The sequence below is a fragment of the Barbus barbus genome (assembly GCF_936440315.1).
Source record: "Barbus barbus genome assembly, chromosome: 30".
Classification (NCBI taxonomy): Eukaryota; Metazoa; Chordata; class Actinopteri; order Cypriniformes; family Cyprinidae; genus Barbus; species Barbus barbus.
Window position 1 is genome coordinate 28,754,087 of NC_136758.1, and position 72,089 is coordinate 28,826,175.

The 72,089-nt window shown below is 35.2% G+C and overlaps 3 protein-coding genes across 3 annotated transcripts in view; 1 reads left to right on the top strand and 2 right to left on the bottom strand.

The window, feature by feature from the left end:
• Positions 1–18,243: 18,243 nt before the first annotated feature.
• Positions 18,244–23,212, bottom strand: LOC306849959 (adhesion G-protein coupled receptor G2-like). Its single transcript, XM_079385351.1, has 6 exons — positions 23,045–23,212; positions 21,163–21,284; positions 20,665–20,930; positions 20,252–20,342; positions 19,885–20,168; positions 18,244–19,759 (listed from the first exon to the last, which is right to left on the bottom strand). The coding sequence occupies exons 1-6, from the start codon at positions 23,045–23,047 to the stop codon at positions 19,623–19,625; spliced, it is 903 nt and encodes a 300-aa protein (XP_079241477.1). The 5' UTR covers positions 23,048–23,212; the 3' UTR covers positions 18,244–19,622.
• Positions 23,213–31,417: 8,205 nt separating this feature from the next.
• LOC306850886 (uncharacterized protein) lies at positions 31,418–36,094 on the bottom strand. Its single transcript, XM_079386830.1, has 5 exons — positions 35,861–36,094; positions 34,717–35,171; positions 34,151–34,322; positions 33,103–34,044; positions 31,418–31,598 (listed from the first exon to the last, which is right to left on the bottom strand). Exons 2-5 carry the CDS (start codon positions 34,915–34,917, stop codon positions 31,534–31,536), a joined length of 1,380 nt encoding a protein of 459 aa, XP_079242956.1. The 5' UTR covers positions 34,918–35,171; positions 35,861–36,094; the 3' UTR covers positions 31,418–31,533.
• A 32,837-nt stretch (positions 36,095–68,931) lies between these two features.
• Positions 68,932–72,089, top strand: part of LOC306849994 (bcl-2-modifying factor-like) — a 26,325-nt gene continuing 23,167 nt past the window's right edge. The window contains exon 1 of the mRNA XM_079385399.1: positions 68,932–69,060. The gene's annotated coding sequence lies outside the window, so the exon portion shown is untranslated. The remainder of the gene's footprint in view (positions 69,061–72,089) is intronic.

The window sequence follows — 72,089 nt, forward strand, 5'->3', positions numbered from 1 at the left end:
TCTCAGGCGTGCACTCAATCGCTCTAGCAAGTTTCCATGTTTTCCCTATTTAAAGATGGTTACATGAGTAGTTACACGTATGGTGACACAAAATAAACAGTGGCGATCAGTGTTGGGGGTAACGCATTACAAGTAACGCGAGTTACGTAATAATATTACTTTTTTCAAGTAACTAGTAAAGTAACGCATTACTTTTTCATTTACAAGAAAATATCTGAGTTACTTTTTCCCCATTTATTGACTGACAGTGCGCTGTGTGAACATGCTGTTACTGTAGTTCTAGACTAAATGTGAATGCATTAATTCATCCCACTCGCAAAAAGTTGTATAGTATATATCAAAATGAATTAAAACAGTGAAATGCAAACTCAGAATATGACGCAAACTGCAATAATTAAATATGTTAAACAACACAAATGTATCTAATCCCATTTTATTAACCAATGTGTTTGCTGCTGACCTTTGATGATCCAGTTTAACCATACTAATAAGCAAAAATGACTTAGATAAACTAACAATTGTGCTTCATTGTTTTTTTATTGCCGAAGAGTGTTAAACCTTCTTATCCTGAGTTTTACTTTACAGACGTGAATTTACTTTTCCTTCACAAGATACAGGGCTTTTACATTTGTATTAATGCAATTTATTGCATTAAAAACAATCAAGCCCTGCTCATATTTAAAAAGTAACGCAAAAGTAACGTAACGCATTACTTTCCATAAAAAGTAACTAAGTAACGCAATTAGTTACTTTTTTAGGAAGTAACGCAATATTGTAATGCATTAAATTTAAAAGTAACTTTCCCCAACACTGGTGGCGATTTTCTAAGCAAATAAATAAAAAGTGCAGTAATATCATCACTCCTACACGAGTAAGTATGGGGAGGGGGAGTTTTCAGGAGTGGTGATATTACTGCGCCGAGGTTGAAGTGCTGCAAAATACTCTTCCGCCATACATTATAGTCATCATTTTTATCCACTTAGAAAATCGCCACTGTTTATTTTGTGTCACCATACTTACTTGTGTAACTACTCATGTAACCGTCTTTAAATAGAGAAAACATGGAAGTGTTTGGTAGCTTCTAAATTCATCCCTGTTTGGATCCTAAGGAACGAATGGTGCTAAGTTAAACGCTAGCATAGTGGCGGCGTGCGCTAGAGCGATTGAGTGCACGCACTGAGACGGGAGAGGTATGCATCAACTTGTCTAATTTGAGTGAAGAACATATTGGAATATGGAAAAATGGTGGCGTTTTCCTTTAAGCCTCTCATTCAAAAACCACAACTTGACCCCAAAGAATTAAATAATTACAGACTAATTAATTTCCCTTTTCTGTCAAAGATATTAGAAAAAGTAGTATCATCACAACTATGTTCCTTAGAGAAAAATGATATATGTGAGGATTTCCAGTCGGGTTTTAGACCATATCATAGTACTGAGACTGCTCTTATTAGAGTTACAAATGACCTGCTTTTCTCATCTGATCATGGTTGTATCTCTCTATTAGTGCTACTGGATCTTAGCGCCACGTTTGACACTATCGACCACAGCATTCTTTTAAATAGACTAGAAAATTATGTTGGCATTGGCATGGTGCACTGGCATGGTTCAAATCGTACTAATCTGACCGCCATCATTTCGTGGCAGTAAATGAAGAGGTATCATACCAATCAAAAGTGCAATATGGAGTACCTCAAGGCTCAGTACTTGGCCCCTTTTCATGCTTTACATGTTACCCTTGGGAGATATCATTAGGAAACACGGTGTTAGCTTTCACTGTTATGCTGATGATACTCAGCTCTATATCTCTTCGCGATCTGATGAAACTTACCAATTTGCAAAACTAACGGAATGTATAGTTAATATCAAAAACTGGATGACTAGCAATTTCTTACTGCTGAATTCTGAAAAAAAAGGTGTTAATTATTGGACCAAAAACTTTTGCTGTAATAACTTAGATCACTGTCTAATACTTGATGGCTGCTCTGTAAATTCTTCGTCATCAGCTAGGAACCTAGGCGTACTTTTTGATAGCAAACTTTCCTTCGAAAAACATTTTTCTAGCATTTGTAAAACTGCATTTTTCCATCTTAAATATATATCTAAATTACGACCTATGCTCTCAATGTCAAATGCAGAAATATTAATTCATGCGTTCATGACCTTGAGGCTAGATTATTGTAATGCTTTATTGGGTGATTGCTCTGCACGTTTAATAAACAAACTCCAGCTGGTTCAAAATGCAGCAGCTAGAGTTCTTACTAGAACCAGGAAGTATGACCATATTAGCCCGGTTCTGTCAACACTGCACTGGCCCCCTATTAAACATTGTATACATTTTTAGATCTTGCTAATTACCTATAAGGCCCTGAATGGTTTGGCACCTCAGTATTTCAGCGAGCTCTTATCACATTATAGTACTTCACGTCTGCTGTGATCTCAAAACTCTAGCCATTTGATAATACCTAGAATATCAAAATCAACTGCGGGCGGCAGATCGTTTTCCTATTTAGCGCCCAAACTCTGGAACAATCTACCTAACACTGTTCGGGAAGTAGACACACTCTGCCAGTTTAAATCTAGATTAAAGACCCATCTATTTAACCTGGCTTACACATAATACACTATCGCATTTCTATAATTCAAATCTGTTAAAGGATTGTTAGGCTGCATTAATTAGGTCAACCAGAACGGAGAACACTTCCCAAAACACCCAATGTACTTGTTACATCGTTAGAAGAATGGCATCTACGCTAATATTAGTCTGTTTCTTTCTTATTCTGAGGTCACCATAGCCACCCAGATCCAGACTGTCTCCAGATCAGATGGTGGATCAGCACCTAGAGATGACCTCTACAGCCCTGAACATCAGTGGAGATCAGGACAACTAGATGAGCCCCAGAGACAGATCCCCAGTGAAGACCCTAGACGGCCATCTTGACATGACCGCAGGACCCAGATGAGTCCTTTGCACAACCTGACTCTGCTTTAGCCTAGATTTAAACTGCTGATTTTGTCTGACAAGAGGAGAATGACACTATTTTGACACACTATTTCCCCGTCTAAATACTTTACATCAACTTTAAAGCTGCTTTGACACAATTTGCATTGTTAAAAGCACTATACAAATAATAGAGACTTGACTTGACTACATCTTGTATTGTAATATTTTTACTAGAAAAACAAGAAATACTAAGTAACATAGGGACCCTATCATACAACAGGGTGCGTACAACCAGTGCCCTGCTATAAATTCTTATGCAAGTGGCTACAAGTTTCAACTTGCTTTGTCTTAAATATTTGGTGAAAACTTGTCTCTGCTTATTTTATAGCCATTTACTCTTATTCTACTATTTAAACAGAGTCTGAACTGTTCCTCATTGTGAAGTATTGCCAGTTTACCTGCCTTACAGAGTGTTATTCCTGTTATTCTGCCTGCCTGTTCTGTGTATGATTCTGCCTGTTTACCTGTTTACCGATTGCCTGGATTATCCCCTTTTCTTTGGTTGCCTGATCAGACTGATGTTTGTGTTTGGACCTATTGCCTGCCTGCTCACCTTTGCCTTTTCGATTACCCATGTGTATGTTGACGGATGGGACTGCTACTTTGGTTTTGCTTTGGTTTTGCCCTCTGCCTAACTCCCACAAAATGGATTCTAACTCCGCCTCAGCATCCTCATTACATGAAGACATAAACTGAAATGAAAAACAATATAACAGTGGATAAATCTTATCTTACCCGTCTGTGTGTTGAATGTAGTGCTGATGCTCATTTTGACATCCTGTGCCTGGCACAACTTAGGTTCTGTAAAAAGGAAGAGGTGGACTTATTATAATACTTACTAAAAATATATTTAATCTAAAATAGACAGTGCTTGTACCGTGACATGCTCTTTCTCAGAGGCTTGTTACAGAGCTTCCATGACAATGAAAATTCAGACTGCATTTAAAGAGCTTGTTTTGTAGATAATTCTAGTTTAAAATGTGTTAGGATCTGATTTTGGTTTGCACTGAGAGCAGTGATCTATCATTGTGGACAGATTTGTTCTCATGTGGTGTTGTGTGTATCTGTAAGAGTTTGGGTACTAAAAAATATATATATATATAAAAAAAAAACACTCACAACCTTCAGCACTAACACTGTGTCTGTGTACTGTAATATGAAACTCACCTGCTGAATATGGGACTGGCAACAGACCGTTAGATCCATCTGGTAAAAAGGACAGTTTTATGCCTCCAACAGTCTCATGCATTCTGATTTCATAATTCCCCCCCTGTTTTGTTATGTTGAAACTGTATGATTTGCATTTTCCTGCAACCACAGAGAACATTTATATTTGTTGTAGAAATATTTTTAAAGAGCTTTGAACTCAAGAATGGTTTATTAATAAAATATAAGTGAGATTTACCAAAAGAAGAGATATTTAGTTTGACATTAATTATTGGTTCAGGAGCTTTCAGACATGTCAGTTTTATATCTGAAAGAAAAACAGAAATGAACTCAATATTGACTACATTTACATCAACATCAGTAATCTAATTCTTTACCTTATTTTGAATAAGACAATATTATGATGCTTTTAGAATATTCCTTTCATGTTCCCGTTTTACATGTAGAGTACATAGATCGATTAATGGCACATGTCATTATGTCCCTATGCGATGCCATTCAACGTCCTCTCTAGAATTTCACGTATCAACATACAGTCTGTCAATTACATTTTTAATTTTACGGAAGCTTCAAGTGCAGTTAATTATTTGTCATGTTATACGTGCAAACAGACGATGGAGTTGTTGAAGCTATGCTCTTTTGTTGGCCGTCAAACGTAGCACTGCCGTGTGTGTATCCTGTTGCAAAATGCGGTGAAAATCCCTACATGATGGTAATTGTGTGATTAAGATCTATACTGCACTTCAATAATATAACTAAAATAGGAATACTCCACATGTCTTAATTCGATTTGTGTTTACATCGAGTATGACTTAGCCGGATTAAGGTAATGAAAAATCTGTTAACATGGTAGGTTCTTAATCAGAGTATTGTCTTAATCGTGTTAAAAGCGGAGTATTGTTCTCCATGTACAACCCGAATGCCGGAAATGTTGGGATGTAGTTTAAATTTGAATAAAATGAAAATTAAAAGACTTTCAAATTACATGAGCCAATATTTTATTCACAATAGAACATAGATAACATAATGTTTAAACTGAGAAATTATACACTTTTATCCACTAAATGAGCTCATTTCAAATTTTATGCCTGCCATAGGTCTCAACAAAGTTGGCACGGGGGCAATAAAGGGCTGAAAAAGCAAGACATTTTTAAAAGATTCAGCTGGGAGAACATCTAGCAACTAATTAAGTTAATTGACATCAGGTCTGTAACATAACAGGGATGTCTTAAGCCCGATTCGGACGGTAATTGTTTCTCAGGGGGACGTAAGTGATTTTCACCATATACAGGGGGTAGTAGGTGATTTAATTGCCGTCCGAATCCAGGACGTCTGTGTTTTTCTCTCACCACCCCCGTGAAAATCCCCGGCCAAATTATCTACTGTTTTTGACAAACACCAAGGTCGTGTGGTAATTTAATTGCCGTCTGAATCCACATCCCTGAGTTTACGAGAAGAAATAGATTCAAAATTCAGCGTTTAAACCCTTTTTGAACACTCCCGAACACCGTACAGTAACTGTTGTAGCCTACTTCGGTGTAATTTGCATACATATTTATTTCTAAAATGCTGGAAAGTATTTAAAAGAACAATACTTCATAACTGCTCCACCACAGCGAGTGAGAGCAGAAAGAGAAGAAAAGCACGTAAACATTCGAAATGGGTCTTTATTATGGCAGCGGCAAGTATGCAATACAAATGTAAAATGTATATTATAAACGGATATATATCGCGTATAATTATATACAACTATAGCACGTATTTTCCAATTTTTAAACAGGAGATTTAAATAATCAAATAATAAATAGGATTATACATTATAAACTATGCTTGGAATAATAAGAATATATTTGACATAATAATAAGTATTTTTAAATACATTTTACACATATAAATATATAAATTGTATTTACAGTACACGATCACGTGACTGGCCACGTGATCAGTGCGTTCTCGGGTTTGCAGGATCACAGAACTCGCTCCTCCACTGTGAATAAATCGCCGTCCGAATCCATGAGTTTTATCACTGAGGTGATATGTAAATTCATTTTTACAGACGTCCATATGAGAAACAATTACCATCCGAATCGGGCTTTAGAGAGTCTCTCAGAGGTAAAGATTGGCAGAGGCTCTCCAATCTGTGAAAGAGTGCGTAAAAAGATTTTGGAATACTTTAAAAACACCGTTCCTCAACATCAAATTGCAAAGGCTTTGCAAATCACATCATCTACAGTGCATAACATCATCAAAAGTTTCAGAGAAACTGGAGAAATCTCTGTGCGTAAGGGACAAGGCCGAAGACTTTTGTTGGATGCCCGTGATCTTCAGGCCCTCAGACGACACTGCATCACTCATCAGCATGATTCTGTCATTGACATTACTAAATGGGCCATCAGCGTTCAGTTCAAAAACCAGCATCTCTGATGGTATGGGGGTGTATAAGTGCATACGTTAAGGGCAGCTTGCATGTTTTGGAAGGAACTATGAATGCGGAAAGGTATTTAAAGGTTTTAGAGCAACATATGCTCCACTTCAGACGAAGTGTATTTCAGCTGGACAATGCAAAACCACATACTGCAGCTATTACAACAGCATGGCTTCATAGTAGAAGAGTCTGGGTGCTGAATTGGCCTGTCTGCAGTCCAGATCTTTCACCTATAGAGAATATTTGCATCATTCGCATCATTAAATGAAAAATACGTCAAAGATGACCACAAACTCTTCAGCAGCTGGAAACCTATGTCAGACAAGAATAGGACCAAATTCCAACACCAAAACTCCAGAAACTCATAACCTCGATGCCCAGACGTCTTCAAACTGTTTTGAAAAGAAGAGGTGATGCTCCACCATGGTAAACTTGCCCCTGTCCCAACTATTTTGAGACCTGTAGCAGGCATCAAATTTGAAATGAGCTCATTTTGTACATAAAATTGTAAAATTCCTGAATTTAAACATTTGTTATTTATGTTCTATTGTGAATAAAATATTGGCTCATGTGATTTGAAAGTCTTTTTAGTTTTATTCAAATTTAAAAAATGTCCCAACATTTCCGGAATTCAGGTTGTGAATGTACTGATAGACTGCGATTATGCTTAAAGGGATAGTTCACCCAGAAAAAACAATTCTGTCATTAATTACTCCCTGTCATGTTGTTCCAAACCCGTAAGACCTTTGTTCATCTTCGGAACACAAATTAAGATATTTTTTATGAAATCCGAGAGCTTTCTGTCTCTGCATAGACAGCAACACAACTGAAATGTTCCCAGGTCTAGAGTGTAGTAAGGAGAATCGGTAAAATAGTCCGTGTGACATCAGGGCTTAAACCGTAATTTTATGAAGTTACAATAATTATTTTTGTGTGCAAAGAAAACAGCTTTACTCAACAATTCTTCATCCCGTCTGCTGTGATGCGCGCCATTGTGGAGACAGTATCATGACGCATGCACTGGCTTCTGCTTCATGTAAACGACATATGCGTGTGCTGATGCATGTGCATGTTTAACGTAAACAACAGCACCATGCGCATAGATTAGATTAGATTCAACTTTATTGTCATTGCACATGTAAGGTACAGGGCAACGAAATGCAGTTAGCATCTAACCAGAAGTGCAATAAGCAGAGGTACAGGATATACAGTGCCTACAATATGTTACATATGTACAGAATATACAGATAAGGCAGTAGTACTATGGACATAATTTACAAATTTTTAAATACTATCAGTATGATATACAGATGGGTGATATGAACATACTATACAGATGGATTGTACAGTAAATGTATGTACACTATGAGCAAAAACTATGAATATAATTACAAATGGATATGAATAAGCTATACATTAAGATATATAAATACTAGTGCAATGAACATTGAAAGTGCATAGAAATAAAAATTTCCAGTGCATAGTGATGCGTTGGGCGGTTTTCACCACCCTCTGCAGTGCCTTGCGGTCAGCAACTGTGCAGTTCCCATTGTTTACATGCATGCGTCATGATACTCTCTCCACAATGGCAGCACGCAGCACACAAATGGGACGAGGAGGAGAAGAATTGTTGAATACAAATTTTGCTTTGCACACAAAAGGTAGCTTCGTAAAATTACGTCACATGGACTATTTTGCCCTATGCCCTAAATGAAAATATGTGTCCCCTGAGGTGTCCCCTTGCATTAAGTGTGTGGTGCGGCAGGCTGGCCCTCTCTGTCAAACTCTATAGTTTGGATGTCCATGCTACTCCGGGCTCACATTTCCTTGAGTCAACATCCCAGAGACCTCTTCAATGTCTGAGACCTCTTCAGTGTTTGTGCGCACACACTACACAACCTTGGGGGGTCCAGACACTTCCAGTGCGGCGGCGTTGATATTCTCGTTCCCATTAGTGTTATTGAAACGCAGCATCGAGAGTAGCTTTTGATAGGGAACGTAGGTTTTTTCTCCATTCTGTCACCGATGGAGTTTTGGCTCCTTGCCGCTGTCGCCTCTGGCTTGCTTAGTTGGGGACACTTAATTTCCAGCGATATCGTCGACTTGATTGCACAGACACTATTTAAACTGAACTGAGCTGGACGATGACATCATTGAATTCAATAATGAAATGCCTTCAACTGAAAATTTAGTTTTTAATCTTGTCATTTTACATTATTGACACACTATTTTCCTATTTTGATATTGTGCAGTTGCTTTAACACAATTTGTATTGTTAAAAGCGCTATATAAATAAAGGTGACTTGACTTTGTAGAGGATGTGCTTGTTGGGGGAGCATCATCTTCATCCAGGGACTCAAAAGTACTGTCACCAGCTACCTCTTCTCGGACGTTATGTTATTTATTTAGTTTATTGTTAAAAAACAAGAAAACATATAATTTCCTGTGTTAAAATGAAAACCTGAAATATTTTATTGCATACTTTAATAAATAAAGAAGATATTTTATTTGGATATTTTTTTTAATAAATTAGTATTATAGTTCATATTTTCTGATTTTCATAGTATGTGTATGAATTCCAGTAATTTGACATATCAACCATTTGGTAGAGGCCGATATTTTTTTAAAAATTATGGGATGTGTTGAAAGAAAATACACTGAGTGTGGTAACTAATGACATAAAGAGATAAGAAATGCAAACAAACACTTTTTCAATTGCCTTTTTCTTGGTGGGGCATGAACCTGTGTTTTTTGAACCTCTTACTCTGATTTTGCGTGGCATGTAAACACATTAATCTGCTTTCTGTCAGTTTATAGAAGTGCGCATGTGTGATACATGACAGGAACGCATTATATTTAAGCACATCCAGACAGAGCGAGCGATTTGCTGTTAAGAAGGAAATATACACAGACTTTTCATGATCCAGATGGTCAGACAATGATAAGAATGTGTTCTAATATCATAGCAGCAGAAGTAGAAGTGGTTCAGTCAAAATACTGCATCTGTAACTGCTTGAGAGGATAATATATGACCAGTCAGTTTTGCATTTAACATCCCAACTGAAAACATATGGAATACTCATTGTCAGATACACAAATGATTATGCTTTGATGTCACTACCGGGAAATAACCTGATTTATTATTAGTCATGGAAACATGGTTTACTTGCGTTGTCAGGTTACTGTGCATGTAAACGGGAAAAACTGGTTATTTTACTAAAATGATATTTATGAATTATCAGCTTACTGGTAAGCATGTAAACGTGCTCAAATGAGTTTGTCAGTCGTCTCAAGTGTTTTCAGATAATAAATATGCAGTGTTCACACAGTCATGTTAGCAGTATATTTCACATTTACCTGGAACTGTTGAGCTACTGCTGTTCCAGAAACACTGATCTGTCGAATTGACTTGGATTATCAGTTTTTCTGAGAAGGCTGCACAAACACAACAATATTAGACTTACTAATATTACATAATTATGTATACCATGGTCTAACACTCTGTAGTAGCCTAGATGTCAAAATTTAGATGCCCACATTTACATTCACGTACACATGTAAAAAAAAAAAAATCGTGATTTTTTTAAATCATGATAATTTTGTTTACATTTTAATTTTTTAATGTTCACCAAACAACTAGTGTGTGTGTGTGTGTGTGTTTGTCTCTCTCTCTCTCTCTCTCTCTCTCCCTCTCTATATATGTATACTCTGATGGGTAGTTGACGTATCAATGTGTCCTATGGTGTGATGGAAAAATGTAAAAAAAAAAAAAAACCTCTAACATGGATGATAAACGTCTTTCATGCTATTTCTAACTCTAAGAATGAAGATATATTTTTCTCATGTTATTTGTATGTTAAGTTTTTTTTCCCTATATTTTTGCTATGTCACACCATAGGACACACTCCTTTTTATTTGTCAACTACCCATATACTCTCTATATATATAACCTTTATTTATTTCAGTTGATAAATGCATTTTTAAAGCAACATACTTAACTGGCATGAAGCACAACAGATGACCAGACAACAGATCAGCCACAGCAAATTCTGCTTTTGTCGAGACATAATTCCCAGAGACAGCAGCCTGATAGAGACCCATATAGTGTTTCAGAAATAAATCTTTAATCAGTTTCTTATTACATTCCTGAGCTAAAGTCCACAGTCCAGGAGTTGAGAGAGTTTGATGTGTTTGATTATGAGCCGCAGCTCAAAGCCTGACATACAGTCTATCTTAAAACATGCAAATCATGTGTATTTGGGCTTTAACTGAGAATCTCATTATCTGGTTACAAAATGCCAGTGAAGCATAACATTATTAGAGGCTATATTCAGTTTTAGTTTTAAAATTTTTCATAGAAATTACGATTTTTCTATACAATAAATGGCACTTGCTTTATTTTGCTTTGTTTTTTCATCTAATGAATGACGTTCACAATAAATGTTTTTAGAGCCACTGAAAGTCCATCATTATGAAGAATGATGTTTTATTAGCTTCATCACAATCACATGAGAAATACTGAGATAGAGCATCTGTAGGTATAAATTATTAAAAAATCATCAGCTGATTCTGACAGTTTTTTTGTTTGTTTGTTGTGTTTCCCGTAACCAAATATGTTTCACATCCGTGTGAGGAGCTTAGGAAGCTCCTTTATAAAATGACCATGCAAATTTCTGAATACAAAGGCATGTTGGCATTCATCCTGAAGATGTAAATTTATTTTCTAAATAAGATTCAGTATTGTTTGAGTTCCTCTGACACACACGATCACACATGGATGATTACACTGAACTCAGATCATATCAGAGATTTGAAAACACAATTCAGTCCTTCCACAATAATAGACAGTTACAGTAACAATCAACACATGTAATTCTCATTTGTTTTGAGTTATTTCACTCAAATTGACCCTTTTCAGGGCCATAATTGTATGTGCATTCATAATTTTAAACAGTTCTTTCTTGTTCATAAATGACTTTTGTCTTCGTGTTGTTTTTGAGCTATATTTTGGTGAGAATTCACAGTTTTCCCTTAAACAACACCTGTACAGATCAGTTTAAGAAATCTGTCTAAGAAAGTCTGAGAGAAAGAAAGCCTCTGTCTTAATTATGCTAGTTAATGTGAATGTGGTAGTAATACAGGAAGAGGAAAAACCCTGAAAAAAGAATAAGAGAAGCTTATTTCGACTAATTAAAATACATTTCAGATATAAATGTGTGCATGTCTTTTAAACTATGACTAAAAATAATAAAACTTTTGGTCAAATGATTTATATAAGTCTCATTAAAACCTCTTACAAACAATAAAATAATTGAATTTTAAAAAATCTTAAATTTCAGGATCATTGCTTCGTATCCTCCTATAGAAACGATAACTAGGACTATTGGAGCGGGACACGCTGAAAACACACAGAAAACACAATAGTTGTAGCTGTAGTTTCATTACAACAGTTTTTTTGTTGTTGTTTTTTTTCCAGATACAGATTTGTTTCCTTATGCCCAAAGTAAAGATATAGGGCCTGTTTACACCTGGTCACTTCATGCATTTTCTCTGATCAGATAACAATCTAATTTAATAAAATAAAAAACTGTTCCATTTACACTTGGCCACATAAATGTCTCTCCCCAAAATGGACATTGTATCTTAAATTCCCGCACTATATGCAAATTTAATAAAGTTTAAAATTTTATTTAAGATCAAAGGCCACAATAGGAGCCAGAGTGGCATCAGCACTGGAAAGATAATGAGGATGTTTGTGTGTTGAGTATGTGTGACTTACTTTCAGTTTCATTTGTGGCAGTTTGTGCGTCGGCTTGCTGAAGAGATACCCAGCTACTCTCTATTGAGAGATCGGATTTAAATTCTTCTCAAAAGCGTTTCGGAGGGCATTTACACCTGGTCTTTTCACGATCGGATAGCTATCTGATCAGAGAAAATGCATGAAGTGACCAGGTGTAAACAGCACCATAGTGTCAGTTTTATAAACTTTTCTAAACACAGCCTGTCTATATACTCAATTATTAAAACTGTGTGATGCACACCTATACTTAATGGACCTGAGCTACGATGAACTAACAATGACCAGTTGTATTGTTTTATTAATTATCATTAATAGAGAATACTAAATAATGTAACAACTATATTGTTTATTTTTAGTTAAAGTATTAACTGAAGTGACCTTATTGTCTAGCTGGTGTTAAACAGATTTATTTCCATAAGACAACACTCTAATAGGTGTTTTGTTGCTCTAACTCACCCCAGCCCAACACTGTGATCTTCCTCATGTAGTTTGTGATGGAGATGTTCTGTCTGAGGAGCCATAAGTACATATGAAGAGCTTGAATGAAGAACCAGGTGAATGAGGCCAGCATGGAGTAATGCAGGAGCAGTGCTATGAAGACACACGCAGCGTTGTCTTGTGTGTTAGCCACGCTCTCGTTCGACAAAAACGAGGCGTTCAGTAGAAACAAAGCCACAAACATGTTCATCAAGATCTTCGTGGCCTGATTTGATTGGGCTTTCCCATTAAAACATACAAACAACTGTTCTTGTAACCTGAACTTTTGAGCTTTAATCTTATTACTTTACAAGGAAATACTATTTAAGTCTTTATACCTCAAAATTTCAAGTTTAATTCAATGCATTGCTGTTTCTTTGTAAAATTGTTGCTTAGTGTAGTATTAGTGATTATTGATTACTAAACCTAAAACTATACGTTATATTTTATGATACTCTACCGTAGCAGGAAATGCATGAATAAAAACATTTGCCCAAAACTAGATTTATTAAGAATCTTTCCATACAACAAGAAAAAAATAAGAATAAAAATGTAATACTTTATTTCTCCAGTTTTTGAAGCGTAGAACTCCAGCAAATGCAGTTCCATTGTTTTCAAGACATGATTTATCAAAAGCCTCCTTTGAAATCTTTGTTAACCAGAAACAGATTGTAATCATGTCACTTTGACCCTCAACAACCTGTGAAAAGAAGAATTGCCATGATAACTGATAAATCATACAATGTTTTAATGCATAGCTCTTAGGTTTACCGTGGCATGATCTGAAGAGTAGCATATGTTGATGTCTTTGGTTTCTGTGTTCTTGGCTTGTACATAAAGAAAACCAACACCATCCTCCGTTACAATAATTGCATTGCTTTTATTGCTGTTTTTCATCGTTTCTATCTCAAGCTCCTGATTGTAACAGTTTTAAACTTGATATCTACTGCTAACTGCAGACTTATGATGCCTTTGAGGGATCAGTATATCCATGATTTGTCATATCTGACGTGAAATTGGTAGTTGGATTGTGAGTTGTCGTGTGTGGAATCAAAGTGGTAGTTGGATTGTGAGTAGTCATTTGGGACGTCAAACTGGTAGTTAGATTGTTAGTTGTCGTATGTGACGTCAAATTGGTAGTTGGATTGTGAGTTGTCGTATGTGACGTGAAACTGGTAGTTGGATTGTGAGTTGTCGTATGTGACGTGAAACTGGTAGCTGGATTGTGAGTTGTCGTATGTGACGTGAAATTAGTAGTTGGATTGTGAGTTGTCGTATGTGACGTCAAATTGGTAGTTGGATTGTGAGTTGTCGTATGTGACGTGAAATTGGTAGTTGGATTGTGAGTTGTCGTATGTGACGTGAAATTGGTAGTTGGATTGTGAGTTGTTGTATGTGACGTGAAATTAGTAGTTGGATTGTGAGTTGTCGTATGTGACGTGAAACTGGTAGTTGGATTGTTAGTTGTCGTATGTGACGTCAAACTGGTAGTTAGATTGTTAGTTGTCGTATGTGATGTGAAATTAGTAGTTGGATTGTGAGTTGTCGTATGTGACGTGAAACTGGTAGTTGGATTGTTAGTTGTCGTATGTGACGTCAAACTGGTAGTTAGATTGTTAGTTGTCGTATGTGATGTCAAATTGGTAGTTGGATTGTGAGTTGTCGTATGTGACGTGAAACTGGTAGTTGGATTGTTAGTTGTCGTATGTGACATCAAATTGGTAGTTGGATTGTGAGTTGTCGTATGTGACGTCAAATTGGTAGTTGGATTGTTAGTTGTCGTATGTGACATCAAATTGGTAGTTGGATTGTGAGTTGTCGTATGTGACGTCAAACTGGTAGTTGGATTGTTAGTTGTCGTATGTGACGTCAAACTGGTAGTTGGATTGTTAGTTGTCGTATGTGACGTCAAACTGGTAGTTAGATTGTTAGTTGTCGTATGTGATGTCAAATTGGTAGTTGGATTGTGAGTTGTCGTATGTGACGTGAAACTGGTAGTTGGATTGTTAGTTGTCGTATGTGACATCAAATTGGTAGTTGGATTGTGAGTTGTCGTATGTGACGTCAAATTGGTATTTGGATTGTGAGTTGTCGTATGTGACGTCCAATTGGTAGTTAGATTGTTAGTTGTCGTATGTGATGTCAAATTGGTAGTTGGATTGTGAGTTCTCATTTGTGACGTCAAACTGGTAGTTAGATTGTTAGTTGTCGTATGTGATGTCAAATTGGTAGTTGGATTGTTAGTTGTCGTATGTGACGTGAAACTGGTAGTTGGATTGTTAGTTGTCGTATGTGACGTGAAACTGGTAGTTGGATTGTTAGTTGTCGTATGTGACATCAAATTGGTAGTTGGATTGTGAGTTGTCGTATGTGACGTCAAATTGGTATTTGGATTGTGAGTTGTCGTATGTGACGTCCAATTGGTAGTTAGATTGTTAGTTGTCGTATGTGATGTCAAATTGGTAGTTGGATTGTGAGTTCTCATTTGTGACGTCAAACTGGTAGTTAGATTGTTAGTTGTCGTATGTGATGTCAAATTGGTAGTTGGATTGTTAGTTGTCGTATGTGATGTCAAATTGGTAGTTGGATTGTTAGTTGTCGTATGTGACGTGAAACTGGTAGTTGGATTGTTAGTTGTCGTATGTGACGTCAAATTGGTAGTTGGATTGTGAGTTGTCGTATGTGACGTCAAATTGGTATTTGGATTGTGAGTTGTCGTATGTGACGTCAAACTGGTAGTTAAGATTGTTAGTTGTCGTATGTGATGTCAAATTGGTAGTTGGATTGTGAGTTCTCATTTGTGACGTCAAACTGGTAGTTAGATTGTTAGTTGTCGTATGTGATGTCAAATTGGTAGTTGGATTGTTAGTTGTCGTATGTGATGTGAAACTGGTAGTTGGATTGTTAGTTGTGGTATGTGACGTCAAATTGGTAGTTGGATTGTTAGTTGTCGTATGTGACGTGAAACTGGTATTTGGATTGTGAGTTGTCGTGTGTGACGTCAAACTGGTAGTTGGATTGTTAGTTATCGTATGTGACGTCAAATTGGTAGTTGGATTGTGAGTTGTCGTATGTGACGTCAAATTGGTAGTTGGATTGTGAGTTGTCGTGTGTGACGTCAAACTGGTAGTTGGATTGTTAGTTGTCGTATGTGACGTGAAACTGGTAGTTGAATTGTTAGTTGTCGTATGTGATGTCAAATTGGTAGTTGGATTGTTAGTTGTCGTATGTGACGTCAAATTGGTAGTTGGATTGTTAGTTGTCGTATGTGACGTGAAACTGGTATTTGGATTGTGAGTTGTCGTGTGTGACGTCAAACTGGTAGTTGGATTGTGAGTTGTCGTATGTGACGTCAAATTGGTAGTTGGATTGTTAGTTGTCGTATGTGACGTGAAACTGGTATTTGGATTGTGAGTTGTCGTATGTGACGTCAAATTGGTAGTTGGATTGTTAGTTGTCGTATGTGACGTCAAATTAGTAGTTGGATTGTGAGTTGTCGTGTGTGACGTCAAATTGGTAGTTGGATTGTTAGTTGTTGTATGTGACGTCAAACTGGTAGTTGGATTGTTAGTTGTCGTGTGTGACGTCAAATTGGTAGTTGGATTGTTAGTTGTTGTATGTGACGTCAAACTGGTAGTTGGATTGTTAGTTGTCGTATGTGACGTGAAATTAGTAGTTGGATTGTGAGTTGTCGTATGTGATGTGAAACTGGTAGTTGGATTGTTAGTTGTGGTATGTGACGTCAAATTGGTAGTTGGATTGTTAGTTGTCGTATGTGACGTGAAACTGGTATTTGGATTGTGAGTTGTCGTGTGTGACGTCAAACTGGTAGTTGGATTGTTAGTTATCGTATGTGACGTCAAATTGGTAGTTGGATTGTGAGTTGTCGTATGTGACGTCAAATTGGTAGTTGGATTGTGAGTTGTCGTGTGTGACGTCAAACTGGTAGTTGGATTGTTAGTTGTCGTATGTGACGTCAAATTGGTAGTTGGATTGTGAGTTGTCGTATGTGACGTGAAATTAGTAGTTGGATTGTTAGTTGTCGTATGTGATGTCAAATTGGTAGTTGGATTGTGAGTTGTCGTGTGTGATGTCAAATTGGTAGTTGGATTGTTAGTTGTCGTATGTGATGTCAAATTGGTAGTTGGATTGTGAGTTGTCGTATGTGACGTCAAATTGGTAGTTGGATTGTGAGTTGTCGTGTGTGACGTCAAACTGGTAGTTGGATTGTGAGTTGTCGTGTGTGACGTCAAACTGGTAGTTGGATTGTTAGTTGTCGTATGTGACGTCAAATTGGTAGTTGGATTGTGAGTTGTCGTACGTGACGTCAAATTGGTAGTTGGATTGTGAGTTGTCGTATGTGACGTCAAATTGGTAGTTGGATTGTGAGTTGTCGTGTGTGACGTCAAACTGGTAGTTGGATTGTTAGTTGTCGTATGTGACGTGAAATTAGTAGTTGGATTGTTAGTTGTCGTATGTGACGTGAAACTGGTAGTTGAATTGTTAGTTGTCGTATGTGATGTCAAATTGGTAGTTGGATTGTTAGTTGTCGTGTGTGACGTCAAACTGGTAGTTGGATTGTGAGTTGTCGTATGTGACGTCAAATTGGTAGTTGGATTGTTAGTTGTCGTATGTGACGTGAAACTGGTATTTGGATTGTGAGTTGTCGTATGTGACGTCAAATTGGTAGTTGGATTGTTAGTTGTCGTATGTGACGTCAAATTAGTAGTTGGATTGTGAGTTGTCGTGTGTGACGTCAAATTGGTAGTTGGATTGTTAGTTGTTGTATGTGACGTCAAACTGGTAGTTGGATTGTTAGTTGTCGTGTGTGACATCAAATTGGTAGTTGGATTGTTAGTTGTTGTATGTGACGTCAAACTGGTAGTTGGATTGTTAGTTGTCGTATGTGACGTGAAATTAGTAGTTGGATTGTGAGTTGTCGTGTGTGACGTGAAACTGGTAGTTGGATTGTTAGTTGTTGTATGTGACGTCAAACTGGTAGTTGGATTGTTAGTTGTCGTATGTGACGTGAAATTAGTAGTTGGATTGTGAGTTGTCGTGTGTGACGTGAAACTGGTAGTTGGATTGTTAGTTGTCGTGTGTGACGTGAAACTGGTAGTTGAATTGTGAGTTGTCGTGTGTGATGTGAAATTAGTAGTTGGATTGCGAGTTGTCGTATGTGACGTGAAACTGGTAGTTGAATTGTGAGTTGTCGTGTGTGACGTGAAACTGGTAGTTGGATTGTTAGTTGGACAATTGTCAATTCTTCCACATGTACGGCACATACATACAGAGAATTGAAATTGCGTTACTCTCAGACCCTTAGTGCATACAGTTAACATTTAGGACACTGACAGTAGACGTTCAAATACGGATAAATACAGTTTAAACATATGTACATACAACTATACAGATATACAAATGAGGACATTGTAGAAAAATAAAGAAAGAGATAGATAAAGTGGCATAAGGCACATGGCAGATAGAGTGCAAACCAGTTAAATAAAACAAAACTGTGCAGATATATGTTTATATGTATAGAGTGTATATATATAGTGCAAGAGGAGCTTATCAGTCTGAGGACATTGTAGAAAAATAAAAAAATATGTTTACATGGGCTTTACCTGAGAATTGCGGTATCTGGTTACATTCAGGTCCAGTTTATCAAGTCATCTTTGTTCACAGAGAACAATATAAATGTAGAAAATAAATACATATACTTAATAAAAGTAGCAACAAAATGCCAATAAAAGCTGAACCTTTATTAGAGGCAATTAGACAATATTTAAATTAATTTGCAATATTTACATTCATATTCCTATACAGAAAAGTTTGAACAAGTTCGAACTATTTTCATAGAAACAATGAAGTACAACAGGGGTGTCAAACTCCAGTTCCTGGAGGGGTGCAACCCTGCAGAGTTTTGTTCCAACCCTGCTCCACACATACCATGTAGTTTTCAAATAAGCCTGAAGGACTTGATTAGTTGGATCAAGTGTGTTTAATTAGGGATGGAGCTAAACTCTTCAGGGCTGTGGCCCTCCAGGAACTGAGTTTGACACCCCTGAAGTACAATCTTTCACATATTTGAAGTACATTCACATATTCACAAGTTTGACTGAAGTGAATAAATAATTTTGGAGCCACTGAACTTCCATCATGATGAACAATGACATTTTATAGCTTCATGACAGTCATTCAGAGATGACAACATCTGTATTTGTAAACCACATTAAATAATGCAAAGAAAATTAGTTGATTCTGACAGTGTTTTGTATGTTGCTTCCATATACCAAATATACACCATATCCATATGTGTGGATTTTATTAAGCTGCTATATCTAATAATAACCATGAATCCAAAGGCATGTGGACATTACTTTCATCCTGAAGATGTAAATTTGTTTAGTAAAAGAGTTTCAGTGTTGTCTGAGTCACTCTGACACGCACATAATCGCATATAGAGGACAGAATGATGATTATAGCTCTCAATAAATTGAACATCAGTGATATCAGGTTATATCATATTCAATCCTTCAACAATAAAGCTCCAGTAACGATTGTCAGTCAATTGTTTTGAGTTTTTTTCACTAAAATGTAGTATTTTTAGGGTTATTATGTGCATGCATTTTTTTAAACAGTTCTTTCTTGTTCATAAGTGACTTTTGTCTTTGTACTGTTTTTGAGCTTGATTTTGGTGAGATACACAAGAAAGTCTGAGACAAAGAAGGCCTTCTGTCCTAATTATGCTAGTTATAAATATTTTCCACAGCAGTAATGCTGGATTGAGTGATGGTTGTGTTGGAGTCGGTGGTTTCTGGATCATCTGAGAAATTACCCGCGACGTCATTGTGAATGTGATAGTAATACAGGAAGAGAAAAAACCCTGAAAAAAAAGATCAGAGAAATTATTTAAATAATAAATAATTTAAAACATCCTTAGCTCTAATTATTTGTGGAAATCTGCTTTCTACTAAGCCAAATGTACTGATGCATGTGATTGTTTCTCACCCTGAAAGGAGTTCAACACAGAGAAGATGTAATATGAGGGAATGAGCATCGGTCCATAACTGAAGAACGCCACAGACCACGTCAGACCGAAGAGCAGGAACAAACTCAACACCATCATCAGCTGCTTTCTGAACGTCTTTCTCTTGCCATCAACTGCTTTTATGTTTCTGGCCTGAACGACCTTAGTGACGATCATGATGAAGATTCCTGTCGTGAAGATGAAAACTAAAGCATAGTAGCCGATATTCACTATATAGTGAATGTAAGGATTTGTAATCCAGCACCTGTAATTACAAAATATTAAATTTAAGAAGGCAATCGTTTAACATCAATAAATGTATGAATCTGTGACATCAAACCAACTTACATTCGTGCAATTTTTCCAGATGTAGTGTTTAGGGTCACTGCTTCATATCCTCCTGCAGAAGCAATAGCTACGACTATCGGAGCGGCACACACTGAAAACACACAGAAATACATTGATTTAATTGAAGGGAAAAATAAACAACATTATTTACAGCTGAAGTTTAACTACAAGTACAATCAAAATAAACTTGATTTAGGGTTGGAAAGATGCAAGCTTTGTTTCTGAATCCCTAAGTAAAGATATAGTGTCAAATTAATAAACTTTTATAAACACAGCCAGTCTATTCACAATGAAAGTGTCCCTACTACATCCAGCATAAACTCCTCTATATTTTTAAACGCTCAAGACAGACTTCACTACCTAAATCTCATGACAATTTTATTTTGTTAATAGGGTTTTGTTTTCTCACTCACCCCAGCCCAACACGGTGATCTTCCTCATGTAGTTTGTGATGGAGATGTTCTGTCTGAGGAGCCATAAGTACATATGAAGAGCTTGAATGAAGAACCAGGTGAATGAGGCCAGCATGGAGTAATGCAGGAGCAGTGCTATGAAGACACACGCAGCGTTGTCTTGTGTGTTAGCCACGCTCTCGTTTGACAAAAACGAGCCATTCAGTAGAAACAAAGCCACAAACATGTTCATCAAGATCTTCGTGGCCTGATTTGATTTGGCTTTCCTATTAAAACACAAAAACAACTGCTTTTGTAACATGCACTTTAATACTTTAGAGAACAAGGAAATACGATTTCAGTATTTATACTTCCAAATTTCAAGTTTAATTCAATGCATTGCTGTTTCTTTGTAAATGCACTTGCAATTTCTGAGTGAAAATTGTTTCTTAGTGTAGTATTAGTGATTATTGATTACTAAACAGCACTGACTATATGATATACTTTAAGATACTCTACCGTAGCAGGAAATGCATGAATAAAGCAATGGCCATAAAAAACATGGAGATGCCGCAGCCGATAGAAGAAATTAAGGTCAATGATTCCAGATGTTGTGCTGTGCCGTTTGCATCTGGCAGAGACTGAATTATTGGAGAAAAGACACAGAAATGCACAGATCAGCTGGATGATTTTTTGTTATATCATGTTATATGGTATGTTTCATGTTATATGTCGAAAGGAATGAGGACACACAAACTTGAAAAGACATAAAAAGCACAAGTGATCTCAACTGTTTCTCCTAGATAGCAATGAGATTAAATGCAGAGCAAATGGGGACTTTAGTGGAGATCTCAACAATGTCCTAAACTAAGAAGAGATCAGATGTGCTAAAACTTTAGCCACGTTTAAATCCAGACTCAAAACTCATCTGTTTAGCTGTGCATTTGTTGAATGAGCGCTGTACTACGTCCAAACTGATTGCACTGTATTTTATGTATAATCATATAATGTGTTTGTTTTAATTGTTGTGATTATTATTATTATTTTTAATTCCTTGTTTTTATTGCTTATTTGTAATGACTATTTCACCTCCTTTTATGTAAGGCACTTTGAATTACCACTGTGTATGAAATGTGCTAATGAAATAAACTTGTCTTGCCTTGCCTAAACTGTGCTGAAGCACAAAAGTCTGTTCTTAAAAAAACAGATTTCAAAAGTCTCGATATGAAATCAAATATTTCTCATCAAGTACTAATTTGAGCTGTTCCACATTCATTTTATGGCTCTAGTCAGCATAACTGAGAGCTGGTAGATGGTCATAACTACACCTTTTGGATGCATTGACTCACTTTACATTTATCAGTTGAATCCAGTAAGATTTCAGATTCTGAAAGCTCTGTCTATATGAACACTAAACCTTGCAATCAGATTCACATTTGCATTTATATGTGCATTACATGTATTTCAAACAAAACTTCAGCGCTTGCACAATGCATCAGCTGGCACGTTCAGAACCGGAGTATAAAAAGATGTTTAATTACCTACATGACACAGGCTACCTAAAAAATAGACATATGTCAGAAGAGCTTTTTTAGCAAATATTTGGCAAAAATTCAACCTCATCTAGGTTCATCCATTGCCTTCTTAAATTCATCCAGTTCGTAAAAAGTATGAAAAATAATAGATTTCAAAATGCATTGTGGCGCTGCACATTTGCACAAGATAATTTTGAATCCAGTTCAGAAGATCAATCTTTGAAAAAGAAAGTAATTTCTTTCCTATTGATTGGTTTATTTTAGGTCTACTCCACTTTCATTCCGAAATTTAATTCGGAGTGAGTTCAGTTTGATTGATTGAGGTGTTTGAAGGATTTTCTATCCTAATTGAGACGTCAATCCAGGCACTAATGGATTTTTTGGGTGCATGCTAACGTAGCTACTGTATTTATTAATTTTGTTATTACGTGCTTGATGCTTGATGCTTGATTTGTTTAGTTTTTTTGTTTGTTTTTTGAGGGCTCTTGAAAGTGTGAAACAGACTTATTGATATCATTGCTTTGCTATCACTAGTCAGACGCCGTATTGTGGGAGGAATATTCTTGTTCTAGAAACATTTTCGAACAAAATTTTTATCTTCACAGAAGAAGGAGGCTTTAATTTTTAGATGCATACATATATTCAAAGTTTTTTATTATTATTATCATTATAACCTTTATATATCCAGGAAAAATCTCTCAGAGAGATTTTTTTTTTTTAATTAAAAAAAAAAAAATACAGGAGTGTCCTGACCAAGGATTTTGGATTTTGACATCTTTTGAGTTCACAAGCATATAGGCCTGGGATCTTTAAATGAAACATGAATGATGATAGTGTAAGGTCTTCTTCTCTGAGAAGCTTCTCACCATCAGCACTGCAAAGAACGTCAGATGTGAGCAGGAGCACTTTATGGTGTTGTTGTCGATTTTTTTTGTCTCACAGCCGAACGTCGTCCATTTAAGCGTTCCTTCAAAGAAAAAAGAGAGATGAATGAAATTAATTATACATATTAATTTTAAAAAATATACTGGGTTTGTTAATAGGATCATAAATGAATGTACCTTTGCCATCCCAAGAAACGCAGGACACATTTCTAACCTGTTAAGAACACGTTTATTTTCATTTTGATTTCACAGTGTATTGTAATAAAGTTTTGCAACAGAACCTTCATTACCATATTTTTATTTTTAATGGTCATGTCAATATTGTTGGTAAGGTTGGAGATGTTGGCACCCATCGTTATTCCATAACTCTCATTGTTCAAAACAGTGCGAGTTTCAGTTTCATCCTAAATCAGAAACCATAATAGAGCAATCAAATATAAATGTTTATCAATGCATCAGATCAAGAAACATTTGTCCAAGTAGAATTTTTGAGGAAGAGTGGAAAAAAACACAGATGCAAACCTTATTTCCCATGTTTATGAATCGTAAAACTCCAACAAATGCACTTCCATTGTTTTCTTGACGTGATTTATCAAAGGCTTCACTGGGAATCTTTACAGACCAGGGATAACCTGCCAGGTTGCTCTCGACAGCCTGTGAAACGAAGAAATGGTGTTGATAAATGTTAATTCCTCTCCGGAGGGACTTGTTTTAATGCTTCTCAGGCCTTACATTTATCATGTTCTGGCTTGAAGAGTAGCATATGTTGATGTCTTTGGTTGGCTTGTCCTTGGGTTGTCTTTGGAGAACACCAATAACATCTCCCATGACAATCCCCGCATTGGTTGTATTGCTTTTTTCCATCTGCTCCACCAGCGACTCTACTTTTTCCAAGTTTTCTCTGTAAAATGCATTGAATCAGTTGGTATTCTGTAACTTAAGTTTTAGATTTTAAATCTGCTGGTAACCACATACTTACGCTGCCTTTTGGGGCTCAACTTTATCTGTGTTGTTCTGTGCATCTGGTAGATTGAAAGTAATCTCAGGCGGTGGGACAGTTGGCTCGGGAGTTGTCTCAACTGTCATGAAACTGGTAGTTGGAGTATTAGTGGTCGTATGTGATGGTGAACTGGTAGTTGGAGTATTAGTGGTCGTATGTGATGGTGAACTGGTAGTTGAAGTATTAGTGGTCGTATGTGATGGTGAACTGGTAGTTGGAGTATTAGTGGTCGTATGTGATGGTGAACTGGTAGTTGAAGTATTAGTGGTCGTATGTGATGGTGAACTGGTAGTTGGAGTATTAGTGGTCGTATGTGATGGTGAACTGGTAGTTGAAGTATTAGTGGTCGTATGTGATGGTGAACTGGTAGTTGAAGTATTAGTGGTCGTATGTGATGGTGAACTGGTAGTTGAAGTATTAGTGGTCGTATGTGATGGTGAACTGGTAGTTGAAGTATTAGTGGTCGTATGTGATGGTGAACTGGTAGTTGGAGTATTAGTGGTCGTATGTGATGGTGAACTGGTAGTTGAAGTATTAGTGGTCATATGTGATGGTGAACTGGTAGTTGGAGTATTAGTGGTCGTATGTGATGGTGAACTGGTAGTTTGATTGTTAGTTGTCATATGTGATGTTGAACTGGTAGTTGGCTCAGGAGTTGTCGATCTTCCATCGATGCAGGTCACACACATCCATTCACTCCCATTTAAATACAGAATGTATCTGCTTTTTTCGTTCCCTTAAACACAAATAAACATTGGATGGATTTTATTGCAGTTGCCTAACAATTGAAACAATATCAGTTGCATGTTCATCAGTTCACATATTTATTGGTCATATTATTGCTGATTTTGTCATGCTATTAACTTCAAGCACTAAACGAATTGAATTTCTCAAACTAGTGCATTCTGTTTAAAAGGCTCAAGAAACCCTAATATTAGGCCTACAACTATGCTGGAAATAAGTATGCTGTCAGATATTTTTGATTCTGAAATCAAACTTTATAATTCTTAAGACTCAGACTTACCACTGCATGGTGCATCATGTCCATATGTAGCATTTCTACATGTCTGTTCAGGATCAACAGGAGGGATTTTCAAACAACCTAAAGAGAACATGACACATAATTCAACTTAACTGTATAATTGCAGTTTATGATTTGATTAGGCTATGTAGACTTGGAACAGCATTACAGATAGTTAAAACTGGTTATGTGATAAAAGTTTTTCTGTAGGCTATATAGTTTACATATCTGCATCGCAATCTGCATTGTATAAAGTGCTATAAAAATTAAGATGACTTGACTTGACTAGATGGCTGCAGAAGAGCACTTATTGGCTTATTATAGACATTTCCACTCCCTAACAGTTTTAGACATTATCGAACCACTTGTAACTTTTAAAAATCTGTTTGTGCCATTTTGTCTTTTTTGTCACTTTTTGTACTTAAGTGTGAAGTAGATGTTTGTAGGTAAGGTCACAAAGTCTCATGAAAAACAAAAACTACTTCAAATTGCGAATGAGGTTACACTGACAGCGAGTGAAGAGCTCTTACTTTATAATAACTGAAGCTGTACATTATTTCAGTGCAAATTCATTGAATATGGAAACTCCCATCAGATCAATGTGTATCTGCTTTGTATGTTATAATGAGAGGATAGATATAGAGAGATACTGAATGGATTCTCACAACCGGGATTGGTCATTATTTTCAACAGCAAAGCATGCTTTTGACTACAATGCTCAAATCACTTTGTAAATAGGTACATGCAATGGAAAATGCAATGTATCTGGCTGCGATCACAACTGATAGGATTATAGAAGAGTGTGAAAACTTACATGCATCTGGGTTACTGGCATTGCAGGTGGTGGTGATGGGTGTGGTAGGGCAGTTTCTATAGTTGTTAGCAATGGTGGTTGTAGATTGGGTGGTGGTGGTAGGGCTATAAGTGTTGCTTTTACAAGTCCGAGTATGATTTGATGTGGATCCTGCAGAATGGAAGAGATGAAATTTGTACTACACAAACTAAATATAACTCTTCTAAAGTAGTCTAAAATCGCCTGCGTTATGATCTGCTCTTTCTCAGGAACTCATTAAAGAGCTTACAGGACAACAAACACAGACTTCATTCAAATAGTTTGATTTGTATACTTTCAGTCTTACCTACGTTCTATTTTTGCTTTTCATCGATTGATGGAATGTTTAGAATTCATAATCTACTTCATCGTCACTGATAGCAAAGATCACTCATGCAAACACAAATGTGTGGAAAGTACATCTGTACTTAAGTGGGTTTGCATGTGAGTTAAACTGCGTCTATCGTAGGACGACACGTACCTGCTGAATTCAGGACTTCTGATGGAAGACATTTCGATCCATTTGGGAGAAACCACATTATTATGTTTGTAATCCTCTCATTCATTCTTACTTCATATTTCCCCCTATTGTTTGTTATGTTGAAATGGTATGATTTGCATTGTTCTGGAAGCAAGAGAGAACATTTAACTTAACTTTACAAAGTAAGTAACCTGTAGTTGATAAAAAGAAAGAGATTGATTCAGTCAACAGATAAAATATTGTTATATAAGTTGACAGGACAAAAGACAAAAAGCTTGAGATAATAAATCATGAAAATATTTGGTCACACTTTATATTAGGTGGCCTTAACTACTAAGTACTTATATCCAAAAAATAAGTACAATTTACTTATTGTGGTCATATTGTATTATAAAACACTTTTGCTGCTATTGAGGTGGGATACGGGTAAGATTAGGGACAGGTTTGGTGGTATGGGTCGGTTTAAGGGTGAGTTAAGGTGTAAGGGATGGATTAACAGTGTAATTATACATTTAATTATAGAAATTAATTACAGATGTAATCACATATATGTATTTTAAAATATATATGTATATATATATATATATATATATATATATATATATATATATATATATATGCGTACAATGTAAAAACATGTATGTACACAATAAGTGCATTGTATCGAATTATTAATTTCAATGTAAGTACATAGTAGTTATGGCCACCTAATATAAAGTGGGACCAAATGTGTTTTTACACTGAGCAGCGTTGTTAACTAAAATTATTTTAAATACCTGCTAAAACAAAATAAAATATAATAAAACATTTGATAAAACAGAATATTTAATATGCCTTGTCAAGTAACCGGGGAAAAAAGTTTAAGATGAATTACTAAAATTACTAAAACTGAAATAAAAATAAATTAAAGCTAAATTAAAAATTAATTAATTAATTAATTAAAAACAACAACAATAAAAAAAACTAAATAATAAAGACAAATAAAAATGACAAAATTACTAAATCTTACGAAAGCTATACATATAAAAATGAAAGCTAATTCAAAATATTCATAAATGTAATAGTAAATGAATAATACTAAAAATACTGTACCCAGGGAAGAGGTGTTTTGTGGGACATTTACTATGCAGAAATTTCCTATCAGTATTTCATACTCTGGTGAACACGTCACGTTTATAGCTGGGGGAAAAAAACATCAGCTCAATGATTCTGTCATTCTTCATAAGCACTATCAGAAAATAAATATACAGTATTCGCATGTAGTATATTTCTTATCTACCTGAACAGGTTGATCTATTGAAGCGCTGGTAATGTGTATCTGTCAAAGTCTCACCAATTATCATTATTTTTGAGCAGGCTGCACAAACAAAGACAACATGATAAGTCTCTGTGCAACAATATTATAAATGCATTTTTTGAAGGAAACATACTTATCTTGCACATAACACAAGAGATGATCATCAGCCACAGCAAATTCTGCTTTTTCCAAAACATAATTCCCAGAGACAGCAGCCTGTTAGAGACACAAGTTAGTTTTGTTTCCTACAGGCATAAATCATAAGTCTGAAATAATTTTCTTATTACATTCTTGAGATAAAGTCCACAGTCCAAGAGTTTGATGCATGCACATACGAAACCGTTGCATTATGAGCCGCAGCTCAGAGAAGCTGGACACTGACATACGGTTCATTTGCAAACATGCAAATCTATTTGGGGTTTAACAGTGAACTTCAGTGCATGGTTACATTCAGATCCAGTTTATCAAATCACGTTTGCTCACAGATATATATTAAAATGTCAAAATGTCAAATAATTTAACCAAAAGAACAAAATGCAATGTGTACCTTTCTTTACAATAAATGACACTTACTTTATTTTATTGCTTAATAAATGACATTCACACGTTAATAATTTTGACTGCAGTGAATAGATGTTTATGAGAGCCACTGAAAGCCAATCATGATGAAGAATGACATTCAGAATAGCCTTCAGAGTGTATTGTGTTTTCATATTATGTTCCTTGAAATGCTATTTCAAACATCCATGCAAATATCTGAATCCACAGGAGTTTGCCCTTCAGTATCATCCTGAAGATGCAAATAGTTTTGTAAAAGAGGTTCATTGTCTGAGTATCTCTGGCACACATGTGATCACATCATTAAGCTCAACAAATCTAATAATTCAGTGATATCAGGTCATGTCAGAGAACTGAAAGCACAATAAAAGGTTCAGATCAACACAGATATTTGTCAGTTTTTCAGTCAAAATGGCTTTTTTGGGTCTCATCATTTTATTTGAATCACTCCTTCAGAAGTGATATTAAATATTTATTTCTTAAAATAAGAAATACAAATATGATTTTACAGTTTTTTCCTATATGGGGCTAATCTAGGAACAGATTAACAAATATTTTTCCCAAAACAAGGGCCTATTGATTTCCATGGTATGAACACATTAGGGTAACTAATTGTGACAGCTGTGTACTGCATGAGAAATAAATAATAAATAATATTAAATAATAAACGTTTTGAAATATATATATAGAATGAACACATTTTGTACTCGTTTCCCAAAATGTACCAATGTCAAACTTTAAAGACAAATCTAGACAAAAGTAGTACAGTATCCTCTCTCAGCTTGAAATCAAAGACATGAAAATAACTGTTCTTTACAAAATTGTATGCAAATAAAGGCGATCAGTTTTAGTGAAACATAATTTAAAGAATCATTCTTATTAATAAATGTATTATATTTTAGGCTACATGGAAAAACAGATATGTAAATGGCAAATATGTAACACCAACTATATTGTTATTATATTTATATTGTGGTATTTATTCATGTTTGGCATAACAGACAGACAGTTTATGTAAACTTACCTATACTAAAACTGCACTGCAGAAACCTTTTAAAATACTGTCTTTGGGAATGCCATTATAACAAACAGCATGTCCTCTCCACGCTACACTACCTGGCTTTTACGCAGTTCATGACCAATGCAAAAGGTGTTTAAAATTACAATTTCTTTTTTTTAATGCAAGTAAAGAATGTGACAATGTTTACATGTAGCAAATACAGAACCCCATGAATCTAACATATAAGGGGGAAATATATATATATATATATATATATATATATATATATATATATAAGTAAAGAACGTGACAATATTTACATGTGCCAAAATGTAGAAACACTTGCACCAACAAACATATACTGTACATACTGACAGCCAACATTACAAGTCCGTTCTGATTAACTCCTGTATTTGCATTCATATGTGTGTGTGTGTGTGTGTGTGTGTGTGTGTGTCTAGGGTTGGGGAAGGAAGCATACAACTGAAATAGTATCATAATAGATTGATAACAGATATAAGTAGTGTAAAAATAAATAAATAAACAAACAAAAAATAATAATAATAGAGACAACAAATGTTATTAGCAACAATAACAACCATAATAATATTAATCATAATGATAATAATAATAATAATAATGATTTCATCAAAACTGGGAAAGGGTGGAGAACAATGAAGAGGGCAAGTAAAAAATAATAATATTAATAATATTAGTATTGAATTATAAATTAATAAATGTTTTAATAGTTGGGGGGGGGGGGGCTCCGATCCCACCGTGGCTACAACATATCAGAACTTAACTCCCCAACGGGGGTGCCAGGGAAGGATGCTGCTGGGCAACAGGACCCAAAGCAGTGAGACGTATGGTGCAGCCTAGACCAGAGACCTGCCACCCACATGGCACACATATGTGTAATTATTTATCTATTTTATTGTTTTTTTCTCATTTTCCTTTCACCTCCTTATATCTATATACATACACAGGTTCATAACAAGTGGGCATGTATTTCAGCTGAGATGTGATGTCTTAAAAAAAAAGTGAGGCATGCAAGTCAGAACCGGCCAGGGCAAGTGGCAGTGGAAGCGATAGCTCAGGGAGACACAAGCCCCACCTTACATCCACCCACCCGTATTACAACTCCACCACATCAGATACAGACCTGGATGTCACAGACTACTGGGGACCGGAGGCCAAACAAAAAAAGATGATATATTTATAAATATATATATATATATACCATATACATAAGAGTGTAAGTAGGTTAACCTTTTCTTAGACCCTTTCTCAACAGTGTTTTCTTATCGATGTTGTTGAAGGTCAACAGATTTCTGACTGCTGGAGGGTAATGAGAGCTGACCAGAAGGGGTGTAATTCTACTGTATTATGAGATGAACTGGATAGATTTTCCATTGAGATATAATCAATTAGTAGATTTTTCCAGGATGCAATATTTTCTTGATTTCCGGTTCATGGGGATAGTTTTCTTGGCGATAGCTAGCGTTACCAGGTGTAACTGACTGTTTATATTGTCTAAATTGATTATGGATATATCGCCTAGTAAACAAACTGATGGAGAATTTGGGATGTGACATCCCATAGTGATTCAATGACCTTTTCCCCCAAATTTCTAAAGGGCGTGAACATATGTATCTGGGTCATTTTGGGTGCAATGTGAACATGTTTCTGAAGTGAATCCCATTTTATGAAGTTTTTAAAACAGTGGTTTTCAAACTTTTTACACCAAGTACCACCTCAGAAAATATTTGGCTCTCCAAGTACCACCATAATGACAAACATTAAAATACAGTAGCGTAGTAGGCCTAATTACTCAGCTGCAGCTCTGCACAGTTGCCGGCCACTTTAAACATTGTAAATACAGTTTGAACATTAACACTGCACTGTGCTTACATACAGGTAAATAAAAACACTTAAAATGCACTGTACCTAAAAGTGAAAAAAAAAAACTCTAATGTACTTAAATTGAATGTAAAAATAAAATTTACAGTACTTGATCAAAAAATTAACAGACATCATTTAGCCACCTTGCAAACTTTTAAAAAGTGCTTTAACATTAATTTATATTTAATTCAGTGATTCCTCTGCATATTAGAGGGAGCCCGCATACCTTGAGAATCAGTGTTTTAAAAAATACTAAGAGTGTATGAACTGTGCAAAAACTTTAATAAAGAACAGCTAGCAAAACAAAACAACAACAAACACACAGAACTGAAGTGCTTGATGAGTCCAGGTGTTTATGGTGAAACACCTGGAGAGAACCGTCATGGTGAAAGCTGGCTGTGGAAACTCACTGGCAGGCTCCCATGTGTCATCCCAGGTTTTTCCACTGTGAAGTATCAGAAGTGCACATATCATTAGAACACAGAACAAAAATCAAGATCATTGCTGGTTTAATTTAGAGAGTTCACTGACATTAATTTAAATTTGTTAAACTGGCATTAACCCTGGCTTCTTAACGGTTTAAAAACACTCTTGAATCAGCTGGAAAGGGGCTATGACTTAAGTTGCAGAATACTGAATAAGTTTTAAAATGTCAGCATGTTTTTATGTTGCTTCCAAGCAGATCTGGCGGTTCTACAGACTCAGGGATAAGGATAGTGACTGCATCTTGCTCCCACTGCCATTCATCATTGTTCTCCTCTTCTTCATGTTTAATACTGCTCTTCTTTTTCTCACTGCCCTAATCTTCCTCATGCATTCTATCACCAGTACTGTCACTGGTCTCGTCTTCATTGCAAGACACTACAGGAAACAATTATACGTCCAAAACCTCAAAAAAAAAAAAAAAGGATGCAAGTTTATTAATTTGAGTCTTGATGGATGCATTGTTACATCATCTAGTACAGTTTAGAACACAATCAGTGCTTTGAAAATCACATGTAGAACAGCATTCTCCATCTTAGAAATATTGCTAAATTAAGACAAGTTTAGTGCTTCAGATGCTGAAAAAGGATTTTATGCATGCATGATTCACTACTGTAACACATTACTGGGTAAATGTCCTCAGTCAATGTCCTGCTCAATAAATAAGCTTATACAGCACACATTTCCATTCAGGTAAGGACATGTTTCTTGTTTATATTTCTGTGATGCAAAGCTGGATTTTGATCAGCCATTACTCCAGTCTCAAGTGTCACATGATCCTTCAGAAATCATTCTAATGTGCTCATTTCATATTTGGTTATTGTCAGTGTTGGAAACAATTGTGCTGCTTAATATTTTTTTCTGGAAGCTATGATACTTTATACAGGATTGATTGATTGAACTATCACTTTGAAAAAAAACTTTTGAACAGTAGTGCATGTTGTTCCAAAACATTTCTATTATAAATAAATGCTGTTCTTTTATTCAAAGAATACTAAAATGATCTCAGTTTATAAAGAAATATTAAGCAGTTCAGCTTTTTCCAACACTGATAATAAATCAGTATATTAGAATGATTTCTGAAGGATCATGTGAGTAATGATGCTGAAAATTCACAGAAATAAATTATATTTTAAAGCATATTAAAACCATTATTTTAAATTGTACTATTTCTAAATATTATTGTTTTTGTCTATATTTTTGATCAATTAAATGCAGGCTTGATGAGCATTGGAGACTTATTTCAAAAACATAAAAAAATCGTTATAGTTCCCACACTTCTGACCAGTATGTGTTTACAGTAAATGTGCATAAAGAACATACATACCCACATATATACTGTATAAGTGTGTGTGCATTTATTAATCTGTAATAAATTAATTATCTGTTGCCTGAAGTCAACTTTGTCTGAGAGTAAATTTATTAATAGTGTGTATTAAGGAATACCACTGCAAAACAGAACTTACCCTTTCTTCGCTTCTTCACATTTGGCCCCTCCTGACTCAAGGACCGGGAGATGGAAGAGGCAGCAGGAGGAGGACAAGACTGTGGAAGAGAGAGATCTGTGGGGATAAGAGATGGAGGAGAGACAGAGGTGGCAGAAGGTGCTGGAGAACAGATTGAGGTTTTTGTCCTTTTCTTCCTCTGTCGCAAAGACTTAGAGCGTGGCAGTGGAGGTGGAGGAGGAGAAGAGTGTGGAGGAAGAACAGCTGTAAAAGTAGTAGAGGAGGGAGGAGAGAGAGAAGTTGGAGAGCGTGGGGAAGACAGAGGAACAATGTTGAGTTTAAATACAGTCTCAGGCTCCTTTTTGAGACTCTTTGGCTGCTCCACCGTGAGGCTCTCCTGTTTTATGGTGAGGCTCTCTGGCTGCTCCACGATGAGGCTCTCCGGCTGCTCCACGATGAGGCTCTCCGGCTGCTCCACGGTGAGGCTCTCCTGTTTTATGGTGAGGCTCTCTGGCTGCTCCACGATGAGGCTCTCCGGCTGCTCCACGGTGAGTCTCTCCTGTTTCACAATGAGGCTCTCTGGCTGCTCCACGGTGAGGCTCTCCTGTTTTACGGTGAGGCTCTCTGGCTGCTCCACGGTGAGGCTCTCCTGTTTTACGGTGAGGCTCTCTGGCTGCTCCACGGTGAGGCTCTCCTGTTTTATGGTGAGGCTCTCTGGCTGCTCCACGATGAGGCTCTCCGGCTGCTCCACGATGAGGCTCTCCGGCTGCTTCACGATGAGGCTCTCCTGTTTCACAATGAGGCTCTCCGGCTGCTCCATCGTGAGGCTCTCTGGCTGCTCCACGATGAGGCTCTCCTGTTTCACAATGAGGCTCTCCGGCTCCAATATGGAACCGTTGCTGGGGCTGTTGTGCGGCTCTGCTATGGGGATGGCATTGTCCAGCTGCTGTGCTGTGGAGGTTGCTTTAATGCAAGTTTACATTCACATCAAATCTGTACATATTAACAAAGAAAAAAAATACATGAATTTTAAATCATTATTATTTCTGAACAAAAATCTTGCTCTTACCCTTAGTCAAGATAAATTCATAAGCCCTTTGCATCTTCTCCAAAACATTTCTATTGACAGGAGTAGGGTGCAGATGGGTAATTATGTCTGCAACCCACTTATTTGAAGCCTTTTTATTTTGTTTGCCAATAAATAAAATGGGCTTGTAACCAATTGCTTCAAGTTTCCGCACCTGAAATGAACAAAAGCAGTTACTACACATTAGTTAAACCCACTGAATTATTAAATACATTAGTACTGTATAAAGCAATTTTATTTTAAAGTCATGAATGCAAGAAAATGAGCCTTGATCTGTTTCATAAAGATTAATATTTGAGAAAAACATTACTGCATCTTGTATTTTATACGATAAAAGCTCAATTTTAGATAAGGCCAGTCATTATTTGACAGAGAACACACCGTATTGTTTCTCTTTAAATATAAAGAGTCTTCCTTGTATGAAATAAGACTAAGTTTATAAAGGCCACATCAAACTGCTACTAGTCCATGATATTCACTATATGACAAACATGGGCTTTCAGTTACACGTCAAATAACACTTATGAAAAATGATCATTTTTACTTACTACAATACGGGCAGAATCAATTATACGGCCAGTATTTCTGCTGTTCACCACAGATTGCCCCCACTGGCTATCCAGTGACACCACTTTAGCATTTATTTTTTGTTTAGTGGACAGACTTCCAAAGCAGAGATAACAACTTTTCCTGCTTGCCTGATTGGGAGTCTGGCAAGAGGGGCAGGGCCGGAATTTGGGCCTCGTCATAACTTGACAAGAAATATACAGTAGACATATACACAAAAACAGACAAGTAAAGAGAGTTTTTGTAGGATCTATTGAGAGAAACAGAAAGATGGACAGATACGACAACTATAGATGTAAACAGAGAGAGAGAGAGAGAGCTACAGAGAGACAAGCACAGGTTAACAAGACGGATGTGTGTGTGTGTGTGTGTGTGTGTGTGTGTGGAGGGAGGTTATAATAATGGAGAATGTTGGGAGCTGGCAAATTTGAAGAACCTGAAAAAAGAAAAAAAAATATTCAGAATTGAACTCCTTACATTTTGACCCGTATTTTCTTCATCGGTGTTGGCAGACTGGTCAGTTTTGGACTGTTTTTGAGTTGTACTACGTGGGATAAAATGGGCTTGGACAGGTGGAATTTGGATATTTCTGCTGTACCCTTTTATTTCTTTAAGCAAATGACAGACATGGAAAACGTAGCCTTCTTTAGATAAGAACACTTCATTCGCTTTATTATAGCATATTGAAAATTTGTGATGAGCTACAATATTGTTGTAGTTATGAATTAATTAGTATTGTTTATTATTGGTAAGATTTGTGTTTAATGTATAATTCTGTGTGGATGTTGAACAATTACAGGAAAACACACCAATCTGGCAACACTGATCTTCATCTGAACATTTATAAATGTGTTGTGAGCTACTGTAATACAGGTAACTAAAAACACATCATAACTAAAAATCTCCTATGATATTGCATGATTATATGTGGAAAAACACTTGAATTGAATTAGCTAGCCTACTACACATTTGGTGCAGCGAGTTATAATGTCATTTAATGCATCACGAAACTGCTACCTTGCACTTCTAAAGGGTCTAAACACAACTTCTTAACCTGATTCAACAGTTTTTGTTCCGTAAATTTAAGGATTGTTCCCATCTGTGTTAATTAAGTGTTCTACTTACCAGGTGGAAAATCGCAGTGCACCCTGGGATCGCGCCTTACAATGACGTCAGCGTCACTGACTGATTTATCAATAAAGAAATAAAAAATCAATCAACAAATCAATATATAAATAAATAAATAATAGGTTGATTGCATGCATCGCGCTGATTAATCATAGATCCAAGGTGATCCTGATCAAGCGTCTATATGTGACGATTTGGGAGTGAGAACATGTAGCAACACGTGTAGGCACTGTGGGATCTGATCACGCTGTCATTGGCTGATTCCTTTAGACTCCGCCCACTCCTCCTCCAGCACCAATGAGAGCAGCCGATGCCTCTTTTTCTTCTTTCCTTTATTCAGTTCCATTAAACCAAAACACAAGGTAAATATAAGGCAACATTGCACATCTCAAAGCATGCAAAACAGAACAATAGCGCAAAAAAAAACTATGAAACTAATGTGCAAACATGTAAGGGTTTAAAATTAAAAAATGCTCGGTAACACTTACAATACGGTGTCATTTGTTAACATTAGTTAATGTATTAACGGACATGAACAAACACTGAACAATGCATCTATTACACTATTTAGTTAATAAAAATACAGTTCATTGTTTATTCATGTTAGTTCACAGTGTATTAACTAATGTTAACAAACACAACTTGTGATTTTAATAATCCAGTAGTAAATGCTGAAATTAGCATATATGATTCATAAATGCGGTAGATATTGTTCATTCTTAGTTCACTGAAGTCATTAACTAATGAACCTTATTGTAAAGTGTTACCAAATGATCTTGGGCGACTGACACGTTTTTAAGTATTTTTCCTGTAGAAATAACATGTTTTTAAACATCCTTTAAAAATGTACTTGAAGCAAAGCTGTATATAAGTAAAAAGTAAAGTCGTGACGTATTGTCAAGTATGGTGACCCATACTCGAAATTGGTGCTCTGCGTTTAACCCATCCAAGTGCACACACACAGCAGTGAGTAGTGAACAAATCCACACACACACACACACACACACACACCGTGAACACACACCCGGAGCAGTGGGCAGCCATGCTGCAGCGCCCGGGGAGCAATTGGGGGTTCGGTGCCTTGCTCAAGGGCACCTCAGTCGTGGTATTGAGGGTGGAGAGAGCGCTGGACATTCCCTCCCCCCACCTACAATCCCTGCCGGCCGGGGGCTCGAACTCGCAACCTTTCGATTACTAGTCCGACTCTCTAACCATTAGGCCACGACTTTAACCATTAGGCCACGACTTATATGGTATTAATGGTATTAAGGCTTGATTTCAGAGGTTTGATCTTGAATAAAAGTCTATTTTGTCTTGTGGCACTGACAATTGTCCCCCACACTTCGCCTCTTTAAACAAGTAAAAAGAAAATCTGTCTAATGTTTTGATATTATAACTTTCACATGACTCATTATTTAGTCACAGTGATGTCAGATCCTGAGACATCAGGCTCTTTGTTACTTAAATATTCACACCACAGTCAATCTAAACCCTGAAGATCAGAGATGAATCTATAGCTTCAAATGCAAACACACTTTAACATGAACAAGCCCTCCATGTCAAGAGCAAATATGAAGCAAAGGCTCCCTCTAATGTCACTGTAGAGTCATATAAAGCACTCTCTAGAGTGTTTGACCTTATTTTATGTTTTAAAGCATGAACACATGCTGTTAAATGTTTCTAATAACATTAGAAGGTCTGAACAGAAAAGCATCATGACAGATATAAATGCCAGGCTTTGGTTGTAAAGCCAGATTTCACATTAAAGAGCGGATCGATCAGGGTTTTATTGATCGAAGACACACTGATTGATCCAGCAGCGTCTGACCATGATGTCACTGCTCTCGTCAACGGGCGGCTGTCTTTTATTCACTAATTAACGTGTTTTCCTGCAATTATTGTCCCATAAAGCTAACATGGGTCATCATTTCATTATAAGCTTTGAAGAAAAATCAATATGCATTTTAGTTATTTATTTGTTTAATGCATGCATTTACTTAATGCTTTCATTTGTTTACTTAATGCATACATTTGTTTAAGTGCATTTATTTATTTAATTAATTAACTAATATGTTGCATGCATTCATTTATTTACTGCATGCATTCATTTATTGCATACATTTATCAATTTATTTGGTAACACTACTTAAAGCCTTATGTATAATGCAATATAAAGGCTATTAAAGGGTATAATGAATTACAATGTTTCATAATTTGCATTGCAATACATTGCATATTGTCGTAAATAATTATAACCAAATTTAAAATGCATAGTGTACCAATGAATTGATAAGTGTTATAATGTATTAACTGTGGTTACAAGTATTCTTGAGATTGTACAATGCATTATAAGGTGCTTTACAAAGCATAATCAATGCATTAAAACTACTTTGAATAATGCATTATACATAAATGCTATAAGTAAAGTGTTACCATTTATTTAATGCTTTTATTAATTTTTGATTTCAGCTTCTCTCTGTCTGTTGTCCTGTCTCTCTGGTATTCAAAGCAGGAGTCTGTCCGATCGTCCAGTGCAGGTTTGAGCATGCCCGCAGATCAGAGGAGCAGCTGTGTGTGTGAATGAGGGCAGAGCTGTCAATCAACATTCAACAGTTGTGTGGAGTGTGAGTATGAGACTCTGTTCATTAGTGTATGATAATGCACAGACAGCTGACTAAACAAAATAAACCAGCAGCACCAAACCAAAGCCCGAATCATCCTGGAGGGTTTATTTTGCAATAATGATACACATGAAACCTTTCTATGTGAATATGTGTTAAAATGTAATTTATTTCTGTGATGCGCAGCTGTATTTTCAGCATCATTACTCCAGTTTTGTCACATGATCCTTCTGAAATCATTCTAATATGCTGATTTGCTGCTCAACATTTCTGATTATTATCAATGTTGAACACAGTTGTGCTGCCCAAACTTCCAACTCAATACTCTGAATGCACGAGCTGTATTTTGTGGGAGTCGTGTAACTGGTCCAGCTCTTTTATTGAACTGTAGTCCCAGAACCGATGGCAATCACGTTTAGTTGCAGCCGTTCAATCACAGTGACACTGAATCATTCAGGGCTGAAAATAAATGTGTTCTGATTTACAGTATGAGCAGCTGTGTGCCGTATTTCTGTCGATGCTAAAGACATCAGTGTGAACTGTTAGTGGACGCAGACAACGAGATGCACGGATCGAATGATTTTCTGCTACAGTGCTGGAATCCTTGTTTTATAGCCCACCTTATCAACAGTAAGAATATACCAAATAAACATATCCGAGTGTCTTTTCACAGTTAAGGGAAATTACATTTTCTGTGAATTTAATTGTTGATTTTGCAGAGCTGTCATCTGTCTGTTGTTTTTTTTAAGGTTTTTGTTTTTTTTTTGTTTTTTTTCTTTACATTTCTATTTTTTGTAACTTTTATTTGTTTGTTTATTGCATTCATGTATTAATTTATTAATTTATTTTAATGAATTGTGTTTGTTTGTTTACTGCATTGATTTATTTATTTATTTTTCATGCATGCATTTATGTATTTAACGTGTATATTTATTTATTGCGCACACTATTTAATGCATGCATTTGTTTATTTATTAGTTTATTTTTAATGCATGCATTTATTTATGTATTTATTTATTTGTTTTTTAATGCATCAATTACCTTTCTTTCTTTCGTATGTAATTTAGTTGTTTGTTTGTTTGTTTATTTAGTCATTTATTTACTTAATGCATGCGTTCCTTTATTTTTTAATGCATGCATGCATTACTTTATTTAATGCATACTTTCCTTTTTAAATTTTTTTATTCATGCATTCCTTTATTCAACTAATGCATGCATCCTCTGGAAACTGGACCCATAACTTTGAGCTCCAGGAAAGCGGTTTAAGATATGTGCAGGTATATGTTTTTGTATGTTGATATGAATGTCCTTAGCATGTAATTCCAAATTGATTCGCATCAGTCAGAAATACTTCTCATCGCTGATTTAAATCTGACTGAATCTCACAGACGGAGTCGTTCTCTCGGCGTCCATGAGATCCAGAGAAAATGAGTAAACATAATTTATGACCCCAGGAGCTTTTAAATGGCCAAAACAAAGCAGCCGCTCATGTTTCTGCCATTAATATTTCATTGGTTTTCTTTTACAAGGTCACAGGGTGGCACTTTACACTGGACATCGGCCACAAACAAATAAACAGCCAGAGAAATGACCGTTAGCTCCGTGTTCATCTGCACACTGAGATGATGAAGGTTCGGGGAGTCACGGATGTCACAGAAAACATGGATGTCAAAGCTCATGTTTCAATGTAAAGAATCAAAACTGGTCATGTGACCAGTGGAAAAACCCGGAGAGATTCATGCTCACGTACACACTGATGCTATCCGGGAAGATCCTCGTCTCTCGCAGTGTTATTTGTGATCAAAGTGTGTTTGATTAGTGCTGGTTTGCTACAGCAGATCAAACACTAACTAGTGTGAATGTAAATCTGCTTCTGGTTCACAAACAAACCAGCCACAGTCAGGTATAACCTCATGCCACAAGAATATTAAAAAAATATATATATATATTTATATGAAAAAAAAAGAATATATATATATATATAATTATTTTTAATATAGAAGTTATATTATGCTACCCAACTATATAGACATGCATATCTTTATAAAACTATGTAGACATTTTTTTTTTTTTAAATACATAAACACAAACGGACAACATAATTACTAAAACTTAAAACTCACATGAATATATAAATGCATTTTGTTTATTTTATTTTTAATATAGTGAAAACATTTAAATATTACAAAACCAAACTTAAAAATGTACTATACAGACTATACATTATTTACAGACTATGAATAGGCTTGATTAAAGCTTTTGCTAAATGAGCTATTGTAATGTAAGGTAAATGTAATGTAACTAAACCAATGTGTTTTTGTCATTCTTCTAGGAGTGGAGACTGTTGGGCAAGACATGAGTACAGAAGGCCGGGGCTAGTTGTCACATTTGAACTCTGCTGAGGCTTTCTCAGGGTACGTTTGTTTAGCAAAGTATTTCTGTAAAGACACAAGCCTTAAACTTCACTACAACAACAACAAAAAGCTTTATATTTGCAGGATTATTGCCCACCATAAAAAAATAAATAAACCGTTTAACCCCTACAGGGGCACATTGTCAAAGTGTCATGTATGGGGTAAGTTGTCACAGGTCACAGCGCTGTTTATTGACACTGATTTGTAAAGTATTTCTATTAATTAAAGTAGCCAACATTTGTATTTGTAACATTGGCTATTTATTGACTTCATGTATTAATGACTTATAGTTTGGGGGCAACTATTTATTTATTTTTTATCAGATGTATAATTTTATTGTATTTATTTTATTTGTTTGTGAGGTTTAGTTATTCGTACGGAAGTTCTAAGCGGCCATGCATTATTATAATTTTTCTGTCTTGTTTTCTCGTGATCACGACTTAATTTTCTCTGTGTATTCGGCATGAGAAAATGCTATAGAAGCAGCATCATCGCAGCATCATGGATGATCGTATTCGCTTTTACTTTGATCAGGGACTCACTCAAACTGAAATAATAAAAATAAAAATATGGTATAAGTACCATCCCAAATATTGAAGGTGTTGTGTGTGTGACCGACTACATTGATCCATGATAGAATACTTGTCATGCATATTCATACTCGGACATTTTAGCTCTGTGTCTGTCAGTGATTGACGACTTACACATAAGTGTTCGACACTTGAGAAGGAGGCTGTCGGGTCTGCAACTTTATCGTCGAAGACAATATAGCGACCCTGATTTTCTCACTATAGCTACAATTACGTCGTGAGAAAACGGTTTTTAGGTTGAGATCAACAACTTTCGTTATGTCCAGATAACCACAAAACAAATTTCGTTATGTCGAGATCACGAGAAAATTAAGTCGTGATAACGACAAAACAACTTTCGTTATGTCGAGATCACGAGAAAATTAAGTCGTGATAACGACAAAACAACTTTCGTTATGTCGAGATCACGAGAAAATTAAGTCGTGATAACGACAAAACAACTTTCGTTATGTCGAGATCACGAGAAAATTAAGTCGTGATAACGACAAAACAACTTTCGTTATGTCGAGATCACGAGAAAATTAAGTCGTGATAACGACAAAACAACTTTCGTTATGTCGAGATCACGAGAAAATTAAGTCGTGATAACGACAAAACAACTTTCGTTATGTCGAGATCACGAGAAAATTAAGTCGTGATAACGACAAAACAACTTTCGTTATGTCGAGATCACAAGAAAATTAAGTCGTGATAACGACAAAACAACTTTCGTTATGTCGAGATCACGAGAAAATTAAGTCGTGATAACGACAAAACAACTCGTTATGTCGAGATCACGAGAAAATTAAGTCGTGATAACGACAAAACAACTCGTTATGTCGAGATCACGAGAAAATTAAGTCGTGATAACGACAAAACAACTTTCGTTATGTCGAGATCACGAGAAAATTAAGTCATGATAACGACAAAACAACTCGTTATGTCGAGATCACGAGAAAATTAAGTCGTGATAACGACAAAACAACTCGTTATGTCGAGATCACGAGAAAATTAAGTCGTGATAACGACAAAACAACTTTCGTTATGTCGAGATCACGAGAAAATTAAGTCGTGATAACGACAAAACAACTCGTTATGTCGAGATCACGAGAAAATTAAGTCGTGATAACGACAAAACAACTCGTTATGTCGAGATCACGAGAAAATTAAGTCGTGATAACGACAAAACAACTTTCGTTATGTCGAGATCACGAGAAAATTAAGTCGTGATAACGACAAAACAACTCGTTATGTCGAGATCACGAGAAAATTAAGTCGTGATCACGAGAAAACAAGACAGAAAAATTATAATAATGCATGGCCGCTTAGAACTTCCGTATATTCGTTTGCCTTCTTTGATGGATATTTTTGACAGATATTAATGCCGTAATGCTGTTTTCATAGATTTGGGGGTGAAATTGTAGTACTTTTACTATTTTTACTTTTTTTACTATTTTATTTCATATTGTAAGAATTTTATTAATTAATTTATTTTGTTTGTTTGTTTGTCAGCAATAATATGCTGCTTGTTTTTACTTAGCTATACTTTGGGGCAAATTGTATTCATTTTACTTTTTAATTTTATTTTGAGTTGTGTATTTTTTCTTTTCTTTTTTCTTTATTATCATTTTCTTATATGTTTTTGAGAAAGACATATATATGCAGTTTGTGCTTAGCTATACATTGGGGGCAATTTTATATTATTTCAGCATTTTTTTATTTTATAGTCTTTCATTTTCTTAAAAAAAAAACTAATAATAATGACACAATCACAAACAGACAAAATTACTAACACTTTAACATAAAATATGTAACTGTATGGGTTATTTATTAAATTTATTTTCAACGTAGTAAAAGTATATTTAAAATATTAGAATATTTAAATAAATATGTTTATATTTTTAATATAAAGGCTATAGTGATAATACAAAACCTGAAATCAATATAGACATAACACAAACACACAACAAAATTACAAAAACTTTAACTAAAATTTAAATTTGTATTGGTTTATTTTTTTTTTTTTAGAAAATTTGTGGAGTGGTTTTATTTATTTGTTTGTTCATACATACTGTGGATATACAGTGATATTCTGAAAGCTGTCCTCTCTAGTAACCAGGCTTGTAAACAGTCCAGATGCAGTTTGTCTTTAGAGGTAATGATGTGCACAGGTTTGTGTGCTGGTTAGTTTGGGGTCGAGACAGGACACAATATGCTTATTATTAGTTATTATTAGACGGGTCAGACTGATGAGTGTGTTCATCTTCTGTCCAGACGTGCCGTCATTGCTCACGGTGACATCATGTCCGGGGGATTCGCTCACGTCTGCAGACCTCCTGGACTGAGACTCACAATCACAAAAGACACCTGAACCGAGCCTGTCTGGTACCGCAGTAAGAGCCTGTGATACCGCGGTAAAGCAAGGACAGGTCCTTCATCACGGGGGGTCTGAGAGCGACACTTACATGTGAAAAACCCTGCGGTTTACAGCTTTAAAACACAATAGAGGAAAACAGGACAATAGTGCAGGAATGTGAGGCAGAAGATGAATGAGAGCCACACACGAGACTGAGGTGTTAAACATCTACAGTCATACAGGAGGACAGAATAAACCCTGTAATCAACCGCTCGTCTGCTGCTGGGTAAATCTGAGCCTTAATAACTACTGACACTGATACACGGTTATTAGAGGAAACTAAAGCTAAAATCATTAAATGCCAAGGCATTGTTTCTGGTTTGTTTAGTTTAATTTCAAGTACTAAAATGGCTCAAACGAACATAGAAAACTGTAACAAATAAAACTTTAAAATAAAATTAAGAAAATGTAAACAAAATAAATAAATATTATTTATTTAACACCATGTGTTTATATTTAAAATAAAGTATATGAGAGAGAGTGTCTCTGTGTGTGTGTGTGTGTGTGTGTGTGTGTGTGTGTGTGTGTGTGTTTGAGTCAAGGCTGAATGTTATTGATGTGTAAAGTGAGAACAGAGGCTTCACAGCGGGACGGGGGGGGGGGGGGGTGATGATGTAATCGCAGGTGTTCAGAGATCAGCATTAGCGTTAGAATGGAGCAGATGATCATCGCAGGTTAGAGGTGATGCTCATTCACTCGCTGCACTCATGCTGCTTGACTGCTGGAATGGAGATGTTTGTCTATAATGAGCTTATATATCATCTGACCAGATGAAGATGTACAAACACTTAGTTCAGAGTCTGTCCGTCTGCAGTTAGTGAAGCAAGGACAGAAACACTCCAAGGGTTAAAGAGAGAGAGCAATCAGACGTACCTTCTTCTCTTATTTTTCTTTGATATCTGTTTTGTTTTACAAGTGTTTATCTTGGCAGCAAGGAATTAATGAAATCAATAGAATAATATATTATAAATAAAATGTAAGATTTTACATGGAAATAATTGGAAAAAAAAATTGTTTTGGAAGAATTTTAATTTGGAAATTGATTGTAAATTGCACAATTAATTGCAAAGCAAAATATATATTTTCTTAGTATTATTTATGCTATTAAAGTATATATTATTTTACTTTTGTTTGAAATTTTAGTAATTTTGTTATGTGCTTTTGTTATTTTATTAGATTTTCTTCATTTAACTATTACACCATTACACACACACACACACACACACACACACACACAAGTAGAGTTAGAAGAACAAAAATTGATCCAAAGAAAGTTTTCATTTGAAGCACTTTGGAGTAAACAAGGCCAGTCTGCAGGTGGAGAGTATTGAGCGTTCGGGGAGATGAGGGGATATCATCTGTTTATGCTTGATTCTGTGAGGACGCTCTCTTTCTCTCAGCTCATATTTGCCGTTGCACATAAATCAATATTGCTGCTTTCATCCACCTCCTCAGGACTCTGCAAACACACACACACACACACAGAGAACTGGAGGAGTCCAGCAAGAAGAGATCAAGGCATTCATCTCTCACACGTCTCACATGATTTAGTTTCTCCAGTGATTTCTGTTCTCTGATGGAGTGTGTCAGAATGCCATTAGTGGCCACACATGTAATATTAATGTATGTCAGAAGTTTCCAGCTGAAGCACTCTTGCTGTTCATGTAGAACAAAGTCAGTGAGATATTCTTCTGTAAACTGCCCGAGGCTTCAGTAACTGATAAAATCCCAGAAAACAAAAGATGAAACCTCATTAAGATCAAACGAGCATCAGCTATTGATTGAGCTGATGGAGGCGAGCGGGTCAGCCGAGTCCTGAAGAGTCCCTCATCAGCGTGTGTGGAGGTGCTGGAGATGGTCTTCTTCTTCTTCTAGATCACAGAACACCAGCTGAGTTCAGATGAAAGACGCCAGCAGAGCAGCGACGCTCCATGAGCTGAACGTTCACTGAAGAAACTCTGAGTGAGTTTGACTGAAAAAACCACCGCACTCACGCTAGAGTCATGCGGCTGACGAAGTGTTGCTATGCAGTCGCTAAGGTGTTTTGAGTGGTTTCCAAGCTGTTGCTGTGTAGTCACTTAATGTAATGTAATCACTGTTTTGTGTTGTTATTTGGTCACACTGTAAAAAAAAAAAAAAGTTGAGCCAACTTAAAAATTTAAGGCAACCAGCTTCAGCAGATATTTGAGTTTCCTCAACTTATTTTTTTAGGAAATTTCTCAACTTTTTGTTGTATAAACTTAAAACAAGAAGTAGAAAAAACTCAAAAATCTGCTGAAGCTGGTTGCCTTAAACTTTTAAGTTGGCTCAACTTTTTTTACAGTGCATTACTATAGTGTTTTGAGTGGTTACTAGGATGTTGCTATGTGGTTGCTATGGTGTATTGTGTAGTTACTAGAGTGTTGCTATGTGGTCAATTTTGGTGTTTTGAGTGGTTATTTGATTAATGCTATTTTTAAGTGGTTACTGAAGTGTTGTTACGTGGTTGCTCTGGTGTTTTGACTGGTTACTAGGGTGTTGCTATGCAGTTGTTATAGTGTTTGTGTTAGGTTGTTTTTATCCTGTCTAATGTGAATCATCGATACCAACTATGAGCAATAGTTCTAGTGAAGATTCAAACACCATTAAATATTTTGAAAATGTGTGTCAGTTCCATTATTTGATTGAAATGGACTTCAAAGCATTATTCTAAACTTATTAACCTCGTGGCAGAGTTTGATATTTTAGACCTGGCAGCATGAATCCCTCAACTGTGATTATCTGTCCAGATTTGCTTTCTAATTTGAAGGATTTAATGTGTTTTAAGACTGGGCTGTTCTGTGTGTTGAATATGATGTGTCCTGAGGTGTCGATTAACGAGCGAATCATGTGGATGTGTGTTTGCACACTGATGCGCTTTGATGTTGGGTTTATTTGCCATCAGCATGTCTATCGATCGGCTGTTAGATAGTGCAGCTCACATCAAAGACTAGTTAACAGCGTCACCTTATCACCCGAGAATGAGGTGAAATGCTGGTCAGCGCTCACGCCACACACATAAACCACTGTGTTTCACTAATCGTATTGACTTTGTGTGTGTTGTAAAATTAACTGCTTATTGAGAAGACAGCAGGAAGACTCTTGCTGAAATATCTTGCTTCTCAGACGTTTCAAAAGAGAAATGGAATTCAAAAATTATAATTCAAAACTTTAAACACATTTAAAATTATGTTGCACAAAACTTAAATATTAATGCAAAAATATTCAACTTATATAACACCAATAACATGTTTTCTTTGTTGATATTCCTCTGTTTTTTTTGGGGGGGGGGGGGGCGGTTTTGTGGAGATATGATGACTTTTAAGCCCGATCTGTGACCAGGTTGTTTGCTATTCTTATAATTTTGCATTAATTTTTTAGTTTTGTGCTTTTTTTTTTACATGTGTTTCTAAATTTTTGTTTCAAGCTTATTAGTTTTGTGATCCTTGACCGCAATACTTTTGGTGGAAAATTGATCCCATAAAATCTCAACAATGACTCAAACTGCTGAAATGTCAGAGAACTCGATATGAATGAACTCAAACATTTATCATCAAATGATCTGCTCTCCATATTCAGTTTTTTGCTCTGTACTTTTATTGTAAGACATTTATTGACTCATTTGTGTCAAAACATGTTTTTCAAGTAACTTAAAATACATTTTAATCTAAATGAACTGGCATTCAAGTCAAAATATAATTTAATATCACTAAATAAACACAGCTACATTAGAATATACAGATAAAAGTCATTTTTAAAGAGTCAGATTAAATTAAACGTTTCCTCTTTTTATAGTTTTACCAGGACATTGTAGGAGAATAACTGATTTATTTCAATGAATAATCACTACAGGCAGTTTTCTTACTCAGTATTTTTGTCTTGTTTTCCAGTGTAAACATTTTTAAACTAATACACATTTGCTTGAGAAGCAAAATAATTTATTTTCTGAGAAGGTTTTCAAATTTAGTGAGTTTTCGCTTAAAACAAGAACAAATATCTGTTAATAGGGCAAGACAAATAATCTTAATTCAAAGTGGAAAAAAAAATAAAAATACTTGCCCCATTGGCAGATATTTGTTCTTGTTTTAACCAAAAACTCACTTAAAATTCAGACAAAAATAGTAAGTAAGAAAATAATTTCTGGTAAACAATCCATCTGTCCTCTTGGTTTATAACCTCTATTTCACACATTGAGACACTGAACCACAGTGTGATTTTCCAGATGAGCTGACGTTTGGTCACACACGCTTTACTGGAGCGCAGCAGGTGATGTCAGGCCTCATTAATGTGGTTAAATGTTCGACAATCACCTCATGCTCAACATCATCCTGCCTGACACACGGTATTTCCCCTCACACACACTCCTCTACTGTTTGTGGTTGAAGTCAAACACAATTCAGCAGAGCGTTTTCAGAAATAACCTCCAAAGAACATCTGTTCACTTCAGTCGCTCTGCAGATATATCAGATCAGGTGTCTGAAACACTTCAGAATATTAAACGCCTCTTTTCTTTAGTTTTCATGTCTTTTAATTCAAAAAAGAAACAAGCTTATTTTTCTTACCCCATTGGCTGATAAACTCACTATTTTGGTACATTTTTCCATAAAACATTGTTTTTTTTACTTATGTACTTATGTATCTCAAGTAAACGTATCATGATTTTTTTAGTTAGGTTTACTTTAGTTTATTTTTTGCACAATATAAAATATAAACGATAAAAAGCAAGAACATATACAGTCCAGTAAGGTTTGCTGGAAATGTGTTCACCCAGAAATGAAGATGTGTTCACCCTCAGGCCGTTCAAGATCAGGATGAGTGTGTTTCTTCATCAGGTTTGTAGAAATGTGTCTCTGCATCAGTGTCTCAGCAATGGATGCTCTGCAGTGAATGGGTGCCGTCAGAATGAGAGTCTGATAAAAACATCACAATAATCCACACCACTCCAGTCCTTCAGTTAACATCTGGAGAAGACAAAAGCTGACACAAATCCAGCATTAAGATGATTTTAACTAAAATATGAGTCCATAATCCATAATAACACTTCCTCCAGTGAAAAGGTGTTCTGGTCTGAATCAGGAGAGAAATCTGCACAGATCAAGCACAAAACAGTCCAAAACAGCTCTAAACTGTAAAGCTTTTGTCTTCTCCAGATGTTAACTGAAGGACTGGAGTGGTGTGGATTATTGTGATGTTTTTATCAGACTCTCATTCTGACGGCACCCATTCACTGCAGAGCATCCATTGCTGAGACACTGATGCAGAGACACATTTCTACAAACCTGATGAAGAAACAAACTCATCCTAATCTCGGATGGACCGAGGATGAGCACATTTTCATTTGTGGGTGATCTGTTCCTTTAAATGGTTTGTCTAAATGCAGCTCATCTGCGTTGTTGATGGTCTGTCTAGCCGCAGCTGATTGACAATACTTTTGTTTTCCATGTGTTAAAGAATCTGACATCATTTCTCTGCCCAGTCTACAGGTCACTGCAAACCAATAACCCTTCAATAATGTCTGTCTGACCAGCGGCAGACGCATGAACATGATCAACACGTCCTTGCTATGCAAACCTAAGGATCTTGAAGAGTCTCTCAGCTCCTGGTTTGAATAATTAATGCATATACATTAAGAGACCTTCACCGATTGATACGCGGCGTGAATCTCCTCCTGATATGGATAATATTTCACTGACTCCTGATTGATTTTCCTTCTCCGTCTTTATTATCGACAGTCGTTTTCAGATGAATAATTCAGCGTTATAGCGCCCAACACCTCCACCATATTCATTACAGTAACTCAAGCATGTTTTTTATCGTTGCAGCATGATAATATGACCATTATTTGAAACTGAGTGAACTGAATAAATGAACAGTCTAAGATCATCAGCACAGATAGACACACATTATATATCGCGCATACTGAGTCACTGCAATTGTGTGTGTGTGTGTGTCTGGCAGGGCGAGTGACTTTCTCTCTTTTGGCCTGTCGGCAGTCGTCTTGTGATGGTATTACTGTGGTGAAATGAGAAGCAGCTTTACTGAGGTCAGTCTCTGATTACCTGTTCCCTCCTCGGGTCAAATGACACTTAAATGTGTTGTTTACACTTCTACCTCATCTGACTTTGGTCTGAGCCCAAACATCTCATACGCACCCGTCCATCTGATCCAGACGTTTGCATAACCATTATGAAGTTGAAAGTATGATTATAACTTCATTTGTACGCTGTTTTAAAAACAAGCATTTTCTGAGAAGCTGCTTTGAAATGATATGTAGTGAGAAAGATGCTATACAAATAAATGTGGATAAATTTTTTAAAGCGGTATTAAAATATTATTGGAGTAAATTTTGCAAGAAAATTCCGACACTTCAATGTATTACTTGCAGGGTTATAATCGTTAAACTAAAACCATAACATTTTTCACTACTTGAAATAAAATAAAAATGAACTGAAATATATTTCAGGTAGTTGCCAAGACAACATTTCTAATTTTGTTTAGTTTAAGTTGATACTAGAATAAGTAAAACTGAAATTAAAAAAATATATAAAATTAACTAATTAATTAATAAAAACTATACGCATTAAAAAACTGATACAAAATACAACTAAAATTAAAATGAAAACAGAAATAAATAAAAATAATAATAATATTGAAATAATAAATAATAAATCAAATTCCATATAAAAACTAAGTATATATCAATAATACTATACTGAAAATTATTTTTTATTTTTATTGTGTTTTTAATAAAACAAAGATTATAGATGTACATTTTACAAAAAAAAATAAACATTCTTTCCTTTCAAAAATTAAAATTTGTAAAATATGTTTTACTATAAAATACTATTTCAGTCTTTCTACTTTAAAATTTCTCATTTTAAAACATTCAACGTATTACTTGCCATTTCTTAATCAAATTTACTAGCAATTACTAAGTGGAAATTGTTCCTACTTCAGATTTTTTTTCCAGTATTCATTTTCCATTATTCATTTATTATGTGTAATGCAATGTTACTTGTCATTTATTTGTACTTATGAAATTTATTACAAAATAAAGTATTTTTTTTCTCAGTGTAAAATGAAATTTCCTTATTATTTGTGCAATTTAATAGCAATTTCTGAGTAAAACCAACTAGCAGTTCTTACCTTTGACCAATCTACTGTAAGTTTTAATGCAACTGACTTTATGTTAAGCTTACTTCATGACCAGTCAGGAAAAAATTAAAGTAAATAAATAGTATGTTTTAAAAGAAAATACTATTCCAGTTTTTCTACTTCTAAATTTCATGTTCATTGTGTAACTTGCTGTTTCTTTGTGAAACTTACTTGCAATTTCTGAATGAATATTGTTTTTGCACCAAATTTGTGGTTTAAGACGTTCATGCAAATGGCCCAAATACTTACTTTCTGTTGTCCAACATCACCTATGGCTTGTAAGATATTAAAAATGGTTGAATTTGTGATTTAATGGCATGGAATTCTCAAGGGAGTGTTGTCATGTTTAACTTTAGCTCTCTGCAGAGGAAGTGAGCTCATGCCTCATTCACCAACACACAAATACATGAGCTCATGCTGAATATATGACATCTGCATATGATAATCAAATATGATCAACAACAAAACAGGAGTTTAGTGGGTGAATTTATTAAACAGAGCTGCTGGGAAACTATTTATGAGATCATTATGTGTAAATCAAGCTTTAAGGGGTCGGTTTATTTCCAGAATGACTTCTGTCATCGTTCACTAAACCTCACGTCATTCAAAACCTCTGTGACTCAATTAATTGAAAAAGAAACAGTTTTCACTCAGAAATGGCTGAATTTCTCAAAAAGTGGTAACACATTTAATTAAATGTGAAATTAGTAACTAGAAATAAATTAAATTTCTATAAATGCTTGTTTCAGTGTTACAGTCAACAATAAAAATAATTTATATTTTTTGCATATTCTAAAGTGTATATTCTAAATTATTATTAATTTTAAATGACTCCAATTGACTTTTATTTTTAAACTACATTTTGGTCTTGTCTTTTCACACATCATATGACTCATAAGCATATATTAACAACTAGAACTGAAGAAAATATAATAAAAACGTGTACATATAAATATGCACAGAAATAATAAAATGCACAGAACAAAATACTAAAACTTCAAATTAAAACAAAAATAAAATCTAATTCAGTATATTATCAAAAACTATAATAGTATTTCACTGATACTAAAATAATACACGTTGCTTGCCATGTTTTGTAATTATTTATAAATTGTGTAATATGACTTCAGAAGACTTGAAAATGTTGTTTTATTTAAAAAACTTAAATTGATTTTATTTTACCTAGATGCAAAAAGCAACATTTCTCATTATCATTTAATTGAAGCTGGAATATGAAAATAATTAAAACTGAAATAAAATAATAAAAATCTCTATAGACTTATAAACTAACCCTAACCCTTTTCTTAAAAGTTGAACTAAAATTTAAATAAAAACAAAACAATTAATTCAAAATATAATATATATACAAAAAATATAATGCTATAAATAAAGTACGAATATAATAACTAAAGCTGGAATAAAAATTAATAAAAAATTATCTAGATTTTAAACAACAACAAATAAAAAACACAAAATTGCTAAATTTTTTACAAAAATTAAACTGAAAACAAAAATGTAAAAAAGCCTAAATTCAAAATATGAACAAAAACTGTAATAGTTTATCAATGACACTGAAATAACACTGGCTTCTTTGCTGTTTCTTTGTAATTATTTGCAAATGGTGTGATATGATTTCAGACATGTTTTGTTTTGTTTTTTGGAGCTTGATGGCCTCTGAACACAATCTGATTTCATTAGGAAAAGTGCAGTGTGAACATTCTGCTAAACATCTTCCCTTTTGTTCTCCAGACTAAAGAAAGTCCTACAAGTCTGAAATGACATGAGGATGAGTAGATGATTTTTTTGTTGCATTTTTGGGAGTCCAGTCCCTTCAAGCATATGAGGAGGAGAGCTATCTATAGCATATTGCTGGGAAATTCCCAAGGCAAACTCAAGGAGAATACTTGGAGAGCCGGACTGATCTGCTATTCACCACACAATGACTCATCAGATGCCATTAGCATGTGAATACGCCGCTGACCGCAGCCTCTCTTCGTTTACACACACACCGATGCAGGTAAACACCCCTGGGACAGGTAAACCTGTTGACTCACAGCTAGAAAGGAGATATTAGAGAGCTTTTTTGTTTAATAGCTCCTGCATTTTTCAGCAGTCGGCTTTGAGTTACTGCTGGCTGAGAGCCGGCATCGTCTGGCCGAGGAAAGGTGGATAATTATTCTCACGGCTGTAAGTACAAATTGCCCAGAATGACTCCAGGAGAAGCCAAACGCAAACGATTGCACTTATCATAAGTGAGAAAAAATGTTTCATTGACATATATAGAGCCTGTGATGACGCTGTAAGATCTAAATGACAAATACTGGATGATTCTTTTTTTGTTAACAAACAAAAAACAACTGTGCAAATTCAAAACCCACCCCAACACACAGTAAAATTATTTTCACATGTATTCCAGACAAGATGACACAACATCAAACGCTGAATGACACAAACACTAGATCCATGCACACGAGAAGTTGAGAGCGCCATCGAGACAGTGTCCAACAAACACACAGTCCAGGTTCGTCCGTCCATTGTGTGAGGAGGACTCCAACGGTTGACCAGCAATTTTTGCTGCTGTGAGAGCAGCTAACAGTAAACATCTTTGTTGGACGGACACGGTGAAGTCCCAAAATGGCGTGGAGTCAAACATATCTCAGTACCCAACAAATATAACAGGTCCTGAGAGAGCTGAGACCAAAAAGATGAGAGAGGAGGACACTCCCAAAAAAAAAAAAAGATGTCTAAAGAGCATTGCGAACAGAGATTACCCTTAGGAGAAGATGACAGATTCATATTCAGAAAAAAAACAAATCTTTAGAGTGTGAATCCTTTGGTCCAGATCTATCTATGCGACATTACAGAATTTGTATCTGCATCCAATGCAATTTCTAAATCCGAAATGTTCAAGAGATTGACAAAACAGAGAAAAAAGTAGGGTCAGGAGTACAAGGGGCATAAACTGAGAGAAATACAATATTCCTATTCTCCACTGTTGTTTTTATATGTGTTATTCTACCATCTGTATCACAGCCTTTCTCTAAAATAGTCATATTTAAAGTCTTCCTCACCAATATTAGGACACCCTTGGATTTAATATCCGAAGATGAGTGAGACACCACTTCATAAAACTTATTATTACACCTGCGTATATCCTCCTCTAACACTATATCAATCTTTCTTCTTCGCAAACGGTCCAGAAAACCTGTAGGTTTGTGAGGGCCATTAATATTACAACTCAGAATATTAAGGACAGTCATAGGTATCGAACATAATTACTGCATAATAAGATAAAATACAAGTTTGAAAATAAAACCAGTTGAGTTTACCATTAAACCACCCCCACCCTTCCCATCACTATTCATAAATACATAAATACATTCCCATGAACTATGGCAGATCAAACCAAGAACAAACCTTGATCTGCCAGCACCCCTGAATATGATCCGTGGCGTCAACAAAACCTGCACATTATGATCTAAATATCAGTGGTGTCTCTATATCTCCAGTAATATGTCTCAGTAAGATGAGATGTAAATGATCCAAACATATAATGCAATGCTGATTGAGAGATGAAGAAATAAACGCTCCTCAGAAGATGTGAGATGAAGATCATTCCTCCGCTGAGGAACAGTGAAAGTAAAGCTTCTGGAAACAAACGCTCCTCAAAAGATCCTGATGATCAGATTTGAGACGCACTGATTTATCTAGAAAATGATTGATGGAGAATCAAGTAAAGCTGAGCTGCTTCAGTCCAGTAAGAGTTCATCTGGATATGACTGCAGTTATTCTGATGTTTACTTGATCAAAATCAGTCAAGATTTGACACGAGAAAAACACATTTGTGCAATTAGACTATAAGAGCTTTTATGGATAAAACACTAAACTATCAACCAGAGACAGAAGAGATGTGATTTTAATTCTGTTTGTTAACTGTTTGCAGTCTGCCACAGTTGACCAGTTCCCGAGAGTTGTATGGTCAACTTTTTCTAAAGAACTAAAAGAATTTGAAAGGATAAAGGTGAGTTTGATGGGTCTATAAAGTCTCCAGACAACAGCTGTAGTGTGGATTTGTCCTCTAATTGTTTTATTGTTCTCTGGAATGACGATGATTGCCATCTACAGCCGTTCTCCTCTGCTTTTACAACAGGACTCAACTGGCAAACTAACACAGAATCAATTTTTAGCATCAAACACAAATAATTGGTTAATATTTTATAGCTGAAAATGTCAATAAAATTCAAAAACATTTATTATCTATATTTATTAAATCATAATTAATCGCATTTATTGCAGTCTGGTTTGTTTTAGATTTGTTCACAAACTTTGATAATAATAATAAGTGATAATAATAAATGATAATAAGTTGTAAATAAAGATTATTTGATGAGGTTTTACAAGAAAATACTTTTTCAGTTTTTCTACTTCAAAATATTGTGTTCACTTCTATGCAGTTCTTTGTAATTATTGTGAAATTTAGAAAGTTCTGAGTGAAAATTGAGTAAATTGTTTTCAGTGTAGTTTTTAATGATGTCACAACGACTTGTTCAAACTGCATCCGTCTAATTTTAGTCGCTTCTATTAGTAACTGAGGTGTTTGCATTAAATTAGTTTGACGCACAGCCTTTGATGTCACTAACATGATATAGTGTTTGCTTTTCCCTTTTAAAAGACCATTTATTTTACAATATTTTACATTAGATTTAGATTTTAGTTTGTAGAAAGATCTAGATTTAGATTGTACTTTGCTACACTTTTTTTTATATGGCATACATATAATTTTCCCATATCTGTTCTGAGTAGTTTTATTTTGGGAAAGATTTACTTTTTCTTCACTACATTCTGAAGCGTAATATCATAATTTTACTGTATACTTTATTTGTTTGTGTAATAGGGACAATACATGTTAATGAAAATTGTTTATGCCACTGTTTCGTTAAAACACATTGTTCCTCATTAATTTGAAAATAACAAACAGCAATGACTGATTCATGAATAAGCTGATTATTTTCAGTCAAACATTGCACAATTAATGAAATGAATATTCGTCCATCTTTCCTGTTGCTGTAGCGGTTTCAAATGATATAAAACTAGTATGTTTGCATGACATTCCTCTTAAGATGTTTCCTCATGCGATGTTTGTACATTGTTTTTATACTATAATTTTTATATATTTTTTCTCTTGTTTGCACAGTAATTTAAATTCATATTTTATTATACTGACGTTTAAAGTTCTGATAGAGTATGTTTTAGTAAGAAAACATTTACTTATTTTCAAATTGATGCACATTAAATGTCTTTCTTATTGACTAATGCTGAATAAATAATAAATGTGGTTCAATCAGGATCAATCAGTACTTTACACTAAAGTACAATAAAAGTACTAAAATCGAGATACTGATACAGTTTTGTTAATATTTTGAATTAATTTTTTTTTTTTTTGCTTTCATGTTAATTTTAGTTTAAGGTTTTTTTTATTTTTTAGACTTTATGGACATTACTTTATTTTAGACATTTAGATGTAATAATATTTTTTGTTGTTGTTTTTGTTTTAGTAGTTCAGCTTAAACTAAACTTACTAAACTTAAACTTTTAGTTTTCATTTGCATTTGTGATAATCCTGATTTTTTTTCCTCAAGTAAAGCTGAAAATGACTTATACTTTTATTTCAGTAATGATTTATTTGATTACTTTTACTATCTGTAAATTTACTCAAGTTGGCCTACTTGATTTGTATGGCTCTTCTCCAGGTGTGTGTGTGTGTGTGTGTGTGTGTGTGTGTGTGTGTCTGTGTGTGTATGTTTTCAGTGTTTGAACTCTTGTGTGGTGTCAAAACTGGGCCCGTCTCCTCCATACAGTGTTGGCCAATAATGTGCCTGATTAAATATTGATGGTGGCAGATACATGTTTAGTAGCTGGACTGAAGCCTGTCACCAGATCCGATCCGATCCGCTCCAGCCAGAATAATGAGCAGCTGTTGAGAGACGCTCTCACAGGGGCCACATGAGCATTACAGAGCCCAACACACTTCAGACATTCACAGAGAATAAACCAGTAAATAAACTTCAGCAGAGTGACTAAACATGCATTATTATGAGCCACAACCAAAGACAGACCTCCACTCGGAAATTATTTAAGGAATAGTTCATCCAAAAATTTAAATATGCTGAGAATATCCTCATCCTCAGTTCATCCCAGATTAGGATGAGTGTGTTTCTTCATCAGGTTTGTAGAAATGTGTCTCTGCATCAGTGTCTCAGCAATGGATGCTCTGCAGTGAATGGGTGCCGTCAGAATGAGAGTCTGATAAAAACATCACAATAATCCACACCACTCCAGTCCATCAGTTAACATCTGGAGAAGACAAAAGCTGAGACAAATCCAGCATTAAGATGATTTTAACTAACATATAAATCCATAATCCATAATAACTCTTCCTCCAGTGAAAAAGTGGTCTGGTCTGAATCAGGAGAGAAATCTGCACAGATCAAGCAGCGTTTACAAGACAAAACAGCTCTAAACAAATATGTGGCTGGATTTTGATGTGAGAGACAACAGGAGATGCACTTTTTCACTGGAGGAAGCGTTTATAGACTCGTATTTGAGTTAAAAACATCTTAATGCTGGATGTGTTTGAGCTTTTGTCTTCTCCAGATGTTAACTGATGGACTGGAGTGGTGTGGATTATTGTGATGTTTTTATCAGACTCTCATTCTGACGGCACCCATTCACTGCAGAGCATCCATTGCTGAGACACTGATGCAGAGACACATTTCTACAAATCTGATGAAGAAACAAACTCATCTACATACATCTTGAGTAAATTCTCAGCACATTTTCATTTTTGGCTGCACTATTTCTTTAATTTAATAAGGATTAGTATTAGTAGCATTAGTAAAGCCTTAGTATTCGTCTGTATAGTTGTAACTTTAGTTTGTTTAACTCCACTGGATGCTTGTGATGGACAGTCCTCTCTGGTGGTCTATTGTTGAAACTCAGCAGTGTGTTTGACACCTTTTCATGTGCACACAATACACTCAAAGGTGTCTTTTTAGTGGAGGTTGATGGGTCAAAACGCACACACACACACACACACACACACACCCCACTGTGCATCTGATCTTTTTAACTCTTCAGGCTTCAAAGCATCACACTTTCCTCTTATTACTTTCAAACACAAATGCTATTGAATATTAGCAGCGTGCATGGGTAAAAAAAAAAAAAAAAAATGGTGTAGAAATTGTTAGTAAAATCCAGAAAAATTTACAAAGAAATGTCAATTAACACATTGAACTGAATGTGAAATTTTGAAGTAGAAAAACTGAAATAGATTATTCTTATAAAACATACTTATACTACATTTAACTTCATTTACAACTTCAAAAAAAATACATATTTTTTTACAGTGTAGTAATTATTTACATTTCCTATATAGTTTACTGTAGTTTCCAAAAAGCTACTCTCCTTTTGTCCTGCTATTGTTTAACGCTGTTCTTCTTCTATTCAGAAGGCAAGTGTTCTGCAAATCAGTGGTTGTTTGTGAGAGTTTAGAGAGATTAAAGTGGGAAAAGCTGGAAATCAGGAGGATTTCAAACCTGTGAATCCAGTTCTGACTCTCTAAAGTCAAGGTAACAAAGGATCGAACAATGGCTGGTAATTAGTGTGAGTCTGAGTCAGATCTGTGAACATGACAGAACAAGTCAGACTGGAAATACAGCAGAAGGAAGGTCCTCTACATCACAGATGAGCGTCAAAAGACTGAAAGAACAAACACATTAAAGTGAGTCAGAGAGAGCCTGAGGTCAGATTCTGACCTTTGACCTGCAGCTGCTTAAACACTTGATTCAGGAGGAGATGCTTTTACACCTTTTCATCATTTCAGTCAGTTTGAGTGTATTCAATTGTAGTTTTTGTTAATATTTTTGTTAATCTTTACTAGTTTTTTTAATTAATATGTCTGTATAGTTTTTATGTTTGTAGTTTTAATTTATTTAGTTGTAATTATTTTTAGTACTTTTAACAAAAATAGAATAGCTGAAAGTATAACTGAAATCAAATGTGTAACTTTTTTAAAGTTATATAAACAAACATTTTATATATATTTTTAATTCAGGTATTGAAAACATCTTCACTTAAGTTATTTAAGTCTGTATGACGTGCATTTTATTTTTCTTTTGTCTTTTTGAAAGATCCCTACACTAAAAACAGGACCCTACTGTGTTACTGTAATATGAACAAATTTTCTGTATGTTTTTTTTCCATTATTTTATTTTATATTGTATTATTATTATATTTTTTGCTATTCAATTTTTGTATTATATTACATTACATCTCTGTGCATTCTATTTTATTTTATTTGCATTGCACTGTGATGTGTTCTAGGTTTAATGTAAATGTCTGTAAACTCAACAGATAAAGTCCTGGCAGAAAACGACCAGTACCTTTCCCATTTTGCTCTGGATTTCTTTTTCTTGCAGCGCATGAATCCAGACAAAAGCATCCCAGCACTGAGCATTACAGATGTGACCATAATGTGCTGCTTTGGACTGAACAGATTTGGTCGGAGCACCTGAGATCAGTCTAATCAGTGCCGGTGTGAGTGTGTGTTTTCCAGACAGTCACTGCTCTTCTGTCTGGCGCTCTGTTACCTGCGCAGATCAGGTGTCATTGCTTTAATAAGAGCGAGACGGACAGATCTCCAGCCACTATCTGTCTGTCCGCGGTCACAGACCCACATGACCCTCCACCCGCTCGCTTCAATAATTCACGCAGCTTCACCCGAGATGACTGACAGCCGTGCGTTTGTCCTGATCCGCTCCTGACGGGTGTGTTTATGTGAGACAGCTCCATACAGAGCCCAGTGTTTCTTTAGTGTTATTTATCAGACTTTTTTATTTAATATTTTGAATTAGCTTATTATTTTCTTATCATTTTAGTTTTGAATAGTTTTGTTATGTACTTTTGTCATTTTCATTATTATTTTTAATATTACTGTTTAATATTTAAATTTAGTTTTTTTGTTTTGTTTTGTTTTATTTTGAAATTCTGTTTAATTTCCATGCTTTAATCTTTTAGTTATTTGCCAAAATTCTTTTAGTTATTTGTCAAGGCAACATTTGTAATTATTTTAAATTTCAGTATTTTATTATTTTTTTATTATATGCTTTTTTCATTTTTATTTTTAATTTATTTTTATTTCAGTTGTATTTTTCATTTTAGTTCAATTTTATATATTTTTTTTTATTTACATTAATAAGTGTTAAATGCCAAGACAACATTTCTAAATTTTGCTTAATTTTTAGCAATTTTGTTGTCTTTTTGTAATTTGTATTATTTGATGAAGTATTACTATTTAGTTTTATATTAATGTTCAATATTTATTTTATATTTATTTCAGTTTTCATTTACTTTCATTAGTAATTTTAGGATTTCAACTCGCCAAGGCAACACAACAATTTTTTTCTAGGCTAATATTTGTATTTTCAGCTTTATTTAGATAAGAAACAATGTGTTTAATAGCTTTAGTTATAGTTTACAATAATAACCCTGATCACATGCATCATCTTATATTAAATGACTGGCCAAAAATTGCACAGAAGTTATGTTTCTATTCATTTTGTTACAATATCTTCAGTTTTTGTTGTGATAGAATTCATGTGTGCTTTTCTTTCTGGTTCAAAATGTTCACAACATCTCGTAATGCAACTAATTTTCATGTTTAATAATATAATTTACTTATATGAAACAAGAATCATTAGATCTTGTTTTCTGAAGAAAATATGAGTGGTGTGTGTATCTGTTAAAATGTAAATATTCATTTGCATAATTAACATTCATTAATATGTAATATAAAATGTAATGATGCAAAATGCATAATTAATATCCATGATGTAATAATTCTAACATGCTGAAAGCTTCACACATCTAAAGGCATCTTTAATTGAGCAAACACACCAGATCTGTTTAATATTACATATTCAGCCACAGGCCAGGTGTGCATGTTTATGTGGTTTATGAGGACACAAATGTGTATAATGACATGGGTATGACAGAGGTATTACAATATGAAGGTGGTTTATGAGGACACTGCCTATGTCCCCGTAATTCAAAAGGCTTAAAAAACATACTAAATGGTGTTTTTTTGAAAATCTAAAAATGCACAAAGTCTCCTGTGAGGGCTAAGTTTAGGTGTAGGGTTGGTGTAGGGCAATAGCACACACAGTTTGTTCAGTATAAAAACCATTACGCCTATGGAGAGTCCCCATAAACCACAAAAACCAACATGTGTGTGTGTGTGTGTGTGTGTGTGTGTGTGTGTGTGTGAGTGTGAGTGTGTGTGACCAGAGCTGAAACTCCACAGACGGCAGACGGCTGATCTCAGGTCAGTGTGTCTCCGCTCTTCTGCTTCACCTGAATGGTGGATGTGCTTGCTCGGTTGCTATGGAGCTCGTCCAATCAGAACAGCCGAAAAACCCTTGACTGGTCTCCAGGCAGGATTCATGTGCTCAGTGTTTTGGTGGAAGCTGAGGAACCATGTGTGTGACAACTACTATAAAACTTTTTACTTTACTTGACTTCGTTAGTTAGATAGTACTTTATTGCATTGCATTTGATTGCATTTTGTTGCATTTTATTTTATTGCATTGTGTTTTTAATTTAATCTTTTTTTTGTTTGTTTTTACATTTATTTGATTTATTTTATATTATTTTTAATTTTATTTTTGTATTTTTTGCTATTCAATGCATTTTAGTTTTTTATTACATTACATTGCTGTGCATTTTATTTTATTTTATTGCATTTTGCATTTTATTTTATTGTACTGCACTGTGTTTTTAATTTAATTTATTTTCTACATTTATTTTATTTATTTCATATTTCATATTTTTTATTTTAGTTTTTATTTTATTTATTTTATTCATATTTTATTACATTACATTGCGTTCCATTTTATTTATTTATTTTATTTGCTTTGTACTGCTTCATGTTTCATTATTTTATTTTTTTTTGTAATATTTTATCTTTGTTTTTTATTGCATTGCATTGCGTTGCAATTATTTTTTATGCGGTTTTCTAATTTTATTTTATTTAATTTCTTATGATTTGTCCATGTAAAGCCAATAAAGCACCTTATATCAAATTCCTTTGAATCTTAAGACAGAGTTCAAAGGGTGCACAAGCTGTGGAGGAAGTGGAGCATGTGATTGAGCGGCCGTGTGTGTGTGAGTTCTCTCTTTCTCTCTGTGGTTTCTGATGCAATCATGAATGATGTGTATAGCCTCATCTGACAGCGCGACCCGCAGAGGAGCCATGTTTACATACGCCGTCCTCCACCGTCACACCGGACCAATGATGGAGCTGTTGCCATCAGAGCAGAGCGGCCTGCTGTTGCCATAGTAACAGAATTTGAAAGTGACAGAGTTTGAACAGCATGAAAAAGTCCCATGAATGATTCAGCTTAGTTTCAGCTCAACTCTAGAGAGGCAAACATACTAATGATGGTCATTCAACGGATCACATCAAGTCCAGCATTCATGATCCTCCACAGCGATCTTTATTATTCATGCTGCTGTGTTTACATGGATTTACAGTGTTTGGCAGAGCAAGGTTCAAAGTCTGTTTCTAAATGTAGTAAATCTTCTTAACCACATTCCATGGCATCAAATTTTATTTTTTTCATTTTATTTTATTCCATTTTATTTTGTTATTGTATGTATGTAGAGGTGTGCACGTTATTTCTAACATTTCTAGGTTTATTTTATTTGATTATTTTTGTATTTTATTGCCTTGCATTTTCTTTTTCAGTTTTTCTTTTATTTAATTATTTGATTTTATCACAATTGATTGATTGCATTTTATTTTTGCATTTTAGTTTAATGCACTGCATTTCAGTTTTGTATTTTATTAATTATTTTTTATTGCATTATTGTATATAGAGGTGTGTGCATGTTATTTCTAACAACATTTCTTGTTTTATTTTATTTTGTTATTTTTGTGTTTTATTTTTTGCATTTTATTTATTTTGTATTATTTGATTTTATCACATTTTGTCACATTTTAAAGTGCTTTGCATTGCATTTTATTTTTGTATTTTATTTTATTTTATTTTATTAAATAGAAGTGTGTGCATATAATTCAAATGTATATTTAATGTTACTAATGAGATTTTTAATGTTATTTCTAACTATAATCTTATAATGTTATATAATGTTATTTCAACCGGGGTCCATGGACTGATCTGTAAAACAAATAACATTTTCAAAAACATATATTCAGTATATTTCATAGTCTTAAATGTGGTTAATTTGTTCTATAGTTTTGTATTTAATCTTAAGAAACTTCCTCTTCTATTATCTTTGTTTGATTTGGCTGCCTCTATAGCGTGTAAAAGCCTCGTTAAACATGCAAATGTCTCTCTATCTCATAATACAGTGTCTCTCATGATGATAACCTCTGATCTCAGTCGCCGGCTGATGCCGTTTAATGATTTGCTCGGTGAAAAGCCCATCAGGATCTGATGTAAACACTGAGTGATTGCTCAAACTCTATAGCTGATGTAGAGGAGTCAGTCTGTGTTTGTTCAGCCGTCTGCTACTGTGCTGCTATTTCATCTGATGCTTATGAATTTATGATTGTGAAGAGCCAGATAAGATGTCTGTAATAGATGTGTGTGTGACTGTCACATGATGCACTTATTGCTCTTCTACATTACCAATTGCAGTGATAAACGACTGAATGAAGTCACATTAGTGTCACACTAGAGACCCGAAGCCATATCTACAGACCAGAAGATACAGAGATGTGAGGATGGACCTTGGTTTGAGGTGAGAATCACCCTGGAAATCACTTGGAACCTCCTGACATTATGACGGACACTTCGCAACAAACAAACCCAGCAGATTTTCTGCAGAAAATGTCGAAATCTAGTTTTGACCGTGATTCTAATGATTGAGCAAGAATAACTGAGAACCTGGTTTTACTTTCTATGTGTATGTGTGTGTGTGAGTGTGTGTGTGTATGTACGTAACTATAATTTGGGGACGAATTTGCCCCCCCCCCCCCCCTTATGGCACCCCTGTGAGACTGTGGGTTAGGATTAGTTTATAAAATCTATAACTAACTGTATATAAAACAGTAGAAGTATATGTGTGTGAGTGTGTTGTTGTGTGTGTGTGTGTGTGTGTGTGTGCACCTGGTATTCATCACGTCCTGGGGACCAAATGTCCCCACAAGGATAGTAATACCAGTAAATCTTAATCTTGTGGGGACATTTTTTGGTCCCCATGAGGAAACAAGCTTATAAATCATACAGCATAAAGTTTTTTGAAAATCTAAAAATGCAGCATGTTTCCTGTGAGGGCTAAGTTTAGGTGTAGGGTTGGTGTAGGGCAATAGCACATACAGATTGTACAGTATAAAAACCATTACGCCTATGGAGAGTCCCCATAAAACATGGAAACCCAACATGTGTGTGTGTGTGTGTGTGTGTGTGTGTGTATGAGAGAGAGAGAGAGAGCGAGTGAGTGTTTATATGTGCGTGTGTGTGTATATGAGTGAGTGTTTGTGTGTTCTATAGAGATCTGTATCTGTGTCCCAGGCATGAACTTGATCACAGCCCAATGTTTTGGCAGGACTTCAGCAAACTTCATATGAACTCTGGAGTCAAACCAGCATCTCTGGTTCAGGAGGGAAGGCAACAGGAAGAATGAACAAAAGGAGTAAGATTTCACTGTGTGTGTGTGTGTGTGTGTGTGTGTGTGTGTGTACGACTAGGAGAAAAGAGGTAATGTTGTCATATGATTCTTGCACAAATTGAATTTTAGTTCTTTAAATAGCGTCTCAGAGTTTGTCATGTATAACGATGAGTTCTGCTTAGTCAGGAGTGCTTACTCAGACCACAGCCCAGGAATAACCATTATATACTATATAAAACACAATTTACATTTATTCATTTATATATAATTTAAATAAGAATAATATGAGCATAAATGGATACATATAGTTCCATTGTAATTTACCATAGCATACATTTCAAGTAAAGAGGATTGAAAGAAAAAGAAAACTTTAATTTGTTTTGTTTTGCTTTTTTTTTTTTTTTTTTTTAGTTTAGTTTTTTTGTGCTATGCATTACATTTATTGCATTGTTTTGCATTTCATTTAATCGCATTTTATTGCATTTTTAATAGTTTTTTTATTTTATTGCACTGAATTTTATTTTTCAGTTGATTCTATTTATTTTATATTATTTTGTTTTTGTATTTTATTGCATTGCTTTGTAATTCTTTAATTATTTTTATTTTACATTTTTTATGTGAATGTATTATCACGCAGAAAATGTAGGCCATTATGCATTTATTTATATTTATTAATATAATATATTTTTTTATTTATGATTAAACACATAAGACATTTTCACATTCAAACGGTTGCTTCTAGCTAAAATCCATAATGCATAATATGATAATAATCCATAATAACGCTTCCTCCAGTGAAAAAGTGCATCTGCTGTTGTATCTCACGTCAAAATCCAGCCACATATTTGTTTAGAGCTGTAAATAGAGCTTGATCTGTGCAGATTTCTCTCCTGATTCAGATCAGAGCACTTTTTCACTGGAGGAAGCGTTATTATGGATTATGGACTTGTATTTTAGTTACGTCTTAATGTTGGATTTGTTTCTTTTGTCTTCTCCAGATGTTAACTGATGGACTGGAGTGGTGTGGATTATTGTGATGTTTTTATCAACAGTTTGGACTCTTATTTTGACGGCACCCATTCACTGCTGAAACAGTGATGCAATGCTACATTTCTCCAAATCTGATTAAGAAACAAACTCATCCTAATCTTGGATGAGCTGAGGGTGAGCACATTTTCAGTGAATTTTTATTTTTGAATGAACCGTTGCTTTAATGGCGTAATAAATCAGTCCTCCGGCTGCTGTTTGAGTTTGTCTCTGGTCTGTCCAAACACAGCTGATGCAGTGGTGTGTCCCGGCCGGTTCGGGGCAGTGTTATGATCTGCCCTTCTCCACCCTCGGGGGTTTAGACTGATCAATAAACACTTGGACAGCTGGGTCACACGATGACCTCACATTCCCTCACAGACGGCCAAACACAGCAGCGCAAAGACTCGCGACCGAATGAATATTTCATGAGACTTCAGCATGTGTTCAGAAAGAGATGTTGAGAGATCCAGAGTTTGCACAGTGTTTGTTATCAGAATCAAGATTACATTCGTCTGCCAGATAGAAAACCAGACAAACGTGGCTTAACAACCACCAAAACAAACACTGGTCTGGTTGACATGGTTTACACAGATCAAACCACACAATCACTCAAATATATTAAGTTACCTTTACCTGCGAGTACACGAGTGACGTGCTTTAGCAACAAAACAACTCTGGCATCACGTGTTTTACATACCGGATTACAGTATTTCACACTGTTTTAGGAGTTCAGTTTTAACTATTGTGATTGTTGGTACACTCAAAATATTTAAATATTTAGGCCTAAATTTAGGATTTATGTATTCGAATTGTATATAAAATTTATGTGCATTTGGATTACATTTACATTTAGTCATTTAAGCTGTAAATGTAAGCTGTTTGCATTCTGAGCTGTTTGAATTAATGCATTTACAACATAAATTATTATTATTATTATTATTAGTGTACTTTTTATTATTTTATTTATTTTAGAGTACAGAAATCTGACCTGAAATTATCCAAATGGGTGGATTTTTTTATTATAAATTTATATAAAAAAACATTTATATTAATATATATACTATAAATAAATGCATTAATACATAAACCTTAAATATATATATTTTTTTTTTGCAAATTTTCATTTTTGGTGAACTATTCCATTAAAACTCCATCAACACTTCCAGTCTGTTTTTAAAAACTTTTCATGCTAAAATCTTTAATAAAGTCACAAGTGGGTGATTTTCACAACATGCAAATATATTAAGCTTCATTTCAGGTATTGAACCAAAAACCCATTGACTTCAGGACGATGCAACTTGTTTCTTGGTTTTGGCCTACAAATATACATCATCTATTATAGACAAACTAATTTGTAAGTTTCTTACTCATGAGAAACAAATTTCAAACTATTTCCTGCAAAAAAGACGCATAAATGAGAAAACCTTTCCCATGTCATTTCACATGACACTTACATGACTCTCTGTAAAGACATACTGCAATACTTTACTATCATTACATTTGTCTTATGATGGGAAATGAAAGATGGCTAAATGGTAATGTGACATTTATCTACTGATCTATACTAATATCAAAACATCTACAACAAAAACTCTGCTGCATTGCATACTGTATTATTGTATATGACTAGAAAAACCCAGTTGTGAAGTTGGTTTCCTAAGTATAACGGCTCCTGTGGTCGTTTATTAAGTGAAATCACCAGCTCTCATATGCAGTCTTTGTGTTAGAGTACAACATCATATGATGAATTCACAGAGAAACCACAAACACTACAGCTGTGGGAATTTCCCATCCACGTGTGTGAATACAGCACAGCAGGGCCGGACCAAAACAAACGCTCTGATTGGCCGCAAGTCACATGATTGACAGTCTTAAAGGCACATGTGCAGAATCTTCCTGAATGAGACAGCACAGTATACCAAGAATGCATTTATTCTCAGTAAATGTGTAGTACTTAATGTGCAGTTCATCTACAATATCTTTCTAAGAATCACTGAACTTATAGTAAAACTAAGCCTTACTCTTTGTACATTAGATTATGAATTGAAGATAGAAAAGCTCTGTCAGTAAAGTAATTAACTGGGCCATTTGTGAAAAGCGCATGAGAATAGAGCTGCACACAAAAGCACAGCAGGATGGTGATTGTGAACTCAGTCTTACAATGATATCATTTAAGTGTGTATTTTAACGCCGTTTCTTTAAAATAACACCTTCGTGTCAGGTCTTAAGCAATGCTCCAATTCATGAGCAAATTAACTTGCTAATCTGCATTATTGGACTCATCATTATTTTTCTAACAAAAAACATAACTGCTTGCATTTCTGCATTCATTGATGTCTGTATAAAGTGTGTCTAAAGACATGCTTATTAATGTCTTGTTGAATATTTCAGCATTAAATTCTGAATTCAGATATTTTGTATTATTATTTTCTATTTATTTTATTATATTATATTTTTGTTTTATTTTTATTTATTTATTTATTTTGTTATGCATCAGTGCAATGATAAATAAATACATTTCAGGGTGAAAAAAAATAAAAAAAACGAGATAATAATAATAATAATGATAATAATAATAATAAAAGAAAAAGTATAAAGAAAGAAATTAGTTACCCTGATCACTGTCATGAATTATGATAAAGCCTGGCAAACTGTACATTTATCCCTTTTCATAGTATACTATTCTATTTTTATTTTATTTTATTTTATTTTATTTATTATTTAAGTATCAGCTAAATAAATAAATATAAATAAATAAATAATAAAGAAAAAACAACAATAATAATAAAAGAAAAAAATCAGTTACCCTGATCACTGATAAAAGACTGGCAAATGTATACTATTTAATTTTATTTTGCATTTTGTTATCATTTATTTATTGATTGATTGATTCATTTATTTATTAATCAGGGAGAATACAAATTATTTATCTTGTCACTGTGATTTACTTGTAGCTTATTTACCTAAAATTGCTTTTGTATTGATATTTTGCCAATGTTGTGTGTAAAACAATCATGTCATTAGAGCCTCTTCATTAAAATGCTCCTGTCCCTTTTAGAGAGAGAGCGTGTGTGTGTGTGTTTGTGTGTGTGTGCGTGTGTGACGTCAGCGCGGGGGCGGGGCCTCGCCTCTGTTACACGAGAGCGCGCTCGACGCAGACAGAATGAAGTGGAGCCGCTGAGGGACGCGCAGCGAGGGCGCGAGCCGCTGATATTTCTGCACTTAGCGCGATTGTTTTTTACTTAAACATTTCTATTGAGTTGGAAAATAGACAAAGACAAAGGTAAGACGCGTTTACTCATCATGTAGTTCGTCAAAAGCTGGTAGGGAAATGTCATGGTATTTGTTATTGTTATTAGTCTGAGTAAATGCAGTCTTGTGTTTTGTTGTTGGATGTATTTGTGTAGACACTCTTGTTTATTCAGAATATTTACTGTGAGATATCATATAAAGTGTATATTATATAAACAAAGCTTCATTTAGCTGTACATTAAATCAGTGAAGCTGTTGTTGTTGTTGTATAAACCGGCACTTTGGCTGTGTCTCAAATCCTAGTGAGCTGCCTACATAGACAGCAGCGTGTGCAGCTCTACAGTCAGCTCACTACGTTTGGGAACTTCTTATTTTAACACGCAGTCTTTGCGGACCAGAACTGCTGCTGTCTAGGGAGACACACACTAGGATTTGAGACACAGCCCTGTAGTTATCTCAAATCTGATTTTTATTAATAATGACAGTCTAAAGTGCTGGAGACAAGTGTCATAAATACTTTATTATGCCTGTCAGTGTGTTTTATTGGTATTCCATGCCATTTCTAATGTCTGATAGATTTTATGATAAGATAACAGTGTCATATTGGCATAATGGTGTTGTTGAACTACTGTAAAGTCATTAAGATATGGAGATGAGAACTTTAATAACTCAAGAGCAATAAATGAGGATGATGATGCTGGAAAGATAAAGTGCTGAGCGTCTAAACACTGGTTATAGTCACTCACTTCTCATTTCTATTTGTTTTCATCAAAATGTCATGCAGTTATTGAAGCAGGACAGCTTATAGCTGAGCTGTGCTGGATAGTGTGCGAGTTCTTTTAGGTTGGTGTGTGTGTGTGTGCGTGCGTGTGTGTGTGTGTGCGTGTGTATGTGTGTGTGTTTCCTCACTGGGTCAGTAGTGCTACAGAAGCTCTATGGGAGGCGTCAGTCACCGACTAACAAATCACTCCACCACCAGTGCCACTGTTACACGACTAGTTTACTTGCCAAGTTTGATTGCTCTCATGAAAATGTGTCTTAAATACACCATGCAGTACATTTAAGTACACTACAGAGAAAACACAGCATGCCAAACAATAGCAGCATAAATCCACCTGGTTAATCCTGTATTGAAGACAAGTGCTATAAGTAAAAAGAATAATATATATTTTTTATGGCATTTTGTATTTATTTTCTATAGATTAGCATTTTTGTGATTATGTATTTATTAATTTATACATGCATGCATTTATTGTTACTTTTATACATGCATTTATTTACGCATTTATACATGCATGTATTTGTTTTATGCATGCATTTATTTATGCATTGATGCATGCATTTATTTATTTTTGCATGCATTGGGTAATTGCTATATTTATGCCATGGTGTTTACATTATTGAAGAGTAAATATCATTTTTAAGTTATATATAGCATTTTATCATGTCCAGAAGTGCATGGTAGATTTAATTAGTGGTTTTAGATGTGAAACTGTGGTTTATTGTTGAGAGTCTCTTGTGGGTTAGTTTTGGTAACGTTATTGGAGTTGTTGTTTTTTTGAAGAGGTCAGATGGAGTTGAGTTAGCAGGGCAGTGGTGATTTTGGACTGATTCCACGCTGCGCTCATGAATGGACTGTCTTTTGTGTGTTTGTGTGTGTGTCTGCAGCAGTAGAGGGAGCTGTGTGTTGCTCTGCTTTTTGCAGCATCATTTTTTTCACCCATTGAGGAAATCATATGCGATAGTTTTGTGGTGTGTGACACGTGTTTCTGTGCTCTTACACACACACGCGACACAGGACGTTCACACGCACCTCTGAACGCCACACTTGCGATGGATGAGATACGGTGGGGCCTGAGAGAATGCTGACTGTTCTCATAAGTGACATGAAGGGTTTATTGGAAACTTTTTTTGAAGAGGTTTTGAAGAGTATGTGGTAGTTTACCAGGAGAGTTTGAAAAAGAACATTGCACTAGGTTGCTAACTGACTGAAGCTCACAAAGAAAGACCTGGGTTTGCAGAAATAAATAGGAAACTATGTTTGCATAAACCATGAAGCCTCTTATTGGGACCATTTCTTTTTCTTTTCTTTTTTTTTCTTTGCATTTATAATTTTTAAAATGACAATTGAAGCAGAGTTGTCAAAGTTGCCGTTATGCTAAATATTTAGTTTTAGTTATTGTAATGTAATTTAAAATGAAAATTGGCAATAAATTCAGTAAAAATGGCGTGATGTATAAATTATGTATAATTAAAAAAAAAATTGTATGTATGTATCTGTGTATGTGTGTATTTATTTAATATATAATATATAAATTAAAAATTTTGCATAAATTAAATTCAGTTGGAATGTCTGATTAAAATAAAAAAATGTGTGTGTGTATATATATATATATATATATATATATATATATATATATATATCTAGGTAGAAGCACTGGAGAGAACCATCAGTCAGTTCCTCAGGAGGTGGTGGTTAGGGCTCCCACGGTTCCTAAGTAACATCGCCCTCTATGGGCATTCCACCAAGCTGCAGCTTCCCATCAGCAGCTTGTCCGAGGAGTTCAAGTTTACACGTGTCTGGGAGGTCTTGATGTACCGAGATTCCTCTGATGCCAAAGTCTCCTCAGCGGGAATCTGTGTTAAGACGGGAAGGAAGTGGCAGGCACAGAAAGCGGTGGACAGAGCAGAGGCACGGCTGAGGCCAGGTGTCTTGGTTGGCAACGTGGCAGTGGGACGTGCAGGCCTGGGCAGTTTTTCTAAGCCTCGCTATGACAAAGCAAGAGGGAGGGAGAAGCGTCAGATGGTGCAGAACGAGGTGCGAGCAGAGGTGGAGGAAGATTGCCTGACCAAGATGGTCGGTATGCGACAGCAAGGCGCCTGGACTGGGTTGGAGAACGCCGAGCAGCGCAAGATCAAGAGCTCTGAACCACTGCACATCAAGTTCCTCATCAGTCCAGGTTCGACCTTCTACCCAGTCCATCCAACCCACACGCTGGGGCTTGGTAGACTCACCAGCATGCCAACTGTGCCAAAGGAGTGGCACACTGGAGCATATCC

Excerpts from the sequence above, each read along its gene's own strand:
- LOC306850886 (XM_079386830.1), bottom strand. The coding sequence starts at position 34,917 with ATGACGAGGCCCAAATTCCGGCCCTGCCCCTCTTGCCAGACTCCCAAT. Across the intron at positions 34,323-34,716 it reads TTGATTCTGCCCGTATTGTA|GTGCGGAAACTTGAAGCAAT; the intron begins GTAAGTAAAAAT and ends TGTTCATTTCAG. Across the intron at positions 31,599-33,102 it reads TGTGAAGAAGCGAAGAAAGG|TGGAAAAACCTGGGATGACA; the intron begins GTAAGTTCTGTT and ends GATACTTCACAG.
- LOC306849959 (XM_079385351.1), bottom strand. Across the intron at positions 20,931-21,162 it reads TTCATGCATTTCCTGCTACG|GAAAGCCAAATCAAATCAGG; the intron begins GTAGAGTATCTT and ends GTGTTTTAATAG. Across the intron at positions 20,343-20,664 it reads GATCACCGTGTTGGGCTGGG|TGTGTGCCGCTCCGATAGTC; the intron begins GTGAGTGAGAAA and ends GTGTGTTTTCAG.